Here is a 72,089-nt window from a genome sequence, read left to right on the forward strand (position 1 = left end):
ATGAAATAAAACAATTAATATTACAAGAAAATTGCAAATCTAAAAAATGAAACAACTTTAATTTGTTGTTCTACTTGTTTTTTAATTTCATGTTGAAATTCATATTGATTAAAAAATTTTAATCCTTAAAATATTTTAATATCTAAAAAAATATGTGAGAAATTTCAAGTACTTCAAAGTCAAAAACAAAATGACAAATATTAAAACTTTATTTGTTATTTGCCTTTTATAACACCCGAGTTTTTAAAATTAAATTTTACGCTTTGAATTTAAAAATAAAATTTAATTTAATTATGACTTATTCTATTATTTTAAATTATTTATCAAAAAAAAATTATTTTGATTAGACAAAATTTATTATTATTATTATTATTATTATTATTATTATTATTGGAAGGTACCTAACGTAGCCTTCAAAGGAACCAAAGAAAGGAAATGGAACTTGATTTACTATGCATATGTATATATATAATAATAACACATGCTTTCTTTTATTTATTAACCTTGACACCTAGCCAATATTTATTTTAAACATGGAATGTCATTATATATTCTTCCCATTATCTCATTCACTTGGTCAAGGTTCCAAGTGTACAAAAGAAGAAGTAAACGTGGCTTGTTTGCAATATATATATATAAGATTAGTGACACCTAAATGCCTTAGCCACCACAAACCAATATTCTTTGCCATTTAGCCTTTAGTTAATTTCATTTCATTCTAACCGAAGCAAGAAAAGAAAGAAAGGCCGAGAGAGAGACCGTGGGTGAGGGAGAAACCATGACTTCCTTTGATCTTTCGGCTTCGATTTTTTGAGATCTGTAACTCTAATAAAAAAATCTAATCCGGTAAAAGTGTTCGTATCTTCCTCCTTTATGTATTGGCGTTATTTTTGTCCGGTAGAAGTCTACGGTGACGTAGCTCTCCTACCCCTTGAGCTTGGCCAACTGGAGTTCTACGAGGCACGGAGGATTCCGGACGTTTTTCCTTTCAGCAGCTTGGTCAGAAAGTTTCTCCGAAATTTTGAGTATTTCGATTACGTACGAAGGTAGGGGATTTATTTTTAAAGATAAACGTTTTTAATTTAGAATGCCTACAAGATTAATTGAATAATTGCAAATATATATATATATATATATATATATATATATATATAATAGTAATGTTATTGAGTATGGATTATTGCTGTGAATGTGACTGTTTTCTGATTATTAAGAATTTTGCTGATTTGAGAATTGTTGAGAAAAAGGCTGGTAAATTGTTGAGGAATAGGGAACCCATAAGGGTGGTTTAGACCGAATTTTAGAGAAAATGCCACCGAAATTTTATGAAATCTGAGGTTTTATTTGAAAAGTTATTTTAAAAGATTTGGTTTTGGAAAATTAAATTATTTAAAATATATTTAGTTAAGAAAAGGTTTATTCTATTTTAAAGTTTGACTTATTAAGAAAAATATAATGTTTTAAACACAATCTTTTAAGGAGAGATTTTGTTTTAAGTAAAGATTTGAGCTCGGTTTATTAAGAAAAGAAATCTCTGCCACAGGAGAGCAGAGAACAAGGATTTAAAGAATATATTAATTAATGAAGTGTCTGCCACAAGAGAGCAGATGTGACATTGTTTGGGCCTTAGTGCCAAATGTAAAGTGGGGACGCCCACACACTGAGAACTGTTTTTCAGATGTACGCTTATTGATTTGGAAAGTCACACTGATGCGGCCTAGCCGTACGACTTAAAGTCACACTGATGCGGCCTGGCCGTACGACTTATAAGCACACTGATGCATCTGGAAAGCCATATCTGGGACTTGTGTAACACCCTAAGTTCTTATACTATCGTGGGGGTTTTCAGAATAAGGGGCCACACTTGAATCAAAAAGGAATGACTTAATCGTTATGCAAGGAAGGAAGGAAGTACGCGTGAAGAGGAAAACAAGCAGTACTAAAACGGTAATAAACAATAAACTTATCCATGAGTATGGTTTAAAATAAAATGCTTAGAGGTAATTAAACAAAGGAAAGAAACTAATACGTCCTAACTAATTTCGTTGAAGAGGCTCCCCTACTTGCATCATATCCTATCCTCGGCCAGGAGTCTTTAGTTATTCGTGAATCGAGGTACCAGGGGTCTCCCTCCAACCCCCTTTCGCGCAGTGATGACCCGGTTTCGTTGCGTGGGATGGACCAAAACTCGACGGGGTGCCGAAGTGGGGGAATAGGGTACGTATTCCACCCTTGGACTTCCGCAAGGGTTCAACTCCTCCTCTGGATCCTCCTCCATGGTGTCTTCCTTCTGGCCAGGGTCGTCGGATTTCTCTTCCTCGGCTTCGGAGTCGGACTCGAGGTGTACCACCTTAGGTGACCGCTTTCTAGATGTTGAAGCATTCCTGTCTAGGAAGGTTATGACGGGCAGCTGGGATTCTTCTTCCACGGGATCTCGACCTAAGTAGATAGTCTGGAGCACGGTAGTAGTGGTCGCAACTACCCACGCGTGCTTTGAGGGGTCATACTCAGAAGTTACCCTCGGGGGGCACTGCGTCGTCTCTATCCGCTGTGCCATGTTCCTCTGGAGACAGTATGGGAAAAGAAAGGGAGTGAGAACCTAGCGTCTCAGTAGGAGTGCTATGCAACACCTCCATATCCATCTCCAGCCCACGTGCGGGATTTTAAAAAAAAAAGCGTATAACATGGCATGTAATATGCATCTTCTTTTTTTTGTAAAACATGTGTTTAAAAGAAAGGGAAAACATATAGGAAAATAGAAGGATAATCATCAACGTAATCATAATTAAATCTAAGGAAAACATGGAACTTAAGCTTTCATTCGTGTCTTCTTTCTTTCTTAATTTATAACTTATCTGGAGGGTATTGAGCTCAAACCGTTATAAGTGGGAGTCCCCTTCCCTTACCGAAGGTTCTTATCCCAAACGTTTTGGCGATCACCTTCCCTTACCGAAGGATCATCTCGATCGATCATCTTCCCTTACCGAAGGATCATATCGATATCTTGTCTTTGGGGGTCACCTTCCCTTACCGAAGGATCATTCCCTCAGTTTAATTTACACTCAAGGTTATTTAGACATACACAAGAAGAGAATCATATAAAAAGATATATTATTATATAAAATTGATGGGATAGTCCCCTTCCCTTACCGAAGGTCCTTATCCCAAATGTTTTTCGATCACCTTCCCTTACCGAAGGATCATATCGATATCTTGTCTTTGGGGGTCACCTTCCCTTACCGAAGGATCATTCCCTCAGTTCAATTTACATTTAGGTTGTTTTAAGCGCACACAAGGAAAAAATCATATAAGTGCACGTAATAGGAATATTAAATATTTTAAAGGAAAACATGTACTCTTGACTTTAAAGGGATAATGATAGAAAAGATCACATAGATGCACTTAGGATTAAATCCTTGAATAAAATATTTGGGAAAACATGTACTCTTGACTTTAAAGGAATAATGATAGAAAAGATTACATAGATGCACATAGGATTAAATCGTTAATTAAAATATTTGGGAAACCATGTACTCTTGACTTTAAAGGAATAATGATAGAAAAGATCACATAGATGCACATGGGATTAAATCTTTAATTAAAATATTTTGGGAAAGCATGTACTCTTGACTTTAAAGGAATAATGATGACATAATGGTATAATAGATTACATGGATGCATACGATGGAATAGGGTAATTTAAATAATTGAATTAAAATATTATAAATAATAATATAACCATGTAATAGATCACACATATACCTATATGTTGAACAAGACATAGAAAGCATATACTCTTGGCCCTAAGGGAATATCAATTTAATAGTATAGGATATTGAATAAGCATCTTAAGAGGGCATGTAATCTCGAAGGGAATATTAACAACGTAATTATATGAAAGAGCACAAAATAGGTAAAGTAAATAACATCATACGGAGACATATAATAACGATTCAAGAAGATGTGAATGGCATGGTGGGGAGACATGATCATCATGAATGAAAGGTGAGTGAGAAGGCATTAATGTCATGATAACATGGAAGAAAATAATAATAAGATAACGGTATCAAAGGTCATATAAGGGCACATAGTAAAATTAGGGAATGTTAAATGATTTAATAAAATATTATAAAGGGGCATGTACTCTCAACCTAAAATGAGTAGTAATTAAAGGGTCATGTAAATACACATAGAAAAGATATGGGATACATATTAATGGATTTCAAGAGGGTATAATTGACAAAATAGATAATCATGCTCAATGTAGATGCAAAGAATAATTCATGCCATAAAATACATGAAAGGTGATAGCCATGCATGGATGGAAGAAAACAAAGTAAAACATACTACATGCCAACATAAGTAAGAAAGGCATAATTCCCTACTCTTTTTTCTTAACGCTTCTTCGAGCCTGCCTCTTGTGTTTGCACACAGAATACTATTTCTTTGTAGAGAGAGAGAGAAGGGAGAGGATTGATATTGAGAGGAGTGATTTTCTACCTATGGGTGCTCCCCTATTTATATACGTCTGGGGATGGGGTGGTTGGGATATTTCAAATTTCAAACTAAGGGCGGTTACTAGGTTCCTATCCAAAATTTCAAAATTTTAATCTTATCTCCTAACCGATTTTCAAACTTTGAAATTTAAATTTTGTTTCTAGAAGGGGTGGTTGTTACATTATCACCCCCGTAAGAAAAGAATTTGTCCCCAAATTCCATGTCTGAACTTGGTCGATACGGGTCATCTTAATTAACTTAGGGGCCTTACTGAAATTTTTTATTGTTGGGGAGAAAAGGAAATCCTCACCATGATTGTTACCTGTAAACAAATTTGGGAACTTCTGTCTCATGTCTGCCTCTTTTTCCCATGTGTAGTCTCTGGAATTGCCGCTACCCCATGCCACTTTTACCAGTTGTATCGTCTTGCTCCTTAGTTGCTTCATGCTTCTGTCTACAATCTCCATGGCTGGTAGTTCAAAAGTCAGGTCGTCTTTGAGTGTTACTTCCTCTTGCTGCAACACATGGCTTGGATCGTGCTGGTATTTTCGGAGTTGGGACACGTGGAACACGTTGTGTAGTCTTGATAGATTTGGTGGTAGGGCAAGCTGGTATGCCGACTTTCCTATACGCCGGAGGATTTGGAATGGACCCAGGTACCGGGGGCTTAGTTTTCGTACCTTGAGAGCCCTCCCTACCCCGGTGGTGGGGGTGATTTTTAGGAATACGTGATCGCCTTCCTGAAATTCGAGGGGTTTTCTTCGTTGATCTGCATAACTCTTTTGTCGACTTTGGGCGGTGCGTATTCTTTCTCTTATCCTCTTGATATCTTCTGTGGTCTGTCTTACTAACTCCGGTCCTAAGTAGCCTTTATCTTCTGGTCCGTACCAACATAAAGGAGATTGGCATCTTCGCCCGTACAGTGCCTCATATGGTGCCATCCCGATGCTACCATGGTAACTGTTGTTATAAGCAAACTCGATCAGTGGTAGGTGACTCTCCCACTTTCCTGGTCTGTCCAGGACACAAGCTCGTAACATGTCTTCCAACGTCTGGATGGTTCTCTCCGTTTGTCCATCTGTTTGCGGGTGGTATGATGTGCTCAGGCACAATTTTGTCCCGAATGCCTTCTGCAGTGCGTTCCAAAACCTCGAGGTAAATCTTGGGTCTCTGTCCGAGACTATGGTTGTTGGTACCCCATGTAACCTCACGATCTCTTTGATATATAGCGTGGCTAGTCTTTCCAATGAGTCGGTCGCCTTGACTGGTAGAAAGTGGGCAGTCTTTGTAAGTCGGTCCACGATGACCCATATAGCGTCACGCCCTGTTTGAGTACGAGGTAGTCCCATGACGAAATCCATCGATATGTCCTCCCATTTCCACTCTGGGATGCCAAGGGGTTGCAATACCCCTGATGGTTTCTGATGTTCAATTTTTACCTTCTGACAAACCAGACATTTATTCACGACCGTAGCTAAATCCTTTTTCATCCTTGGCCACCAGAACATCTTTTTCAAATCATGGTACATCTTTGTCATGCCAGGATGAATGGTAAAATCTCCTTTGTGGGCTTCTTCCGCAATCTTGCTTTGAAGATCGCCTTCCTTTGGGACACAGATTCGACCTTGGTATCTCCACACCTTGTCCTCTCCTTCGGTGAAGCCTTTCAATTTTCCTTCTTTGACAAGGCGCAGGGTTTCTTGAAAATCGGGATCGGAACTTTGCGCCTTGGTTATTTGTTCTTTGAATTGACTTGCCACTGTTAGGTGGTTCAGACGTATGCTTTTTGGAGCGAGGGTGACTTGTAGGTTCATGTCTCTGAAATTCTTTATCAACTCTGCCTCTTTTATCATCAGCCATGATGCCTTGAGTACCTTCCGACTCAGAGCATCAGCCACCAAGTTAGCCTTTCCTGGGTGGTAATTTAGAACAAAGTCATAATCTTTAAGAAACTCCATCCACCTCCTTTGTCGCATGTTGAGTTCCTTCTGGTCGAACAGGTACTTTAAGCTCTTATGATCGGAGAATACTTGAAATCCAACTCCGTACAAATGATGCCTCCATGTCTTCAGTGCAAATACTATCGCAGCTAGTTCAAGGTCGTGAGTTGGATAGTTGGCTTCGTGGGTCTTCAGTTGTCTTGACGCATACGCCACTACCTTTTTGCATTGCATTAGTACGCAACCCAATCCTTGTCCTGAGGCGTCACAGTAAACTTCGAAGGCCATGTCGGGGTTAGGTAAGGCTAGTACTGGGGCGGATGTCAAACGACACTTTAACTCTTGGAAGCTTCTTTCGCAGTCTGGCGTCCAAGTGAACGGGGTATCCTTCCTGGTTAAACGGGTTAACGGCAGGGCTAGTTGAGAAAACCCTCTTATGAACCTTCTATAGTAGCCCGCCAATCCTAAAAAACTCCTTATTTCTGTGACTGACGTCGGCCTTTCCCAGTTTAGTACCGAGTCTATCTTACTGGGATCCACTGATATTCCGTTGCCGGAAACCATGTGTCCAAGGAATTGTACCTCCTTCATCCAAAACTCACACTTGGATAGTTTTGCGTACAACTTCTTCTCTCGAAGGGTTCCCAGTATTACACGCAAGTGCTCCCTGTGTTCTTCTTCTGTCTTGGAGAAAATCAAGATATCATCTATGAATACTACCACGAAACTGTCGAGGTAAGGTCGAAAAATCCTATTCATGTAGTCCATAAAGACGGCGGGGGCATTGGTCAACCCAAAAGACATTACTGTGAACTCGTAGTGCCCGTATCTCGTTCGAAATGCTGTCTTTGGAATGTCTTTCTCTCTTACCCTTATTTGATGATACCCTGATCTCAGATCGATTTTTGAGAATACTGTTGCACCTTGTAGTTGGTCCATTAAGTCATCTATTCTTGGGAGGGGATACTTGTTCTTCACCGTGATTTTGTTGAGTTGCCTATAGTCCACGCAGAGACGCATGCTGCCGTCCTTTTTCTTCACAAACAATACCGGAGCTCCCCAGGGAGAGGCACTTGGTCGGATGAATCCTTTTTGCAGCAGCTCCTCTAGTTGGTTCTTCAGTTCAGTGAGTTCCAACGGAGCCATTCGGTAAGGGGCTACGGAGATTGGCCCTGTCCCAGGCATCAGTTCTATGGAGAACTCAACCTCTCGTGTTGGGGGAAGCGAGGGTATATCTTCGGGAAAGACATCTGAAAAGTCTTGTACTACTGGTATCTCACAGAACTCCTGATGGGAATCTATTTTTACCGAATTTAGCAAGGCATATCCTTGCCTCGTACGTGTGTCTTCGGAGGATCTTGGAAGATCACGTGTGTCTCGTGTGGGTTGGGAAGGGAAGATGACTTTTCTCTCAAAACAATCTAACAAGACGCGGTTTTTGTTGAGCCAATCCATTCCTAGGATGATGTCTAATCCTACTAAAGGGAGGCATACTAGGTCAACAAAGTATGATCTATCTGAAATGAGGATGCGAACCCTCTGGCAAACCTGCTGAGTTTCGACACTCTTACCGGCTGGGGTGGTTACTAGTAGGACATATGGTAATTTGGTCATGCATAAACTGATTCTACTAGTAGCAGAGAGAGATATAAATGAATGAGAAGCACCAGTATCGTATAGGATAGTTAAAGGAGCTCCATTAATTATGCACTTACCCTCGATTCGATCTTCTGACTGGTGGGCTTCCTCGCTGCTGAGGGCAAAGACTCGTCCTTGACGTTGGGGTGCATTGGCAGGGGGTGGGGGAACTGCTGGACATTCCCTGGCGATATGTCCTGGCTGGAAGCACCGGAAGCAGACATTTTGTCCGGCCAGGCACCTGCCCCTATGTTGCTTTCCACACGAGGCACATTCCTTGAGTTCGGTGGGAGGTTTCTGGCGGTTTGTGCCCTGTTGAGATTGCCTTCCTGTAGGTCTTCCAAGAAAGGCCTTCTTCTGCGACAGCTGCTGAGAAGATCCTTGATTTAGCTGCCTTTTCTTGAAAGCCTCGCTTCTTTCTGACGCTAGTTTCTTGGTGCATTCTTCGATCACCTGGCACTTGCTAACAAGGGAGGAGAACTCCCGGATTTCCAGTGGGGCTATTGCGGGTAGGATCTCTGCCCTGAGCCCTCCTTGATACTTCATACATTTCCACTTTTCATCTGGATTAGCCTTATACATTGCGGAAAATTTGCAGAGCCTCTCGAACCTCTCTGTGTATTCGGCAATACTCATCCTATCTTGCTTCAGCTGAAGGAACTCCATCTCCTTGGACTCTCGAACAGAAAGGGGGAAGTACTTCTTGTAGAAAGCTTCCTTGAAGGTGGCCCAGCTGATATCTGTTCCCGCATCCTCCAACAATCGTCTTGCTCCTTCCCACCAGAATTCGGCATCAGCTTTGAGCATGAAGGTAGCGTAATTCACTTGCTGCACCTCCGTGCATGGAAAAATTGTGAATACTTTCTCCATTTCTGTCAGCCATTCCTCTGCCTTATCAGGGTCGAGGGCCCCACGAAATTTAGGCGGACCAATCTTCTTGAAGTCAGCAAAAGTCGTACGGGTTTGTCCTTCCTCCAGTCTGGGAGTATTGGGGTCCCTGTCCCCAGTGGACAGTTGTTGAGCCATCAGAGTAGTGGCTTGGGCCTGCTCCTTCATTGCCTTGGCCATCTCCTTCATGTGCTTTGCTAGGGTTGAGGAGCTCGAGCTCGTTCCACGCGGGCGTCCACGACTTGCCATAGGTCCCCTGTTTATGGATAACCATAGGAAGAGGTTTCATTAGTCATACCTCCTAGGATCGACTTTGCTCTGATACCAATAATGTAACACCCTAAGTTCTTATACTATCGTGGGGGTTTTCAGAATAAGGGGCCACACTTGAATCAAAAAGGAATGACTTAATCGTTATGCAAGGAAGGAAGGAAGTACGCGTGAAGAGGAAAACAAGCAGTACTAAAATGGTAATAAACAATAAACTTATCCATGAGTATGGTTTAAAATAAAATGCTTAGAGGTAATTAAACAAAGGAAAGAAACTAATACGTCCTAACTAATTTCGTTGAAGAGGCTCCCCTACTTGCATCATATCCTATCCTCGGCCAGGAGTCTTTAGTTATTCGTGAATCGAGGTACCAGGGGTCTCCCTCCAACCCCCTTTCGCGCAGTGATGACCCGGTTTCGTTGCGTGGGATGGACCAAAACTCGACGGGGTGCCGAAGTGGGGGAATAGGGTACGTATTCCACCCTTGGACTTCCGCAAGGGTTCAACTCCTCCTCTGGATCCTCCTCCATGGTGTCTTCCTTCTGGCCAGGGTCGTCGGATTTCTCTTCCTCGGCTTCGGAGTCGGACTCGAGGTGTACCACCTTAGGTGACCGCTTTCTAGATGTTGAAGCATTCCTGTCTAGGAAGGTTATGACGGGCAGCTGGGATTCTTCTTCCACGGGATCTCGACCTAAGTAGATAGTCTGGAGCACGGTAGTAGTGGTCGCAACTACCCACGCGTGCTTTGAGGGGTCATACTCAGAAGTTACCCTCGGGGGGCACTGCGTCGTCTCTATCCGCTGTGCCATGTTCCTCTGGAGACAGTATGGGAAAAGAAAGGGAGTGAGAACCTAGCGTCTCAGTAGGAGTGCTATGCAACACCTCCATATCCATCTCCAGCCCACGTGCGGGATTTTAAAAAAAAAAAGCGTATAACATGGCATGTAATATGCATCTTCTTTTTTTTGTAAAACATGTGTTTAAAAGAAAGGGAAAACATATAGGAAAATAGAAGGATAATCATCAACGTAATCATAATTAAATCTAAGGAAAACATGGAACTTAAGCTTTCATTCGTGTCTTCTTTCTTTCTTAATTTATAACTTATCTGGAGGGTATTGAGCTCAAACCGTTATAAGTGGGAGTCCCCTTCCCTTACCGAAGGTTCTTATCCCAAACGTTTTGGCGATCACCTTCCCTTACCGAAGGATCATCTCGATCGATCACCTTCCCTTACCGAAGGATCATATCGATATCTTGTCTTTGGGGGTCACCTTCCCTTACCGAAGGATCATTCCCTCAGTTTAATTTACACTCAAGGTTATTTAGACATACACAAGAAGAGAATCATATAAAAAGATATATTATTATATAAAATTGATGGGATAGTCCCCTTCCCTTACCGAAGGTCCTTATCCCAAATGTTTTTCGATCACCTTCCCTTACCGAAGGATCATATCGATATCTTGTCTTTGGGGGTCACCTTCCCTTACCGAAGGATCATTCCCTCAGTTCAATTTACATTTAGGTTGTTTTAAGCGCACACAAGGAAAAAATCATATAAGTGCACGTAATAGGAATATTAAATATTTTAAAGGAAAACATGTACTCTTGACTTTAAAGGGATAATGATAGAAAAGATCACATAGATGCACTTAGGATTAAATCCTTGAATAAAATATTTGGGAAAACATGTACTCTTGACTTTAAAGGAATAATGATAGAAAAGATTACATAGATGCACATAGGATTAAATCGTTAATTAAAATATTTGGGAAACCATGTACTCTTGACTTTAAAGGAATAATGATAGAAAAGATCACATAGATGCACATGGGATTAAATCTTTAATTAAAATATTTTGGGAAAGCATGTACTCTTGACTTTAAAGGAATAATGATGACATAATGGTATAATAGATTACATGGATGCATACGATGGAATAGGGTAATTTAAATAATTGAATTAAAATATTATAAATAATAATATAACCATGTAATAGATCACACATATACCTATATGTTGAACAAGACATAGAAAGCATATACTCTTGGCCCTAAGGGAATATCAATTTAATAGTATAGGATATTGAATAAGCATCTTAAGAGGGCATGTAATCTCGAAGGGAATATTAACAACGTAATTATATGAAAGAGCACAAAATAGGTAAAGTAAATAACATCATACGGAGACATATAATAACGATTCAAGAAGATGTGAATGGCATGGTGGGGAGACATGATCATCATGAATGAAAGGTGAGTGAGAAGGCATTAATGTCATGATAACATGGAAGAAAATAATAATAAGATAACGGTATCAAAGGTCATATAAGGGCACATAGTAAAATTAGGGAATGTTAAATGATTTAATAAAATATTATAAAGGGGCATGTACTCTCAACCTAAAATGAGTAGTAATTAAAGGGTCATGTAAATACACATAGAAAAGATATGGGATACATATTAATGGATTTCAAGAGGGTATAATTGACAAAATAGATAATCATGCTCAATGTAGATGCAAAGAATAATTCATGCCATAAAATACATGAAAGGTGATAGCCATGCATGGATGGAAGAAAACAAAGTAAAACATACTACATGCCAACATAAGTAAGAAAGGCATAATTCCCTACTCTTTTTTCTTAACGCTTCTTCGAGCCTGCCTCTTGTGTTTGCACACAGAATACTATTTCTTTGTAGAGAGAGAGAGAAGGGAGAGGATTGATATTGAGAGGAGTGATTTTCTACCTATGGGTGCTCCCCTATTTATATACGTCTGGGGATGGGGTGGTTGGGATATTTCAAATTTCAAACTAAGGGCGGTTACTAGGTTCCTATCCAAAATTTCAAAATTTTAATCTTATCTCCTAACCGATTTTCAAACTTTGAAATTTAAATTTTGTTTCTAGAAGGGGTGGTTGTTACAACTTGTGCCCGGGTAATGTCGGGTGCGGGTAGGCAACCGACACATGAGCTCATGGCCTGCGTTAGGGATAGACATGCATCATGTTGTTTGCACATTTGCATTTGATTGCGCTTGCTTGTTTTATTACTTTGTGATTGTATTGTTTGTCTTATTGTGACTTGCTTGTACATTGAATTGAATTTCTTGCTTGCATTATTTGTTTGTGAGTGTATTAAAGTGATTACGAGTTGACATTTAACTGAGGATTAACTATGTGGCTGAAAAACAGAAAATGTGACTAGTTTTATATTTAAAATTTGTTTTGAGTTTAGAAATTTAAAGAAAAGTAATTATTTATCTAAAGTAGAAATAAAAGTATTTCCAAAAGGTTTAACAAAATAGTTTTACTAAGTAAGTTAATTATTTGCATTAAATTCATTACTTTTACGGCATTCCCATTCCCTACTGAGAACGTGTGGTTTGTTCTCACCCCAAATCTTCCACCCTTTCAGTGACACAGGTTCGGAGATTCAGTAAGAAGCTGCAGACGATTAGTAGATTTACTTGTGATTCCTGTTGTTTTTATAGAGTTCCCTCGTCCTTGTTGCTTCAGGGTTTTTATTTTATCCAGAGGGATAGGTATTGTATTTGAGTTTTACATTGAATTTAATCGTATAGCATCTATTATTATTAGTAATTATGTGATTATTATTATTTGAAGATTTTTTTGTTATGTGATTTTTAATGACTAAAATCTTTTTCTGAAATTTTCTTATAAACTGAAACGCGATATTGACCTAAAGGCTCAATATTAAATAGTAAATAAGGAGAACAGATTAGTAACTCCTTACTTTTGGTACGATCATGACGTGCTAAAGGTTAGGGTGTTACACCTTTCATCTAGAAATATCTTCAAATTTTCAACACTTTTTTTATTATTAAATAAAATCGCAAATTAAAGTTATAATACATTTTCTAGGTTTGCAATTTCTTGTAATATTATTTGTTATACTTCATTGATATATAACATATAATGAAATAAAACAATTAATATTACAAGAAAATTGCAAATCTAAAAAATGAAACAACTTTAATTTGTTGTTCTACTTGTTTTTTAATTTCATGTATTGATTAAAAAATTTTAATCTTTAAAACATTTTAATATCTAAAAAAATATGTGAGAAATTTCAAGTACTTCAAAGTCAAAAGCAAAATCATAAATATTATAACTTTATTTGTTATTTGCCTTTCATCTAGAAATATCTTCAAATTTTCAACACTTTTTCTATTTTTAAATAAAATTGTAAATTAAAGTTATAATACATTTTTTACATTTGCAATTTCTTGTAATATTATTTGTTATACTTCATTGGCATATAACATATAATGAAATAAAACAACTAATATTACAAGAAAATTACAAATCTAAAAAATGAAACAATTTTAATTTATTGTTTTACTTATTTTTTAATTTCATGTTAAAATCTATATTGATTAGAAAATTTTAATATTTATAACATTTTAATTTCTAAATAAAATATATGTGAGAAATTTCAAGTACTTCAAAGTCAAAAGCAAAATCACAAATATTATAACTTTATTTGTTATTTGCCTTTCATCTAGAAATATCTTCAAATTTTCAACACTTTTTCTATTATTAAATAAAATTATAAATTAAAGTTATAATACATTTTCTAGGTTTGCAATTTCTTGTAATATTATTTGTTATACTTCATTGATATATAACATATAATGAAATAAAACAATTAATATTACAAGAAAATTGCAAATCTAAAAAATGAAACAACTTTAATTTGTTGTTCTACTTGTTTTTTAATTTTATGTTGAAATTCATATTGATTAAAAAATTTTAATCTTTAAAACATTTTAATATCTAAAAAAATATGTGAGAAATTTTAAGTACTTCAAAGTCAAAAGCAAAATCACAAATATTAAAACTTTATTTGTTATTTGCCTTTCATCTAGAAATATCTTCAAATTTTCAACACTTTTTTTTATTATTAAATAAAATCGCAAATTAAAGTTATAATACATTTTCTAGGTTTGCAATTTCTTGTAATATTATTTGTTATACTTCATTGATATATAACATATAATGAAATAAAACAATTAATATTACAAGAAAATTGCAAATCTAAAAAATGAAACAACTTTAATTTGTTGTTCTACTTGTTTTTTAATTTCATGTATTGATTAAAAAATTTTAATCTTTAAAACATTTTAATATCTAAAAAAATATGTGAGAAATTTCAAGTACTTCAAAGTCAAAAGCAAAATCATAAATATTATAACTTTATTTGTTATTTGCCTTTCATCTAGAAATATCTTCAAATTTTCAACACTTTTTCTATTTTTAAATAAAATTGTAAATTAAAGTTATAATACATTTTCTACATTTGCAATTTCTTGTAATATTATTTGTTATACTTCATTGGCATATAACATATAATTAAATAAAACAACTAATATTACAAGAAAATTACAAATCTAAAAAATGAAACAATTTTAATTTATTGTTTTACTTATTTTTTAATTTCATGTTAAAATCTATATTGATTAAAAAATTTTAATATTTATAACATTTTAATTTCGAAATAAAATATATGTGAGAAATTTCAAGTACTTCAAAGTCAAAAGCAAAATCACAAATATTATAACTTTATTTGTTATTTGCTTTTCATCTAGAAATATCTTCAAATTTTCAACACTTTTTCTATTATTAAATAAAATTATAAATTAAAGTTATAATACATTTTCTAGGTTTGCAATTTCTTGTAATATTATTTGTTATACTTCATTGATATATAACATATAATGAAATAAAACAATTAATATTACAAGAAAATTGCAAATCTAAAAAATGAAACAACTTTAATTTGTTGTTCTACTTGTTTTTTAATTTCATGTTGAAATCTATATTGATTAAAAAATTTTAATCTTTAAAATATTTTAATATCCAAAAAAATATGTGAGAAATTTCAAGTACTTCAAAGTCAAAAGCAAAATCACAAATATTAAAACTTTATTTGTTATTTGCCTTTCATCTAGAAATATCTTCAAATTTTCAACACTTTTTTTATTATTAAATAAAATCGCAAATTAAAGTTATAATACATTTTCTAGGTTTGCAATTTCTTGTAATATTATTTGTTATACTTCATTGATATATAACATATAATGAAATAAAACAATTAATATTACAAGAAAATTGCAAATCTAAAAAATGAAACAACTTTAATTTGTTGTTCTACTTGTTTTTTAATTTCATGTTGAAATCTATATTGATTAAAGAATTTTAATCTTTATAACATTTTAATTTCTAAAAAAAAATATGTGAGAAATTTCAAATACTTCAAAGTCAAAAGTAAAATCACAAATATTATAACTTTATTTGTTATTTGCGTTTCATCTAGAAATATTTTCAAATTTTTTAACACTTTTTCTATTATTAAATAAAATCACAAATTAAAGTTATAATACATTTTCTAGATTTGTAAATTTTTATAATATTATTTATTATACTTCATTGACATATAACATATAATAAAATAAAACAATTAATATCATAAAAAAATTGCAAATCTACATTTTTTAGATTTGTAATTTTTTCTAATATTACTTATTATACTTCATTGATACATAATATAAAATGAAATAAAACTCATAATATTATAAAAAAATTACAAATTTTAAAAATAAACAATTTTAATTTTTTATTCTAGTTATTGTTTTAATTTCATGTTAAAATTTACATTGATTAAAGAATCCTAATCTTTATAATGTTTTAATATTTAATGAAAAAATTATGTGAGAAATTTAAAATACTTCAAAATCAAAATCAAAATGACAAATATTATAACTTTATTTGTTATTTATTTTTTATTAAAAAATATTTCAATTTTTCAACACTTTTTCCGTTGTTGTTTAACTATGAGAAAGTTGAGAGAAAAAAAAAAGAGAATAAGACAATAATAAAGTCATAAAAATTACTAACCTAATCGCAATAATAAAGTCTCCGTAAAAAATATCGATCTCAAGTCAACTACTTAATATGTGTATCCATTCACTACTATTAAAGAATCTTAATCTCTTTAATATTTCAATAGGTAAAAAATAAAAATTATGAACGAAATTTAAAATATTTTAAAGCCAAAAGTAAAATAAGAAATGTTAAAGAAGAAGAAAACCAAGAAAAGAGAAAGTTTATGTGTGCATACCTTTGTTGCTTGAGAATTATGATAGATGAGTTGCGGTGGAAAACTCAAATCTTGGATTTTTACTTAAAAATGAATTCAAGAAGTGGAAAAAGTTAATAACAATAATAATAATGAATCCACATTATGGATATTTTATCACGTATTTGGAGATTTTGTAACATGATGCAACTTCAAACAACGATAAATAAATAAATAAATATTTTTTCTTGGAAACATTAATTAGATGACAAAATTTGAAATATTGCAAAACTTTCACTTTGACCGAGGGAAAGAATTAAACATTTTCTTTATATTATATATTTTTTATTTGGTAAATGAGATTAGACAGACAACAGAAAGTAAAAAAAATATATATATATATTAAAGAAGAAGAAAGTCGAAAAAAGAAAAAGTTTGTGTGTACCTTAAAAATGAATTCAAGAAGTGGAAAAAGTTAATAACAATAATAAGAATGAATCCACATGGAAACTGCAAACAAGAATAAATATTTCTTCTAGGAAACATTAATCAGATAACAAAATTTTAAATATTTCAAAACTTTCACTTCATTTTCTTTATTTATTTGGTAAATGAGATCAGACAAAGAAAACAAAAAGCATAATTGAGATACAATTTAGAACATGTGAACCATTATTTTTTGAATGAATAAGCGAAGAGAGTAAAATAAAAAGAAGATTTGGGATTACTACAAAAAAAGAAAACTTTCAAAGATCAAGAAAAGTACCTTAACACTTTTGAGAGAGATGAGAAGGATTAAACAGTGATGATAAGTGCAATCAAAAAATAAATAAATAATATTTCTTCTAGGAAATATTTTGTTAGATCATTGACGGAGTAGTAAAATAGAAATCATACGTCAAAGTATTACAAAATAATGATGCTTAGTGGTGAATAAGGGAGTAGTAAAATAGAAATCATACGTTATTTGAAAAAAAAATAAAAGAAAAGAAAAAAAGAGAAGAAAGAAAGAAAGAAGAAGAAAAATAAGAAGAAGAAGATAAGAAACCTGATGTTTAACTCAAATCTTGGATGATAAGGATTGAGTAGCGAAAATAAATAAGTAAATAATGAATTCAAGAAGCGGAAAAAGTTAATAACAATAATAATAATGAATCCATATGATGGCAAACAACGATAAATGAATAAATAAATATTTTTCTTGGAAACATTAATTAGATAACAAAATTTGAAATATTGCAAAACTTTCACTTTGACAGAGGGAAAGAATTAAACATTTTCTATCTGGTAAATGAGATTAGACGGAAACAGAAAGTGTAATTGAGATAGAACATGTGAATAATTTTTTTTTGGATGATTAAGAGGGTAAAAGATGGTTATATATATAGATTTATTCTTAATTGTTCTTTTATTAAGTATGAAGTGTTGCATAGGGGTGCAAAGACCCGGCCCGGCCCGAATGTCTGGCCCGGTCCCGAACATTTTAGGGACTAATTTGGTGTGATTTTATCGGGTTTAAGGTCGAGTAAGGGTCTAAAAAATAAACTCGGTTATTATTTCGGGTCAGATCCGGGCCATAGCTCGGGTCACCTGAAGTCGGCCTAGTGGCCCGGTCATCATACACAATTAATATTTTGTATTATTAGTGATGGATCATGACTATTCTTATGTGGAATTTAAGTATTGTAAACCTTAATATTTGTGTTATTAGTCATTATAAGACTATAAGTTAATGTTTTATGTTTAGAATGCATAAGACTTTAGACTAATGCATAATATTGTGTTATTTGTATTGATTTAAAGATTTGGTATTATTAGACAATATTAGTATTGATTGTGGTTTTGCTTTAGTATTGATTGTGGTTATGCTTTAATTTTAAAGAAGGGTTGGTTCTTGTTATATTTTTTAAGTGAATTTTACCATGTTAAATAATGGTTGGAGTCTTGGAAATTTGGATATTTTTACATGTTAGCTTACAAGAAGGTTTCAACGTAATGTAATGTTAACGACCCGGTTTTCACCCGGTATAATTGTGACCCGAAAGTGTATTGGTTTCATCGGGTCTAGGGTCGAATTCGTGTCTAATAAATAGACCCAGTGTATATTTTGGGTCGGGTTTGGGTTACATCAAATCCGGCTTCACCCGACCCATGTGCACCCCTAGTGTTACACACCTTGTTAATTCATTAATTTTGAACTTTTTATTTATTATATTTTATTTAAATAATTTGAATTTAAAAAAGTAACTTGTTAATTAGGTTAACTATTTTTTTATAAATTTTAAATATTTTTGTAACTTTTAAATATTGGGTTAACTATTTTTTTTATAAATTTTAAATATTTTTGTAACTTTTAAATATTGGGCTAAAGTCTAAAACAAAAAAAATAGTATACAAACATTAAAAACAACATGTCTTTACCAAAAAAAAAGTAATTGGACTTTAAAATTAAAATAAATAATACATAAAAAATAAATTAAAAATTCATTCACCAAACCAAAAAAAAAAGATATATTAGAATCTTAAAAAAATAATATTAACTATATATTATGTATATATATTAAAATTTAAATAAATTTTATTTTGTGTAAAACAAAATTATAATATTAAATATGAACACAATGATAAAAGATTTTGTGTTATATAAATTTAATTAAAAAAATATATATACTCACATAAAAAGCAAACAAACATATAACAATTTTATTTTGTGTGAAATAAAATTATAATATTAAATATGAACACAATAATAAAAAAATTTGTATTATATAAATTTAATTTGAGAAAAATATATATTCACGTAAAAAGCAAACAAACGCATAATAATCAGCCACCAAAGAAAAAACGCATAATTATTTTTAATACAATGATAAAAAATTTTGTATTATATAAATTTAATTAAAAAAAGATATACTCACGTAAAAAATAAATAAACATATAATAATTTTATTTTATGTGAAAAAAGTATAACATTAAATATAAACACAATGATAAAAATTTTGTATTATATAAATTTAATTAAAAAATAGGGATAAGTATTGTTTTGATCCCTCACGTTGAGAGTCAGAATCGAACCCGTTCCCGATCTAATTTTCGATTTAGAATCGTCCTTAACGTTTTTTTTCCATATTAAAATCCTCCTTTTTAATAAAATTTTTAATTTTATTCTTAAACTACCCTTACTTTAATGAAATTTAAAAAATTAAAAAAAAAACACGGTTGGGATGGGGGAGGGGAGGGGGAGGCAGGAAGGGGAGACAAGGAGGAGGAGACCGGGGGTGGGGGTGGATGGTGGTGGGAAGGGGAGACCGGAGGGTGGGGGTGGCGGAAAGGGGAGACAGGGAGGGGGAGACCGGGGGTGGGGGTGGGGGTGGCGGGAAGGGGAGACAGGGAGGGGGAGACCGGAGGGTGGGGGAGGGGGGAAGGGGAGACCGGGGGTGGAGGTGGCGGGAAGGGGAGACGGGGAGGGGGAGAGGGGAAGGGGAGGAGGAGGGCGAGGGGAGATCGGGGGTGGGGGAGGGGAGGGGGAGGCGGGAAGGGGAGACCGGGTGGGGGGTGGGGGGAGGGGGAAGGGGGTATTTTTGTCCAAAAAAATAAAAAAGACAATTTTAATACGAAAAAAACGTTAAGGATGATTCTAAATCGAAAATTAGATCGGGATGGGTTCGATTCCGACCCTCAACATGAGGGACCAAAACAATACTTATCCCTTAAAAAATATATACTTATGTAAAAAGTAAACAAACATATAATAATAATAATAATAATAATAATAATAATAATAATAATAATAATAATAATAATAATAATAATAATAATAATAATAATAATAATAATCTCATTTGTTATTTATCCAAAACTAAATGTAACTTTTCAAATATAAATGAAATTATTAGGCTGCGTCTTGAGATAGACTAATATTGAGAGAGAGATTGAAAGATAAAACTTGAAAGATGATAGAAACTACATAATTCTTTGTATTGTATTAAGTGTAAAATGTATCAGATTGAGTTATGTCTCAATATCTTTTTTATTTAAGATAAATATAAAAACTAAAACAAACAAAAATAGTTAAATATATATTTTTTTCTATAGAGATATTTTAATATTTTAAAATTATAATATAAAATTTTAAACATAATTAAACAACTTTAATTTTAAAGGAGTATTTTATTATTTTCAAGATGAGTAAAGTATTGATTTTGTCCCCAATGGGGTAAGTCCTATTTGTGTCCCTAACGTTTAAATCGTCCTATTTGTATCCTTAACGTTTATAAAAGTGATTTAATGTTATCATACTATTAATTATACTAACAAATCAGATTATATTTTTCAATTATTCTCACTTGGATGTATTCATTCTCAATTAGGTCTCACTTGGATGTGGTCGATTTTAATATTATACATACTATTTGTGTTTAGATTCAATTATGTCCCTAGAAAAGTGAATTATGTAAATGTTATAGGAATTAGTTTCAACATTTGATGAGCTATTTTTTGGAGTAGATAATCGATTCTATCCCAGACATTTGTATTCTAGCTTCAAGAAGAGATTTTTGAAATGCAAACTAAAGCACTCATGATGTGTAATTGACGGCAGGATAACATTGAATCACTTTTACAAACGTTAGGGATACAAATAGGACGATTTAAATGTTAGGGACACAAATAGAATTTACCCCAAACGTTGGAGACAAAAACGATACTTTACTCTTTCAAGATTAATCCTAAAAGACTATTTTAATATCTTAAAAATTAAATATAAGAGTATTTTAATATTTTTAAAATTATTTTAAATTTTTAATTCCTAATACAATTAAATAATATGAATTGGTTCTTATAAAATTACTTTAGTATTTTTAGTAACATTCAGAAGTTATTGTGTTCTTATAAAAATTAATTACAAGGGTATTTTAGTTTTTATTTAAAGTTTAAATTTATAATTTTTAATATAATTAAAAAATATTTATTTTCAAAGAGTATTTTAATTTTTATTCTAAAAGGGTATTTTAATTTATTTTTAAGATTAATTTTATTTTAATATTAAATTAATATTTTTAATTTTTAATGCACTCAAAGAATTTCAAATAATCATATAAGTGTAATTTAGTATTTTAAAATTAATGCGTAAAATATATTTTAGTACTTTAAAGAGTAAATGATTAAATTAATTCTTAAAAGATCCAAGGTCACCTCCGAGGAACGCAACACAGTCTCACGAGAGACGCTCCTTTGGAGGGACTGGCGACAACCACGCCAGAATAATGCAAGAACTACGACATAGAATGCAAGACTTGGAGCGCCGGCTAGCAGATAGGGAACACAACCAACACACCCCAGAGCAGAGTCACTCCCGCTCTCACTTTAGGAGCCACTCCAGACGCACGCCAAGCCCCCCAGCTGAGTCCGAAAGCGCTGGGGAGAGAGGGCGCGCGAGAAGACGTCATGACCCTGTCATTTATGCCAGACATGAGAGGCGGCATACCGCGATCCGCGGGGCCAAGGATACTCGTCGGGAAAACGACGAGGGAAGAACGACGGGAACACGGGGACCCGTAATAATGGGAGCGACCCCATTCCATCGTTCCATACTCGAAGTCCGGCTGCCAAAATACTTCGACAAGCCAACGGACATGAGATATGATGGAACGCAAGACCCGCTGGAACACCTCACGGCCTTTGAGGCCAGGATGAACCTAGAAGGGGTGGAAGACGAGGTAAGGTGCCGCGCTTTCCCGGTCACTTTGGCGGGACCTGCAATACGGTGGTTCAATAACCTCCTGCAGGGCTCAGTGGCCGGTTTCGCAGACATCAGCCATGCCTTTTTAGCCCAATTCACGACCAGGATCGCCAAAGCAAAACACCCAATCAACCTGCTGGGGGTGACACAGAGACCCGACGAGATGACCAGGAATTACTTGGATCGGTTCAATGATGAATGTTTGGAGATTGACGGACTGACGGACTCAGTAGCAAGTCTGTGCTTGATGAACGGGCTCCTGAACGAGGACTTCAAAAAGCACCTCACCACGAAACCAGTCTGGACAATGCAGGAGATCCAGTGTATTGCGAGAGAGTACATCAATGACGAAGAAGTCAGCCGGGTCGTGGTTGCCGACAAACGGCAACCCCCCCACAACCAAACCCGACATCGAGAGAATGGTGAAAGTTCAAGAGAACACGCCAAAGACGGCGGTGCAAACAAGGCGCCAAGGCCATTCCCCAGAGTCGGGAAGTTCACAAACTACACCCCCTTACGGCACCGATCATGGAGGTCTACCAACAGATAGCCGAGAAAGGAATACTGTCCAAGCCACGACCTCTGAAGGAACGAATAAGGGGAAACAAAAGCCTTTACTGTGAATATCACAAGGGATACGGGCATAAAACCTAAGACTGCTTCGACCTAAAGGATGCATTGGAACAAGCAATAAGAGACGGGAAGCTCGTCGAATTCTCCCACCTCATAAGAGAGCCGAGGAGACGAAATCGCGACAGAGAGGATGAGAACAGGTCTCGAGTGACAAAGCGACGTCAAGAGCCGGAAGGAGACGACCACGGTCTCACGGTGGTGAACGTGGTAATGGCGAGGAATTCGGCCCCAAGGTCGAAATCGGCACAAAAGAAAGATGCCAAAGTCCTAGCCGTCTCCTCCTCATCCACAAGAAGTTCCCGAAGGCTCCCGTCCATCTCCTTCGGTCCCGAGGACCAATGGTTCGACGAGGTACTGGAGAGTCCCCCCATGGTCATCACGGCCAGGGTCAGAATCAGCCTCGTCAAATGGATCCTCGTCGACACAGGGGCGAATTCGAACATCATGTTCCGCAACGTGTTTGACGCCCTGGGATTGCATGACACCGACCTATCGACCCACCAGCACGGCGTGGTAGGGTTGGGTGACCATTTCATCAAATCAGATGGGATCATATCCCTCCTGACCTCGGTGGGACAAGGACAGGGACGGAGGATGGTAATGGCAGAATTCGTGGTCTTGCGAGATTCCACAGCTTACAACATCATTATGGGAAGAAAAACCATCAACGACCTTGGCGCGACGATCAGCACGAAACTGCTTGTATTGAAGTTCATTACTGATGAAGGATCTGTGGGATCCATCAAAGGAGACCTGAAAATGGCAGTCGCCTACGACCACGCCAGCCTCTCCTTGAGGAAAAAGTCTAAAGAAGCATCAGGGGTTTTCCTAGCCGACCTGGATGCCAGAATAGATGACAAACCCAGACCCGAGCCAGAGGGGGACTTGGAAAAATTCAAGGTCGGGGACACGGAGGAGAAGTTCACATTCATAAACAGAAATCTCCCCCATGTAGTGAAGGGACCTTTGATGGAGATGATCAGAGCCAATGCCGACCTGTTCGCTTGGACACCGGCCGACATGCCGGGGATAGATCCCCAACTCATGTCACACTGTCTGGCCGTCAAGCCGGAAGCCCAACCAATGGCCCAAAGGAGGAGGAAGATGTCGCAGGAAAGGGAAGAGGAGGTGGCCAGACAGACGGTCAGCCTCCTCGAAGCGGGATTTATTCGAGAGTTGGACTACTCGACGTGGTTGTCGAACGTGGTCTTAGTGAAAAAGCACAATAAGAGATGGAGAATGTGTGTGGACTATTCCGACTTCAACAAAGCATGCCCAAAGGACAGCTACCCCCTTCCCAACATTGACGCACTCGTCGACGCGGTGGCGGGGTACTGGTATCTGAGCTTCATGGACGCTTACTCTGGGTACAATCAGATACCGAAGCACCAGCCCGACGAAGACAAAACGGCGTTCATAACGCCTGGAGGGATCTATTACTACAAGGTGATGCCGTTTGGCTTGAAAAACGCTGGCGCCACGTATCAGAGGCTGATGAACAAGATATTCAGCGAACTCATAGGCAAGACAGTAGAAGTCTACATAGATGACATCCTTGCGAAGACCACACGACCCGACGATCTCCTAAGTGACCTGGGGGGCGTGTTCGCATCCCTCCGACAAAACGGCATGAGGCTCAACCCGCTCAAATGCGCCTTTGCCATAGAAGCCGGGAAGTTCCTAGGGTTCATGATAACCCAAAGAAGGGTAGAAGCCAACCCTGAGAAATGCCAAGCGATTCTCCAGATGAAGAGCCCGGGTTGTATCAAAGACGTACAACGATTGGTAGGAAGGCTGACGGCGTTATCCCGTTTTCTCGACGCATCGGCAGCGAAAGCCCTGCCCTTTTTCAATCTGATGAAAAAGGGGATAGCGTTCGAATGGACTCCTGTGTGTGAGAAAGCATTCAACCACTTCAAAGAGATCCTAGCATCACCTCCGGTGCTCGGGAAGCCAACGGCCGGAGAACCACTCTACCTCTACCTAGCCGTAACGGAGGAAGCGCTTGCAGCGGTGCTGGTACGAGAGGAAGGGAAGGCTCAGCAACCAATCTACTTTGTAAGCAAGGCGTTACAAGGAGCAGAGCTGAGGTATAGCAAATTGGAGAAACTGGCGCTGGCACTCCTAACCTCCTCCCGAAGGCTGAGGCAATACTTCCAAAGCCATCGCGTTGTCGTGAGAACGGACTAAGTAATTCGCCAAGTACTCCAAAAGCCTGACTTGGCAGGAAGGATGATGACTTGGACCATCGAGCTCTCCCAATATGATTTGCACTACGATCCCCGACATGCAATCAAGGCCCAGGCAATGGCAGATTTCCTAGTGGAGGTAACAGGCGATCCCCCAGAGGAAACGGGCACACGGTGGAGGCTCCATGTGGACGGGGCCTCCAACCAGACGTCCGGGGGCGTCGGGGTCATCTTTGAGAGCCCAGCCGGGGTCATATACGAGCAATCGACCAAGTTCGAATTTCCCGTATCGAACAACCAAGCGGAATATGAAGCCCTCTTGGATGGACTGACCCTAGCCCGGGAAGTCGGAGCAACAAGGCTGGAAGTGTGCAGCGACTCACAGGTCGTCACCTCGCAAGTGAACGGAAGCTATCAAGCAAGAGACCCATTGCTGCAAAGGTATTTGGAAAAGGTTAGAGAATTGACCAGGCAATTCCAGGAAGTCACGGTCCAACACGTTCCAAGGGAGAGGAACACACGGGCGGACCTCCTATCTAAACTAGCAAGCACAAAACCGGGAGCGGGCAACTGGTCCCTCATCCAGGGCATGGTAAAGGAGCCAACGGTTGCCCTCCATTTGACGGAATCAAGCCCCTCCTGGTTGGACCCCATCACAAACTTCCTGGAACATGGCAAACTACCTGATGATGAGAAGACAACCAAAACGTTGAGAAGGGAGGTAGCCAAATATGCAATCATACAAGGACAACTGTTCAGAAAGGGACTCAGCCAACCCCTGTTGAAGTGCTTGCACCCCGACCAGACGGACTACGTACTTAGAGAAGTCCACGAGGGATGCTGCGGCCACCACATCGGGGGCAAAGCCTTAGCGAGGAAGCTCATCCGAGCTGGGTATTACTGGCCATCAATGATGAAAGACTCCAGAGAATTTGTCAAAAGATGCGTCAAGTGTCAAGAAAACGCCAACTTCCACAAAGCGCCGGCTTCCGAGCTAAGCTTACTGACGACTACCCGACCTTTTGCTCAATGGGGAGTCGACCTCTTAGGGCCCTTCCCGGTCGGCCCAGGACAAGTTAAATATATCATAGTCGCCATCGACTACTACACCAAATGGATAGAGGATGAACCACTAGCCAGCATATTCTCATCCAATTGCAGGAAGTTCATGTGGAGACAGGTGATAACCCGTTTCGGCATCCCGGAAGTCGTCATTTCTGATAACGGGACGCAATTCACTGACAAGAAGTTCACGGAATTCCTCACCGGCCTGGGGATAAGACAAAAGTTCTCCTCAGTTGAACATCCCCAGACGAATGGACAAGTGGAGTCCGCAAACAAAGTTATCCTACTAGGACTCAAGAAGCGCTTAGACAACAAGAAAGGCGCATGGGCCGATGAGCTCGCTTCGGTCCTCTGGTCCTATCGGACAACCGAGCAAAGCTCCACCGGGGAAACCCCCTTCCGCCTAACATACGGGGTCGACGCGGTGATACTGGTAGAAATCGGCGAACCGAGTCCGCGACTACTTCTCGCAGGAGTAGACGAAGCAGTAGAAAAGGACCTGGTGGACGAGACCAGAGAAATGACACACTTGACAGAAATAGCACTAAAACAAAGAATAGCTCTGTGCTACAACACTAAAGTCCTCAGGAGGGAATTTGAGGTAAGAGACCTCGTCCTACGACGCAACGACGTCGGTTTACCGACCCCAGGAGAAGAAAAACTGGCGACAAATTGGGAAGGTCCCTACAGAATCAAAGAAGTGCTCGGCAAAGGCGCCTATAAGCTGGAAAGACTCGACGGCAGAAAAATCCCAAGAACATGGAACACAGGTATTCATAGCTTGGGTGCACCGACCAAGCGGCCTGATAAGCTGGGTAGATGTTCACTTTAATCAAATGTTAATTCCTAAATTATCTGATTTCATCAAATGCCTACTGTGTTCATGAACTTGTCTAGCTAACGACTAATTCTTACTTGTCCAAATTCTTCCATCCATTATCCTCCAACGTGTACCCCGCGAAATCGCGCTCGTAAATGGCAACCCGGGATTGATCACCCCGGGAGGCCAACGGAACCATAGCCATATCGAACGGCCGCGATAATAAGACCACAACGGTTTCAATCGAGTTACTAACACGAACGGCAAAACGGACACAAGCAATAAGTCCACCCCGAAAAGACGGTAACGAAAACAAACCGCCAAGCAAGATAAACGATAATAACGATAAGCCGACCAAGCGACCAATAAAGCGTAAAGTTAAAAAGTTGCAACAAAATATTCAACAGATCCATACAAAGCCAAAGTTACAAGAGATCATTTCCGAGGCATGTCAACAATCTTGCCGTCTTGGATCATTTTGAAGACCCCGATAGCCGACGTATCGAAGTCAGGAGCGACGATCTTCACCTGAGCCTTCAGAGCATCCTCAGTCATGAAGATCGCGTTCTTCCCTTACTCCTTGGTCGCTTTATGCTTTCTCTTGAGCTCTTCGACCTCGGCTTTAGCGGGTTTAGCCAACGAGACGGCCTGGTCGCGCTCCTTCTCCAAGACCGCCACCCGACCCTGAGCAGCGTTCAACTGGCTCTCTAGGGTCATCTCCCGCTCGGCTAAACGGGCCACCGTCTCATCGGAAGTCTTCAATTTCTCCTCGACAGATGCCGCTTTCTCCTCAGCAGCCTTAAGCTTCTCCCCCATCTCGGACAACTGACCTTGGAGCAGCTCGACTTGCACCTTGAAGTCATTGTTCGCCTTTCCTGAAGATTCAAGTTTTCTCCGGAGAGCCTTCATTCCCGACAACTCGAACTCGGCCTTTCGAGCTATCACTGCCCCCTGGAGCAAAGTCCGGTACATCCACCTCGCCTGCCCCGCCAGGTCGGTTCCAAGAAAATGCTCCTCCGTCCCAGGAATCAGCTGGGAGTCGATGAAGGTCGCAGCATCAAAGTTTCGCTCCATAACGGTGAGAGTTCCTTCTGGGCTGGCAGATGCCCTCCGCTTCTTAGGAGTATGAATAAGTTCCACATCATCATAGTCTTGGTGGGTAGGAGACGAGTGCCCAACAACGGCCGCCTCTTCGGGAATGGGGGAAGCCTGCACCCCGGCTGGATTCTTTTCAGACATTGCGGTGTCCTGGGGAGAGGGCACAGCCTGATCCCCCTTCTCCCCGAAAGGGCCCTCCGGTCTCCCGGCATCCTCCTCGTCAGCCTTCTCCTCATCGCTATCCTCCAAGAAGGTCTTAACTAAATTTTCAAGCCCAGTCACCGAAGCAGACATCTCCACTACAACAGAAAACAAATACGTTAGTCGTGAATTCGGGGTGAACAAACTAAGCAACAAACAATGCAAAAACACAAGACAGAACAGCTCACAAATATAATTCCTGGCGGACTCCCGTTCGCCCATGAGGAGGTGGGGGTTCACGAGGTTCTTTCCAAAAAGAGCAAACAACACATCGGCAATCCTTTTATTCACAGGGGACATTCCCTTGTAGGTCACTTTAATGAAAGAATTAGACCCCGCCCCGAAGCTCCAATAAGTCAGGATGAGGCGTTCCCCCTCTAACGATAACCAAAAGGGATGGCGACCTTTAGCAGGACGAACTTTGAAGAATTTGTCCTTGAACCCATGATAAGAGTCCTCGAACAGGCCGAATATCCTCCGGCCTTGGGTAGACCGGAAAGACAAAAACCCTTTCCTCGCCTTCCCTTGTTTGGAGGGGTTGGTAAGGTTGAAAAAGAAGAGGAAGACATCCACTGACGCCGGCAGCTTGAGATATTCACAAACCATCTCGAAACAGCGGATAGAAGCCCAGCTGTTCGGATGGAGTTGCGACGGCGACATGGATATCCGATTAAGGAGAGACATCTGAAAATCGGAGAATGGTAGGCGAACGCCAACCTGGGTGAACATGGCTTTGTAAAGCCAAATCCAGTCGGCGACCCGGGGAGAACGGAAGTTAATCTCGTACAACCGCTCGTTGGGGGCAGGGACGAAGGTCTCGTAATTGGTCTCCTCGTCGGTCCCTCCGCACAGATACCCGGCTTGCCAGAACTCCGTCTACTCCTCCAGATCCATCTGGTTCGGCGAGTCCTTTACGTCTGAGGTCACCCAGGCGTAGGGGTCATAGTTTGCGGCGGAGGGGGAAGCCCGGGAGACGACGCGAGGCATACCTACAGTTAGGGGTACCACTCCATTAGTCTATGAGGTCGGGAGCCCGGAAAAAACCCAAAAACTATGTTCATCCTATTCAACGATTAAGATCAAGCATGACCAAAGCTACGCCTATCCCACAAGCCACCTAAAAACCTACCCTGGAATGGTACCCCTCTCCTAACACATCTACCTAGCACCAAAAAGTCATGTAGCAACAAGTTCCAAACAAGACCTCAAGAACACTAAGCAAACACAAACAACAAGCGTACAATAACAAAGCAGAAAAGAGAGAAGTCTGACGATTACCTGAATTTGTTGTGAAAGCTGAGAAGAATGAAGGGAAGATGTTCGAAGATACTGCAACACTCTGGAATTTCTGAAAGAAGAAGAGGGAGATAACAAGGAGATGGAAGAAGCAAGAGTGTAAAAAGGGAAAAGAGGGAGACAAACTGTTTAAAACTGCCATTCAGGGAGCGCGAAAGACTTGGGGGCAAAATAGTATTTACGCACGGGGTTTTACAATCCATTATGAGCATTTAATGCCCGGCGCGAGGAACGAAGTGACAAACAGTTGCCTCAGCAACCAAGAGACACGCGCGCAGGGGGCATGTCCCTTCCACGAGCGGCCGACCTAACGACGACGAGTGGAACATGAAATAACACACCACTAATAGCTCCCACGACTATCACTGGTGCGTGGGGGCACTGTTACTGCCTGGCCCAAACCCTCCACGGGTCGGTCCGACTCGAGCGTCACCCGACCCGGACGGTCACGGGTGAGGCGCCCCACAACCGACCCGAACACGCGTCCCAGACAACTCACTCACAGCTGTGGGAGAACGTCCCGGAAAAGTGGGCCTGTCCTTGTAGGGCCCACCCCTGACACAGTATATACGGGGAAGGATTTACCCTTCCCCCAAGGTACGTCACACATCATATCACCCTTTCCGCCTGCACATTTACTGACAAGAGCGTCGGAGTGTCTTTGTAGGTGGCACCCCCCTTTTACACGAAGTGCTCGGGACCTCGCGTTTACCTGACCGGTTGCCCAAAACCAGACGAGACCCCACCATCCGCAAAATTCCAACCCGAACCGTCCGGTACCCGACCTACCGAACAGAATCCACAAAATAAATAAATAAATAAATAAATAAGAAAAAGAAAAAAAACATACGCTGTTTGCCACAAAATAAATAAATAAACAAATAAAAGAAGAAAAAGAAGAAAAGAAACCTGGATGTTATTAAGGTGAACATGAAGGACATTAAAATGTTGAACTATTAAGGCTGAGCTTGATTTCAGAGACAGGACAGAACATGACACAGAGACAAAGACAATAGGATGGAGACACTAAAAATTATTGTTTGTGTATTGTGTTTGGATATGATGTACAAGACACTAATGTAATGTCGAATATTATGTTTGGATACACATGGATAAGACTAAAATATTATATGAAATGACTAAAATAACCATATGATTCAAAATTTTCTACATCAAGTACAAATTAATTTAACAGAGAATGAGAGTACGTAGGAGTACAGACGAAACTTGAAAAAATGTTTGAAGAGACTAAAAATTTTAATAAAAAAAATATAATAGTATTTATATTAAAATAAAATTATAAATATATTTATTTTATTTTTAAATTTATTATTAATATGTAGAAATACATATGGTTAAGATTAATAAAAAAATAGATCTTGAGTTTGATTAATAAAAAATTATGTTTAGGTTTATAAGCCAAATTAATTTTAAATAAAAAATCAGTTTTAAAAAAGAATCCGTTTTTACATGAAAAAATTAGTTTTTGCACATAAAAATCTATTTTTATTTAGAAAACAAATTTTTTTTTATCTAAAAACTAATTTTTCTTTAAATTATATAAAATCAATTATAACTTATAAATTATTTTTTAGCATTTTAAAAGATCAATTTTACCTTTAATAATATTTATCTTTCAAAAGTTTCAAGACTAATTATAGAAAAAATAAGAAGGGATAATAGTAGAATAATAAAAGATATCTATGGATAAAAAGGAAAACAAAATTTATAAAAAAAGTTCCGTGTCCACCCTTCCAAATCCCGTGTCCATCATTGTCCTTCGTAAAAAAGTGGACACAAAGATATAAAAAACTGTTTCGGAGACAATCTGTTCCGTGTCTATGTCTCTGTTTCCAAACATATTTTAAACATTTACTGTCCATGTCTCTGTGTACTGTCTCCGAAAACAAACGCTACCTTAGAAAGTGGTGAATCTTATTTATAGAGAAGAAAAAAAAATTTAGAAAGTAATTAATAACAGATCAATCATAAAAAATTAAATTAAATTTTGAAATTGATTATTAAAGCCATGGAGAGACATTTAAATTTTAAAGTGATAAAAGATGAGAAAGATAAGTTACATTTAAAAATATTTGTTAAAATTATTTAGTTAGATAGTTAACAAGTTAATTAATTAGTTGCTGACGTAAGCAAAGCAGTTACAACATTTATAGCTCCATTTTCTGTTAGCTGATTATATTGGCTTAAGGCTATGTATATATTCCCTATTGCAAGTACAATGTGATTAATGAAAAGTATATAATATAAAAAAAAAAAATATTAGGATCAACATTTATTATTAATATTAACTAATATTTTAATTAATATTTTTTATATAATTTAAAATCAGGATTTAATATTTATGATTTAAGATTTAGAGTTTAGTGTTGAATAATTATATGTTTGGTTAACTAAAATCTAAAGTGAAAATGCAAACTACTAACATTGATCTTGATGTATAATAAAAGAATATTACAAAGAAATGCCTTGAATCTAATTAAATTGTAATGAAGAGTAAGGATTTCACCCTATGAACCTCTTTCTGTGGTAATTAATATATCATACATATACATAAAATGCTGATACAGATTTGCCATTTCATTTATAGTTTCTGCTTTAATCATTCATTCACTATTTATTTGTCATTCTGCCTCTCAGTCTATACAGTTTGAAAAGAAAAAGAATAAATAAACTATCCATCAGACTCTCCCAAAATTTTCTGACACAGGAGCTGATATGTCCTCAAATTGAAACTCTTGCAATTTCCTATAATCATTTAGAAAAAGAGATGGAATCAGTTAGAATAGTACCAAAGCAAATTAAAAGGCCTATTTGGTTTCTGGTTTCATTTTCAGTGTTTTCTATTTCGAGAATTTCGTGAACAAAAATAAGTACAGAAAGGCCAAAAGCACTGAAAATAACCACATGAATTGAAAACACAAACTAAAGCATGAAACAAAATAAAACTTGATTTTAAGTCTATCTTACTTACCAATCCAATAATGTCATTCAACTTTGTCATTTTTATCTGTGTCCCTCTTCCCAGCAAGGATCATAGAAATCTGAAGCCCTCTACTGAATGCTTGGTTGAAAAGCAAACGTGTTTGGAACTCAGAAACAAATGGGAACCATGACAAAGTTGCTATTGGCATGAAGATTAGAAGTCCCATTACATATTCATAAGCTCTAGAGAGCTCTTTCACTGAATCCCATAATCTAGCTCCCTTCAGGCATCCCCTGCATGCTTGCGCAATCTTTTATCGCGCGAAAAAGAAGGAACATGAGTGAGTGAATCAATTACTTCCTACATAGGCCTAAAGTTTCGGAATAGTGTAGAACATATAGCAAATTTTCTTCAACTGTGTGAGATTTTGCTTTTTAGAATCGATTCTGCGAAAACCGGTAGCTCCTTAAAAGTGATTCTGATAGAAAGTAAAAGAATTTAACTTTTGCTAGAATCAATTCTAGAGACTAATAGTTGGTTTTGCAAACTAGTAACCAAAATTGCATAAAAAATAACTGAAGTTGATTCCTGATAAGTAGAATTCTGATTTTAACTTTTAAGTAATAAACACAAACATGTAAAATCACCAAACATGCATGGTTTTGAAATATGTAGGAGTTTCAAACTTACCAGTATAAGGGCCCAACCGGAGGGCATGAAGGCAAGAACGGCGGCGAACAAATCTGATATGGTAAGTCCACACACCACAAATAGTACAGTCATGACTGACACGAAGCCGAGGAAGAGGAGTGCCTTGAGAATACGGAACATTAGCTGGAAATCAGTGCCAAATCTTCGTCTACCCATCGATACCATCTGATGTCCAAATAGAAATTCATACAAACAAATTGGTTAGGCTTAAACTAGAAGGAGAAACTCAGTTAATCTATAAATTTATTTATGATACTTTTGTACAAAGAAATTGGTTAGGCTTAAACTAGAAGAAATAACAATGAATTCATCAATCATGGATAAATCTTACATACCTTTAAGACAATAAGGACAATGACCAAAACTGCCCAAGAAAGTCCATATACCTACACAAGAAAAAATGTGATATATAACTAGGTGGTCTCAATAAAGCCAACAATCTGATTGATAGAATTAGAGAAGATATGAATGAGTTTGTCTACCCATAAAGTTCTGCTATGATGAGCAATATCAAGGTGGTAGACAATTCCATACTGATAAATAAAGAAGCGAAATGCGAGTATTATCTCAAGCAATTTGCCCCTTATATTTGAATATTTCAAGTGTTCATTCTCCTCATCCCACCAAGATTCCCAGCTTTTATCAGACGAGATACCGATACCACCACGATTTCCCATCCACCTTTTCCAATCAGTCCAATCATCCACAGTCTTTTGCCAATCAAAACCAGAAGGATTGAACAAGAATGGAGCAAACAACCAAGAAATTGCCAAAAACCACATTGAGAATGTGATGAACAGATAAAGTGAGGTGCGGTATGATGATCCATAAACTTCATAAACAATCAAAAGTATGAGTATCTCAAGACCCTTAACAAAGTGGCTCCGGGAATACATCCTATAGTTATCAGCAAACTTTGCATGGAAGACAACAAAACCACGGCCGGTCGGTCTGTACTTAGAGCCTCCATGTAAGAGAGTTCTTCCATAGTAATGAGCTTTTGTTCCAAGCTGGAAAGTAAAGAACACTGAGGCTAGTTGCAGCTGCATGATGATGAAATCACCCAAGGCGGTTCGGAATCCCTTCTCCAAACCAATTTCCATAACCATTGGCAGTACCAGCAGCAATCCCAACTGAACAACAGATTGAGTTGCCAAGGCCTGTTCAAGGGCTTTACTCTGCTGCATGATTGGACTTTGAAGAATTTCTTTTTCAACTCCACTCAATACCATGTATACTCGGCCGTATAAGAACACATAGACAGTTAACACAGTTATCTGATCAAGTCATGGCATAAAAGTACAAGAGTTAGCTTATTTATTAAGAAACTATACACTGTGATAAAAGTAGTTTCCTATCATGTCAAAGAAAACACCATCTAGTCCAAATTGAGCAAAGTTTCAAGGAAAATTTCCCAAAAGGATATTTTATTAATTACCATGCTGCTGAAATAGAAACCAACTGTTGTGAAGTAGAATGACAACATTCTGAAGAAGTCAAATCGTCGTCCAAGGCGATAAACATCTCGGCTAAGTGTTTGTTCTCCATTTCCATTTGCAACCTTAGCCTCAAAGAGTGATATCTGATTCATTCCCACGTCACGCCCCTTACCAACTTGTATGTACTCATGATGAGTGATGAATCCGTTTCGTAGCGTTGAATTGAACCCTATCAAAGATAAGCACAGTTAGTAAAAGATTCAGTAAGTTGGATACACAATTTCTACTCAGTAACCTGGATGTACCTGAAAATATATCCTCACTCAAGTTTATGACTTTTGATGCTTTACTTATGCCACCTCTTGTTAAGTGGAAGATTCTGTCAAATATGTCAGGATGGCCATAGTGAAATCGAACCCTGCAAATTTAAGAACATGTATTCCTTGTAAGAAAAGTTTTTTTCAAGTTATTACAAATTATGTATAATTCAGTGTTTTCTCTGATAATAACTTACACTTTGTATCACATTGGAAGGTAGTTCATGACATTGGTACTAACCTTAAAGGATTTGCCAATATTCGTTGGCCGATGGTCACAAAGCTAGTCTCCTGGTTTGACATAAACCAAGCAAGTGATGAAACACTGCAAAGTAAGAAACAGTAAGCACTGACAATAAGTACCCTTTAAATGCTTGATTAAACATGAGAAATAAATAAATAAAAACATTTATGGTTTCTTTATCATGAAATAAGTAAAAGTTTAATACCTTCCAGTAAAAATATGCTCTCTTAGACCCAATATGGTAGGTCGTCTTCGTCCACTATGATCTTTTCGGAATTCTTCCAACACATTTCTCATTTTGAATGCTTCTTCATAGTAATTATCCTTTAGAATATAAAGGAGAAAGTAAGAGTGCTGAACTACATAGAAAATAAATACCACTTAACACATTAAATTTAACTCCAAAGAAAACTTACTTGATTCATGTCTATGGTCTGCAAGGCTTCACCACGAGTGAATATAATGGCATGGTTTTGATTTTCAGGTTTCCCTTCACCAATCTCAACTGGTAAACCCGGAAGCTTGATGCGATATACTTCCTATTAATCAACATAAAACCATTTCTTAACCAGGAAACTTGTACAAACATTTTTCAACTAGGTCCTTTTATCCTTTTCTTAGAAAATTTAGGTGAATCATAATTGGAAAATGAGACTTCAAACTTGAACATTTGTTCATACCTCATCATACTTTTCACCTCCTTTGACAAGAACTGAGTAATAAACTTTCTGTGATTTCCCTTCCTTTGCCTCTTCCACTTCATCTATGTAGGCAACACGAAGCGCTGAATTCCTACACGGTATATTCCATTACTTCATTGAGAATCACTTTGTTATATTAAGTACATCTATATAGTTTGGAAAATGGTATAGTTGACTCACTCTAACATCAGGCCAAGAATGTTAGTATAGCTACTTCTCTCTTTGGGATTCTTGGATTTCTTTTGAGCACCATAGACTTGGCAAGAAACAACATAGGTGAACTTCAAATCAGCCAAAGCCTGTGCATATTCAAAGAGCCCCTTCTTATCTTTATCTTGAAAATCTGTTGTCCGGAAGCCGCTAAATATAGCTGCAAGGAAGAAAAAAAACATATTGTACTTCATTCTTAAGGAATGGAGTTGCACTATGAATTAGAATTTGTAATAAAGGAGATAACTGACCATTGTCTCCAGCATATTCCAGGAAACATTGAAGAATCAAAGCTTCCCTATAATACATCATTCCTCTCACTAGCAGAAACAAAATGAAAATCAACATTTGAATTGGAAACCATATACAAATTTAGTAATAAAAGTTATCATTGTTCAATATGATCAAAGACCTGTTCGAAAGAGTGTCTGTCCTCTGTAAGATGCCCATTGTGTCTTGAAGTCATTCTTATCCTCATCACTCTCAACTTTCAAGTCATTAAGCCGCTCATGGAAATTACGCCATTCATCTACATTGCTTTAGAAATGAGTGAAGATGTACTGAGGAGAAAACAAAATAGGTGAGAAAATAAATCCAAACTCACCAGGGTATATCTTTCTTAAGTAGAATAAGATTGATATCCCATCTTCATTTTCCTTATTGAGTTCCTCAATCGAATATCGAACATCTTCTTTGTAATATGGTGTCAAAACACTAAAGAAAAAGCTTACATAAGTTCCAATCATAGTAGCATCAGTTAAAAATAAACAAACATTATGTGCCTTTACTATTTAAGAACTTAGGAGAGTTGGCACTTGCCATTTTTCAATATTCATTCGATTTTTTCCACTTTCATGTCAATAAATTAGTTAATCAAAATGACTAACCTGAAGGACAACATGTTTCGAACTTTGGGAGCCTTCGGCATATTCATGAATAAGGAATTTGCAAAGAATGTGATACGGCGGCGGGCATCAAGATTTTGAGGCACATTTATGGCTGATTCCTTTACTGTTAAAAGCAAATGAAGCCTAATAACCTACAAAGAAGAAACAAAGACTTAGTAAACAAAATCACAATTGAAAAAGAATAATGCAGCGAATCAACCAGAGTGTATTTGTGAAGACTACCTTCTCCTTCACTGATTTGTTGACAGTAAAATAGGTGTCTATGTTGACAAACCTCTGTCCTCTTTCTCTGGTGTTGAGACGAAGATTTTCCATGACTCTGGAGAAAGCAAAACCAGATCAACATCATAATGCAGCACTTATTGTGATGTTTAATATATATAAAGTTTTGAACATACAAATAGCCATCAAGCATAACATCTTGTAAGATAATTTCTACAATATCCTGCAGAACATTGACTATCTGGGGCTTCAGTGTCTCGAGTTTGTCGTCTTCAGCTCGCTGCCAATGAGAATGAAAAGACAGTGTTATAAAGACTTCAAAGGGTCTATATAGGAAACTGAGATATTCTGAGAGGAAAGAGTTACCAATAGAGTTAGGAATTTCTCCAATTTCTCACTAAGTGAAGGCAAACCACTCATCTTGAATTCCTTGACAAATGTGTGTTCTTGTATGCTCCATTCAACTTTATCACAAATATGGTTTACAATCCTATCACAATACATGGAAGACGTTGAATAATCAAGAGGATTCCGGTAAAAGCAGAAAGAAAGTTACTGTTTGGTTTATGTTTTCACATTTTGAGAAGAAAAAAGTTGAAAACAATAAAATCATGTTTTCTAATTTCGCGAAATCCTAACAACAATACTAAAAATGAAATCAGGAAATAAAAATAGAGACTAAATATGTAAGCACCCGAGATAGTGATATCTTTTTTTCCTTACATCTTATCTTCCTCATCTTGCAGGAGGTTATAAATGATATCCTTGAGAGTTTCATAGCATTCGACGACTGCCGAATACATGTAGCTATCATTCATAATCTTTTTGAAGAGCTCACTGTCGTCCTCCTTCTTATAATCTTTTGCCATGTCAAGGGCTATAGGAATCTGTACATATTAAAGAGACTTAAAACAGAAGCAAAATTTGCTGCAATCCAATTATAGTACCTTCTAGATCACGAGGAGTGAATCGAAAATATTAATGTACCTTACTGGCAAGCAAGAATGGAGGCCATTGGATGACAGAAACATCACTTGAACTGTAAGGAACAAGAAGCAAATCTCTATCCCTGGAAAAATCATAGTCAAGAGATATAATCAAAATTTAAGAGCTTGAGATTCATGCATATTATGCAAGATGCGGATACTATGCAGAAGTTCGAACCTGTTACTGATCAGGTCTTCTTCTCTCATTGAATTTATAAACTCATTCCAAACCTGAGAAAAGTATGCAATATTTCTCCGTCCATACGTTTCATCCTGCCGCGAAAAATTGTTTGCTTCATCAGCAAGGTATTTAGACTAGCAATAAATATCTAGAATCTATCTAGGTAGTTATATATAATTGCATCATATGAGCAAGTACTGAATTTTGAGATATGAATGCAGCACCACTTCCTCATGTATAGTCTTTCTGCTTCTTCCGGGCAAAAAACATCCACTGAAAGCTTGTGGCACGGATTCAAATCTCGAGCGGAGCATTCCAAGAGTCCTTATCTAAGATATGAAAAGAATGATAAAATAACACAATGAACAAAAGCATTATTATCTATAGTACTATTACCACAAGCAAAAATATCAATTTTTTTTCAAAAGAAAATCATGTTAAGGTGAGACCTTTAATAAGATAGCATACTAGCATTGAATTTAAGGTTAATTTTTGTTTTCAATTTCAATAAAACTCGATACTGCAACTTCCTTTTTATTTTCTTTCCCCAGGATAAAACAAGAATCCTGTCAAGTAAAGAGGAATCCGAAAATATCGTTCCAATAAAAAATTGCTACTAACCTCACCCAAATGGCTGAAGGCTCCAACAATTCCACCAAATAGAGTGGCATAAATGGCATACCATATTTGAGTATCCATAAAATAAACCTATACATAATAGAACATAAAAATAAGGGAATGAATTATATCAAAATGTGAAAACCAAAGCATTGGAACAAAGAGTTTTCGTTCAGAAATTCCATGTCTACTGAACTCACCAGGACAATTGGAGCCCAAATTGCAATCACAATGAAAATGTTGTGAGTCTCTGTAGCACTTACAAAATGTGAGTTAAGGTAGATATACTAACAGAAAATGTAGTACAAATAGTGAAATAAAATGCTTACCATTTTCTGGAAAGAACTCATACCACTGGTAGTTATCAATAGACATTCCCATTATCAATTTTGTTGGTTCAACAAGAGGATTTATCTATTGAAAGATAAGTTCAGTATATCAGAGAAACAAATTAAATGAGGTTAACTTATAAAATATATTTTGTGATTTTCACACAAGCATATCTGTTTGAAACTTTTTTACGCCAACAGTGCATCAAATTAAATCCTAAAGAAAAGAGTTTAACAGTTCATAAAACGGGGAATTGATTCCACTATCTTATATTTCTGCATAAACTCACTATAGAAGATCCATATTTTTAAGAAACTGCAGTAAAATTTGGAGACATAATACCTCCACATAGTAGCTGAATGCAAGCTTGCTAAGTAGTAGCATTATCCAAAATAAGGTATACCTGCCATAACGAAGTACAATCATATACTTTAATACCAAACTATATGGAGAGTCGAACTTTATTATAGAAGCAGCATATATGTGTCAAAGAATTCAATATCGAATCTTTAGTCGATCAATAGGGGGATAAAAAAAATGGCCCAAAAATAGAACATTTGTGTCTACAATGTAGTGACCGAAAAGTTTCAGAAATAATATGGTGAAAACTTGAACAGCAAGTACATAGATATATTCTTCATCAAGTCTTTTAACTAGAATGGTGAAGTTTCTCACAAAACTTATATAGTAAACTATGTTCAATATAACAAAAACAATGGTAGTTATGCATTTATGCTCATCCTTCTGACTTCTGAATTCCATATCTTGAAAAACTTGGTGATAAATAAAAGAAATTTATAAGATTTTCACACTTACTTCAGTAGTGACAACATGTTCTCATGCATTCCCCTTCCTACATATAATTTTGGCTGCAGTAAAGTCATTGTTAGACACATAACATTTAATTAGAAAAAAAAAATGCAAAGACTAATAGCTTGTGCTACTCACCTGAGCCCACCACATTAAGAGTGTGATGAGTCGCATATTAGATCGCTCCAACTTTCGCCGCAGAGGTGGAAGGAAAAAGAGTAATACAGACACTATGTTTGGCAACATATATAGTAGAACCATGTAGGTGTAAAGTGACTGGTCACCCCAATGCCCTGCCCAACTGGTGAAAAATCTTATGAGCTCTGGCGGATTCTGCACCGAGCTAGAATAACTTACTGGCAGAACAACCACCCAGACAGCTGCCGCCACGAATTTCAGAAAATATCGAAGCAACTGAGTGAACTTCATATTCTTCAATGCACTCAAGGTGAGTATAATATCCAGGGAGACTGAAAATTTTCAATGAAGATGATATGAGTAAAAAGGTTAGTAAATCATAATACAAAGAAGACAATAAAACAAAGAAAAGCTGAAACATATAATAAGATTGAATACCTTGCAGAAAATTGAGAATAGCATATGTAATGAATATACTCATAACATTTCTGAAGGCATCAGTGTCAAGAAACACCCCAACAGGTCCCAAGGTACTCCATGCAATAATAATCATAGCCTGAAAACAAATATTAATTCATGTGGTGAAGTTCCAAGACTTAACTACAAGTCTTAGTATGAAGGTCAAGACTATTAACAGGTCCCAAGAATTATGATCACCTGTAAAGCCAATATAAAGAATATCCACATTCGATCAAAACTCCTATACAGATGCAAAAATGTACGAACTTCAACAAAATTTGTTTTCGGCTTCTTTTTCCCAGGAACTGAGCTAGCTTGGCTACGGCCCTGCCATTAGCATTTATATTTGAATAAAGTTCTTTAACAAAGTAATGAAAATTTAAATATTGTAATGTGATCAAGGCAAATCATAGTTATTAGCCATGAAAAGTAAAACACAAGGAAGCTGCTTAAACACAAGTTGAAACATCACAAATACAGACAGTAAAATAAAAGACAGAATGACAAACATGATGTGCTGTTTGAATCTCATCCGAATGCCTAAAGAAATCTGCATCACGATTCATCGGCCATCCTAACTTAAAACACCTGTCAGACCTGGAAAATTACAAATTTCAAACTTCAAGTTATTCGAATGCATGCAAAATAGTTTTTAGCACTGTTTTGTGTGTTGTAATAACTTTGATAAGTAGAAGTTCGGCGGAACATTTACCAAAAGTATTCATTAAGATCATCATAATTTCTCCAGTTGGAATGACTAGCCTTGCCTTTGTTGTTTCTCTTTGCTTCCTTTTTCACCAAGTAAAGAAAAAGAGCTTCAGGAGCATACACTTGAAAACATAACAGCAAAACTGATCCAATTATTGATGTGTCAAACATACCTTGGCTAAAACTTCATATATAGGAGTTATGACTTCCCTGAGAAAAAGCTCATCACTTTCTGCAGCTTTTAAGAACACCTCCCCACTGACAGCATCGACATTGCCATGTAAAATCCCATAGACATCACGGCACATCTTTGGAGGGGGACAAAAAAGAGAAACACACAAGAAAGAGGGGTTATGAACATGGTTTAAAATAGTCAAATATGGAAGCATCACATGTAATACCATGGCAGCAAGAATTGCAGTATAATGATGGTTTAAAAGTGTTATCATAAAATGTGTTTACTAAAAAGCATTAGAACATTATAGGCTTAAGATACTAGAATCTTGTGAATCAGAAAATAATGCTATGTTGTTATAATGTATAGACTGTTAGAGTAAACTTACATGATGGAAAATATAGCAAAGACATTCCGGCATAAACCGAATATTTGCAGCTTCTCCCCATATTAGAAGATAAAGTGCAATGTAAATGAGTTGTGACCTTTGTCTATCATGTTCATCTGGATACCTATAGTGTTAAAAAGAAATTTGCATTCACAAAAGTAAATCAATGTGCTCATTGTTATACAAACATCATATTAATCACAATTAAATCAGTTGATTACCTAAGATTGGATTTACAACGAACATAATGACACCATGACTCATAATTTTTGAAGATCTTTGCTGCTAACTTGTCTACAGTTTCATCATCAAGCTGCAACAAGCTTCTTATTAGTTTTCATCATTATAATACATGATTAAAACATAAAATCACAATGTTCACCTCTTCAGATGCAGCCTTATTCCTTATATTCATATTGGCAAGTAATAGTATAAGGTGCTCCCTTTGATTTGCCACATTTCCTTTCTTTTTATAACAAACAAAAACATCAAAACCAGAATATCAGATGATTCATCAAAACAAGTATAATTTCGGAACAAAAGAGAGATTCGAATTCACAACTTCTAGCATACAATGAATAAAGAAATAAAGAAATCATTACCTGAAAGCCAAAAATATAGGAAATCCAATCAAGTATATCATTAACTTTCTTATAATGTGTTGGGTGTGTTGAACCATCTCTAGGGACATCATGACGAATCGGTGGAAGATGATCCACCCGGCGTAAAGCATTGAGTGCTGCTTGAATCTATAATTTCAAGGAAAAGAAAAGCCAAACAGATAAAGAAAAGGGTAAGTTTCAGGAAAATTATATCACTAGTAAAAGCAAAACCAACAATGCATGTATCTCTAGAGTCATACAAACCTCAGGAAAATCCATGATTGCTGGTTTAACACCAACAGCATATAATGGAAGAATGTTATAGTGTTCATATTCTCCTCTTTTACTCTCAACATCCGCGGAATATCTTCTTGTCTGGTAATAAAACAACATCCTAAGCCTATAAGCCAATTGCATTTAAAAGTATTCGACGAATTCAAGTCATGGTAACATAATCTAGACGAAGCACACCTTCTCCTCAATGCTTTGTGCAGGTACCATAGCCTTCAGCACTTCATACAATACAGTTGCAATCTGAACATTTTTAGCCATCTCCTCCCTTCAAGAACAGCTCATAAGAATTAAGACATGATAATAAATCACACAATTCACAGAACTTGCAAGCATAGAAGTTTATATCAGTCCTCACGGTTTCTGAGTATTTTCTCCATCCCGAATTCTTGTCTCATAGAAATATTGGTAGTATGTTTGCAGTTCCCTAGCATCACTTTTATTTGTCATACTTTCTGTAATTTCTCCTTCCTGAAACCAAGATTTTTACTTTTTTATGAACAATGTTTTAACATATCAACCATTAGGACCATTTTTTTAGTGGATTGCAAACAGAAACAAAAGAAGTTTAACTGGTCTACCTTTTCAAGTCTGTGCAACAGGTAGGTCTTGAACTGTCGAACACCACGACCGCTTGATGTAGGATCCATGTTATGAGCCTTCTCAAATGCATGGAAGCGACCTAATCAAACAAAGAAAGAAACTGACCAGTATCAAATACTCTCCTTTTCAAATATAAATTAGAACCACCTTTGCTATGTGTTGCATTGTCGTCTATGATTATTAGACTTCGACTTTGAACTTGTGTTTGCAATCAGAGACTAACTGTTCTGGAATCAGAATATGATTTCAGCCTGATGCTTTACAATCATTTAGTTTTACTTCCCTCTGGATTCTATTTGGATTATGCAGAACTCTATAAATTTAGGCTTGCAGAAGCAGCTAAAGCAAGAAGCAACTTTATTCATAGAAAAAAAAGTTCATTATGCTGCTTGAAGTGAACATTCATTAGCAGAAATCTAGGTGCCGCATTTGCAGAGAAAATTTCTCAAGTCAATAGTAAATTAACATAAGTCAGACAACTTTACATAAGTTAACACAAGGCTGAATGATTTCATAAAAACAAGATTCAAGTAATATAAAGTTCCCAGATATGTAGGGTGTCCTTAAATAGAGATGCTCTTTTTTCTTCTTCTTCTTCTTCTTCTTCTTCTTCTTCTTCTTCTTCTTCTTAGCTTAGTAAGAGATGCTTATTTAGAACTCAATAAACATTTCACATTACATTCATTAATTTTCATTTGGAATTATGATTGTTTCTACATTTCTGATCCCGAAAATGGAAGGATTTTTTTTTTCTTATAGACAGGGGTCATCCAAAGGTTTAGGATCCATGATCATATCACTATGAAGATCCAAATCACCCTCCAAAATTATGCATTTCATTCTCCAACAAGATAAGCATTAAAGATCTGCTGAAAATCCTTATAATTATTTTATTTGTAAAGGATGATTCTTATAAATTTAATCAGTTTCTTTTGATCAGCTTCAGTGATATTAGTGGAAATGACAAGGGAACTTCTTAATATTTCTTGATTAATCAAATAAAAGAGAGATATATTGTTATCATGCAATACAGCAATAAAAATATTAGAATTTAACTGTTTTTGTCCTTGATTTTCATTTTAACAAGACATATTGCAAAGCAAAACAGTCCCCCAAATTCAATTAATATATTATATATGCAATTAGTAATATCTTTTTAACACTTCATGTACAATACTAAACACTATTCTATTTGCAATGATCATTTATCAATAAAAAAAAAGTGAGAAAAATGATAAATGGCCATTGAAGGAAACTCACAAAGATAAGCAACTCTGGGATTCTCTTCCTCAACCTCCATGGCAGCTCTGAGAATAGGAACAATAACAGCAAGTGAAGAAGGCACAATCTCACTGTCAACACCACCTTCCTCATTTGGAAGCTCCACAACCTTTGTTGCTGACCTTGTGAACCTTCTAGATGGTGGCCTTGGCACCCCATGAGGACCCTTTGTTCCACTGGTGCTTGCCATCACCACAACAACAACAACAGCAACAATGTGCTGTTCCTTAAGGTTGTTTTTCTTCTTCTTCTCCTTCTTCTTCTTCCCCCCTCAAAAAAAGTTTTGATTTTTTTGTTTCTCTTCTTCACCCAACAAGAACTCTTGGTTTTGTTGATTGAGTGAAGAGTTGGGGAAGCTAAAGTTAGCATCTTTTTGTATTGGGGGCTGTGAAGAAGGAACCAAAAAGATGGATACTTTGATTGGGAGAGTGGTTTTGGAATTGCTCTGATAACAAGGATTAAAAATTACAAAAAAAAAAAAACAGCACACAATTGAAAAAGAAAAGAGACATCACAGTGTGTTTCTGCTACTTTTCTTCTTTGCTTAGTGCTTTTGCTTTTGTAATATACAAAACATTAATTAATAAACAAACCAAAAAGATTAAAACAGTGATGAAGGATTGAAGGGTATGATGTTATGTAATGTAATGTGACTAACACATCAAACACTGCTTTTTTTAGAGGGAAAGTTTTTGTGATTGGGAGAACACTGTTGTTGTCTGAATATTCAAAATCTTATGAGGCAAGTAAGCTATCTAAGCTTCAGAGTTCGGAGATTCCTTCAATCTTCAATCATTTGGTTTTTGTTTTTTAAAAGGTTACGAGGATGATAGTTTAGGGAGTGTTTTACCATGAGAAATCCAGTTTTCTAGTCTACCATGGACCCCCAATTTATAAACCGTTAGATTAGATTACTTTTTCTCCTTTTATTCCTTGTTGTTGGATCATGAGACCAATTCCACTTGTGTTCAAACCTTAGTATAAAATAGAGTAATTTATCACTTTTTAGTTTTTACATAAAACATTTGAATGTTTGACAATTTTGATTTAGAAGGTGGAAACTCAGTGAACTTCAGGTGAAGTTGATAACTGAGAGTCGTTAGATGAAAATTTAGTCGAATCATTCAAATTATTTAACGGCTCTCAACTATCAACTTCACGTGAAGTTGACTAAGTTTTTACTAATTTAGAATGTCCATGTATCTATTCTTGAGCGAAATTAATATTTGATTAAAATTAATGCCTACATAAAAATTTAATATAACAATATTTGTAGCCAATTATGCTTTAAGATTGTTTTATTGTTTTAACAAAGAATATTAACACAATCATAATAGTGACCCAATTGAAAAATATATACAAACCAATTTCTAAGTAAATAATTATTATTATACATTTATTATTTTTAATAATGTTTGTTGTTTTAAAAAATTTGTTAGTATTTTCTATTGTTTTAAGAATTTGTTAGTAAGATCACAACAATGGCTCAATTCAAAAAACCTAACCAATTCTACCTACATAATCGCTACTGTTATTTTTAGTACTATTTGTTATCTTAAAAATTAAATTATTTAATAGTCTTCGTTATTTTAAAAATTGGCTAATACTCTTCATTGGGTCAGCATTATTTCATTTAGTAAGCTTCATGAAATTTTTTTTTTGTCTCAACCTAGCCACGATTATTTATGCAATAACTTTTACAGAAAAGCTCTGCATACAATACATGCCATTAGGGCTTGTATGCTTTACAAGTTAATTAACGAATAAACCCCAAAAATACAATACAAGATCTACGTTCTTCTTCTTCTTCTTTTCTTTCGTTTTTTGCTTTCTCTTTCTCGTTCTTCTTCTTCTTGCACGTTCTTCTTCCTCTTCTTCTTCTTTTTTTTTTTGTTTCTTACCTTCTCTTTCTCCTTCTTCTTCTTTTTGATGCACGTTATTCTTCTTTATTTACGTGATTTTCTCTCTGTTTTCTTTGTTTTTCTCTGTTTTCTTTCTGAAATATGCATAAGATGTACTTCAACAAATTTTGGGTGTATTTCTTAAATTTCTGTAATCCTTTGGGTGTATTTCTATAATCGTTTGAGTGAATTCCTGTAACCGTTTGGGTGTATTTCTATAATCGTTGGAGTGTATTTCTGTAATCGTTTGGGTGTATTTCTGAAGTTCTATTATCTTTAAATTTGGCAAAAAAATTGTTTTCATGGAGGAAGAAGAAGAAGAGTCGTTCATAATGTATGGTGAGTAGCGCGCTTTAGAAACAAGAAGTTATTGAATAACGTGCGTTTTATTTACTTATGAATGTGGAAGTGTGTAATGCGTTAATTAAGTGTAATGCATATATTTTATTGAACTTGTAAAATTTATAAGCCAAAAAAACTTGTATGTGTAGCAGACCTCTAACTTTTAAGGTTGTTTTATTGTTTTAATAATGAATACAATGCGATCACAATGGTGATCCAATTGAAGACTATTAACCAATCTCTAATTAAGTGTATAATCATTACACTATTTTTAGTAGTCTTTATTATCTTAAAAATTGACTAATAGTCTTCATTGTCTCATCATTGTTTCTTTTAGCAAATCTTCATTTAAAAAAATGGTTTCAACCTGACCAGTATATTTTTAAGATTAGTTTATTGTTTTAAGTTTTAACGAAGAATATTAAGATCTAATTTGAATAAATAGCTTAATTAAATTTATTTAAAAAAATAATTTAAATAATAAATATTTATATTAAAAGTAGTTTATAAATAAATTATTTTATATTTAGTTTTTTAATTTTAAAAATATTTATTTTTAAAAAAATATGATAAAAAATTTTTTATTATAAAAAAAATTATTTTTTTAATTTTTTTATAAATATTTAAATAATTTTTTAAAAAATTATAATTTAATTTTAAAAATTATACTAAATATTAATGCTACTGCGTTTCATAAATCAAAAACCCAAAGAAAAAACTTTTACAATTTTTCAAACGGAACAGTGGTGGCCTAATTAAAGAATATTAACCGACCTCTAAGCACATAATCACTACTATTATTTTTAGTAGTCTCTGTTATCTTAAAAATTGGCTAATATTCTTCATTGGCTCATCATTGTTTCTTTAATTTTAATAATCCTCATGAAAAGATATGCCTTAACCTAGCCTCTATTATATATCCAGTCACTTTTGAAATTGTTTTATTATTCATGAAAAATATTAACAGGATTATAACGGTGACCCAATTGAACAATACTAACTAATTTCTAAGTGCATAATTATTATTATGCTTTGTTATCTTGAAAATTGGCTAATACTCTTCATTGGCTCATCATTATTTTTTTTAGTAAGCTTCATGAAAAAAAAAAAAGTTGTCTCAACTTAGCCACTATTATTTATGCAATCACTCTTAAAATTGTTTTATTGTTTTAATGAAGACCAATAATGCGATCATAATGGTGTTCTAATTAAAGATTATTAACCAATCTCTAAGTACATAATCACTACTATTATTTTTAGTAGTCTTTGTTATCTTAAATAATTTAATTATTAATTTTTTAAAAATATTTTGGTAAAAATACAATTTAATCAATAAAAGAATAATTTATTAAAGAATATTTTGGTAAGCAAAATTTAATGATGAAAAATAAAATTTTTGTTAATGAGTATTTTTTTTAAAAAAATAATTTATTTTTTCTTAAAAAATGGATAAAGTTAACATTAGTTAACACAAAAAATTTAAAATGGATTAAAGATGAGGTTTCTTAAAAGTTAGAAGGAAAGAAAATGTACATTTATAAAATAGAGAAAAGGGGAGTATCATTTTAGCATCTCGTAAGAGAAGGAATGAAATTTTTTCTTCATTTTAAATATTTAAATTCATAATTTTCAATATAAATAAACAATCATAATTCTAGAGGGATATTATTCTAGTATTTTAAAAATTAACTATAAGAGTATTTTAATCTCCTTAATTAATATAAAATTAAAATTCTATATATATTAAGTAAAAGTAATATATGAATAAAAAATATTATACTAGAGATTAGAAATATATGTTTGATAATAAAATAATTACATTTATGATTTTAATATATCATATAATGTGGTTTGAATTAAATTGGATCCATCTAAAAAATAAAAATAAAATCCAATGCATGTAATTTGCAAAACAACAGAATCCAGTCAATATCGTGTACGATGCAAATTATTGATCAATCGAAAAGCTAATGATTTTAAACAAGAAAAAAATAAACTCTGATTTATTAAACCATGACAACAATAAAGATATCTCACGGCCTACAAATTTAGCCCAATAGAATATATAATTTAACTATAATTTTAGTTTTTATTATTTTATCTTATCTTATCTTTATCATTATCTTATCTTTATTTACTTTTATCTTTTATAGGCCAATACTTTATATATATTTAGTTTTATCTTTATAGTTTACAATTTTCAATAAAAAAAATTTTCATCTTTTCTTTTCTTTCATTATTCTTTCACAATTTTATTATCTTTGCATACTCCTTATGAACGTACTCTTTCTGTTTTATTATGGTATCAGAGCTCCTGACATCTATGGATAAACCAACTAACTCAACCCCTTCAACCTCCCTTCCCACTATGAATAATCAACGTCCCTACTCTGTCCTAGGTCAAGGAGAAAGAGCACACCAACAACTTCATCCGAAGCCTCTTTTGGATTTTTTGTCAACTCAACACTTTCCTTTCATAAGCACTTCCTTCGAATAAAAAAGCTCGTCCTTCAAACCAACTTGAGCTTTTGTCAAATCCAACTACTCGTTATCTTTGTTCTTTCAATACTTTTTCTATTGTTAACAATTTTTCAAATTGAGATTCATTCTTGAACACTTGGATCATTGATTATGGTGCCAGATCACATTGCATCAAATTTGTCTTGGTTTATTTCTTACACACAAATTTATCCTATTATTGTTCATTTACCAAATGGTTCTCAAATGTTTCTTATAAAGACATTGTTCAATTTTTGCCATCCTTGGTTCTTGATGTTCTTTATTTACCTCATTTCAACTTTAATATTATCTCGATCTCAAAAATTACTTCAGCACTCATATGTGAACTCACTTTTTCATCTTCTTTTTGCACTCTACAGAGCAACAATTTGGGAACGGTTGATTTGGGCAGAATGAGAGATGGATTATATGTCTTTGAACCCAATTTCGGTAAAAATTGATACACTACACATTCCATAAATTCCATCCAATCTCCACCCATTACACCTTCAAATATATGGCATTTTCATTTAGGACACCTTTCTAGACAAAGACTTAATCATTTACATAAACAATTTCCTTTTATTTCTATGCATCATGATGAGGCTTGTGACATTTGTCATCTTTCTAAGCAAAAGACACTTTCATTTTCTCAAAGTTTTAAAAGCCAATGCAAGTTTTAATTTATTACATTTTGATATTTGGGTCCGTTTCGACAAAATTCTATTCATAATCATAAATATTTTTTTACTATTGTTGATGATTTTAGCCGATTTATATGGGTTATTTTATTAAAATTAAAAGAAGTGCAAAATCATGTAAAAAAATTTATTACTTTAGTTAAAACACAATTCAACTCTAAAGTAAAAACTATTCGTTCCGATAATGGACCAGAATTTATTTTACATAATTTTTATGCTTCAAAGGGCATTATTCATCAACGTAGTTGTGTTAAAACTCCTCAACAAAATGGAAGGGTAGAACGCAAGTATCAACATATCTTGAATATGGATCGTGCTCTTATGTTTCAATCTAATTTACCACCATCTTTTTGGTCTTATGCTGTTAAACATGTTGTTTATTTACTTAACAGAGTTCCATCATCCGCAATTAATTTTAAAACACCATTTGAGATTTTATTCAATCATCCACCAAATTTATCATGACTTTAAAGTTTTTGGATGCTTATGTTTTGTTTCTATCCTAATGGCAAACATATTAAAATTTGATCCAAGAGCCAAAAAGGCTGTGTTTATTGGTTTTCAACATGGTTTTAAAGGATATATTGTTTATGTTTTAGAAGATAAAAGAATTGAGATTTCTAGAAACGTGATTTTTTATGAAATGATCTTGCCCATAGTCACAAAAAATGTCCAATTCCATACACTCAGACCAACATTGCCAAACACGCCTTCTCAAAAAAAGATTCAGTTAGTCTTTCAGTTGAACCCTCACCCATATCCATTGACCCAACTTCATCTAATTCTTTATTTTCTCCAACAACCTCTCCTTTTTCCTCACTGTCGTTTCCTAACCAAGTTGAACCCATGACCACCAAATCTCTCTCAAGGCACACATCCTTCTCTCCTTCCGCACTAGACACCAGTCCACCATCACCTTCTCATCCCCCGTCACCTTCTTCACCACCTGAGCAATCCCATCATCGTCATTCCGATCGGCCTCACTGTCCTCCAGCATATCTCTCTGATTACTTGTGTAATTCCTCTCTCATCCCTACAAATCAATCTCTCTCAAAGTGCAAGTATCATTTATCTTCAGTCACGTATTTTTCTTCTCTTTCATCTTTGCATAAAAAGTTTCTTTTATCTCTACATTCTGACGTTGAGTCAAAGTCTTTTAAGGACGCCAATCAACACTCTAATTGGCGTAGTGCTATGAAAGATGAGTTGGATGCTCTTGAGATGAATAAAACTTGGTGTCTTGTTGATTGCCTTGCAAGGGTTAAGCCGGTTGGCTGTAAATGGGTCTATCGCATCAAACGCAAGTCTGATGATTCAGTTGATCGATATAAAGTACGCCTTGTGGCTAAAGGGTTCACTCAAACGGAAGGTGTTGATTTCATGTAAACTTTCTCCCCTGTTGTCAAGCCTGCCACCATCAGATTAATTTTGGCATTGACCCCTATGAAGCATTGGCCCATACATCAGTTGGATGTCAATAATGCTTTCTTACATGGGGATCTTTTTTAGGATGTTTATATGACTCTGCCACCCGGATTTACATCTCCTCAATCGAATCAATGCTGTAAGCTACTAAAGTTACTGTATGGTTTACGACAATCTAGTCGTATGTGGTATGACAAACTTTCTCATCTTTTGCTATCTCATGGATATCAGCAGACCTCATTTGATTATAGTCTATTTGTTAAATTCACTGGTGCTCAAATTTCTATCCTTTTAGACTATGTTGACGATATTATTCTCATTGGTAATTCTATTTCTGAACTTGCTGCCATCAAGTCTATTTTTGCACCAACACTTCCGAATTAAAGATTTGGGTCCATTAAAATATTTTTTGGGTATTGAGGTTGCTCAAGCAGTGAAGGGAATTTGTTTATCTCAGAAAAAATATTGTCTTGATCTTTTGGAGGATTATGGTTTATTAGGTGCTAAAACTGTCTTTGTTCCAATAGATAGTACCACAAGACTATATAAAGACAAAAGTCCCCTGCTATCTGACCCTTTTGTATATCTTCCTTTGATTGGTCGTCTTATCTATCTCACCACCACTCGACCGGACATCATGTATGCCACTCAACAATTAATTCAATTTATGGCATCTCCTACTGAATCTCATCTTCAAGCTGCCAAACATGTGTTACAATATCTGAAAACTAGTCCCGGCAAAGGACTTTTTTTCCAAGAGAATCATAAATTCAGCTTCTCAACTTCAGTGACTCTGATTGGGCCGGATGTCCTGATACTTGACGATCTTTAACAGGTTATTGTTTCTTTTTAGGCAGTTCTTTAGTCTCTTGGAAGACCAAGAAACAAACCACCGGTTGCCCGCTCATCTACGAAAGCAGAATATCATGCACTTGTGAACACAACTTGTGAACTTCAATGGATACTAAATGTGTTACAATTTTTACGCATCTCTCCTATCCGCCCACCAATTTTATATACTAAATGTGTTACAATTTTTACACATCTCTCCTATCCGCCCACCAGTTTTATATTGTGATAATCAGAGTGCTCTTCATATTGCTCCTAATCTGATTTTTCATGAACGGACCAAACATTTAGAGGTTGATTGTCACTTGGTTCGACAAAAAGCTCAAGTTAAAGTAATAAAACTTCTCCCAATTTTGGGCAACTAGCTTACATCTTTACCAAGCCTTTGTCTTTCCAACCCTTCCACTTTAGTCTGAATAAGTTTAGTGTTCTTGACATCTTTCATCCTTCAGCTTGCGGGGGTGTATTAAACCACTCTTCCACCTTAGCCCATGACAACAATAAAGACGTCTTACAGTCCACAAATTCAGCCCAATAGAATACACAAATTCTACTAACTCATTTGTGCAGGTTTTGCAGGAAGAGACATTGGATGAGGAGATACTGAGCTATAGATTCACAAAAGAAATTTGGAAAGGGTTAGTTCCACATTGGGTCGAGTTGTTCGCGTGGTTTGTATTGGTAGGGAGGGTCAACACAAAGGATCGACTAAGTAGACTGGAAATCCTACAACAGAATGATAACTTGTACGTGTTGTGCAAGAAAGATGTTAAAAATATTCAACACTTATTTGTTACTTGCGAGTTCTCCTGACGGGTGTGGTGTGCATAAGTCTCATCATTTGGACAGGAGTGGACAGCTCCTAGTAATTTGAAAGATCACTTCGAGAGTTGGAATATATGCCAGTAAAAAAGAAGCAACGCAAGAGTTGGATAGTGGGATTTTTCCCAGTAATATGGATTATTTGACTAAGACAGAATGAAGTTATATTTTAGAGTAAGACAACAGGAGTTGCAGATTGTGTGGATCAAGCGTTTACATGTGCTACAGAGTGGTGTGATAAATAACTCACGTTGTCGATGGCTATGCCGGAGATGACATAGGAATTGTTGTAATTTTATGTCACTTGCCTATCTGTACTTGTTCCACTGGAGTGTTGAGCTCTTTTTTTCAAAAAAAGAATACACAAATTCAATTATAATTTTAGTCTTTATTATTTTATCTTATCTTATCTTTATCCTTATCTTATCTTTATTTGCTTTTATCTTTCATAGGCCAATGCTCTATATATATTTAGTTTTACTTTCATAGTTTATAATTTTAAATCAATCAACAAACAATAAAATTTTTTCATCTTTTCTTTTCTTTTATTATTCTTTCACAATTTTATTATCTTTAGATACTCTTTATGTACTTTTTCCGTTTTATTATGATTGTTATGATTATTTTTTATTAATTTAATTTTGATAATAATTAATTATAATAAAAGTGCATAAGGAGTACATAAAATTTTTTAGTTTTATATTCATTCTTTGAAAATTTTTACATAAAATTTTAATTTTTCTTTTTCCTGCGATCATTTGTTGGATGTAAATTGCGTACGAACCCAATCGGCTACCAAAGTGGCAAGACGTGCTCGATGTCTTCAATCTCTTCAAAGAGAATAGGATAATAGCTAGTTTAGTTTTTGGGCCTGTGAAAGAAGCTGTGATGAGCTATTTCTTGAAGATTTGAGCTGATCCACATAACAAGGTCATTTGGCTGCTGTTGCATATCTTTCTTCTTGTTCTTACTGCAGCCAATTTCAGAGAATGGTGCCGTCAATCACCTCCCATATTATTGTGTTGATTGGGGTGTTGGTGTAGGGTGCAGTATATGCATCAAGGGCTGAATTTCTTTTTGTTCGAATGTTGTTATTAGAAATAGGAGTGGCGGCCGTGACGAGATTATAAATATTTGAAAAAAGGACAAATAATTTCTGACTTTTTATTTTGCGGACATTTTTGTCTGATTATTTGAAAATATTTTATTACTTTTAAGTTTTTCACTTTTTAAAAAGTTTGACGAATTAGTCTTTTTTAACAAAAAAAAATCTGACGTAACTTCATTCGAATGACCTGGCATTACGAGTGCACACGTGACATACGAATGAAATGGTAGTTTTGAAAATTGAAAAAAAAAAATCCTTCTCTCAAAATTACGTCGTTTTGTGTGATAACAAGTTTTCTAGCCCGGTTTCCTCACTTCCCACCAGTTCGTTCCAGTTCCTTTACCTCTCCGGCAACCACTTCATCGGCCAGATTCCGATCACCATGGCAGGTACTTTCTGCTCTAAACTTGTCGAACTCGACCTCTCGTCCAACAACTTTACGGGTCCAGTTACTGACGAGTTTACGTCGTGCTCGTCTTTGTTTTGTTCGATATATCATCTAATTACATAATAATTAAAGATAAATTAATCTGGTTATGTTGAAAAAAATAGGAAATTAAAAATTTTATGTACTCTTCATGTACTTTTATTATAATTAATTACTATTAATATTAAACTAATAAAAAAATAATTTAAACAAAAATATTGTCACTTGTGTTTATATCTTTGTTTAATAATATTAGTTATTCTATCCAACAACAACAATAAAAAGAAGAAGAATAAAAAAAAAGAAAAAAAATAAGTGTGTGCTACATACCATTCACACTCAACAAAATGGTTATTGTAAACTGATTAATTAAGCATATAATTAAGATGAGAAGTAATCATAAAACTTGGAAACAATTATTAGAAACTTAAATAAGCATATAAGAGGAGGCTTAGGATTTGATGGTCCCATAATGTTTGGATCATTAAATTGTCGCATAACAAAACATGTTTTTTAAGTTTTTTTTAATAACTGCTAAATAGTCATTTTTTAGTTTTAATTACAAATTAATCCATATATTTTATTTAATTATAAAAACTATTTTTTATTTTATAAATTATTATTTTATCATTCATCTACCATGTTTATGAACAATCAAAACAAAAACAAGAACGAATTAGATCTTCCATTGATCGTAATAAACTTTTTTGCCATTCCACTCGATTATAAGTTTATATTTGATCCGTGACGTTCGTCCAGGACTGTGAAATCGTGTTTCCTTAAAAATCAATCGATTGGATTACAATTTATCACAAAACAATTGATTGAAAATTGCAAGGTAGCATAGTTTTCGCATAAATCAATCGATTGGTCATATTACCCAATCGATTGAACGATGAATTAAATGTGGATTTTTTATAATTTAATCGATTGTTTATATTCTCCAATCGATTGAATACTTCGAAACAACCTGAGATCTCACAATTCAATCGATTGCTTTTGTTGCTCAATGGATTGAATTCACCAAAACAGCATAAAATAGGGTGAAAAATATCTATGAAACTTGCCACACCCTGTCCGTAGATAACAGCATAAAAAAAATATAATAAAGTAGGGTATGAGACCAGAAGGAGAGGCTGGGCAAGGATTCCATCAAGTCCTTCGATGCTTGCTGCCTCTGCTTGAAGCCCTTCATTGACCCCATGAGCTGCCACAAAAGTCATGTCTTTTGTAAAGAGTGCATTCTCGAATGCTTGTTGCCTTAGAAGAAAGACATTCAAAGGTCTCCATTTTCAACCACTTTCTTTTCTAATTTTCGTTTTTTTTTTCAGTTTTTATTTTGACGGAAAATAAGTTTCTGATTTGTTGGATTCTTATTCAAGTGGTGGGGCTGGATCCTTCTTAAACCCATGCTTGTGATGCAATGCTGTTTTGTGTGTTGATTAAGGGTAATTATTTTTGAATTTGACAAATTCATATTGTTTTGGTGAATTCAATCGATTGAGTAACAAAAGCAATCGATTGAATTGTAAGACCTCAAGTTATTTTGAAGCATTCAATCGATTGGAGAGTAATCGACTGAATTATAAAAAATCCACATTTAATTCATCGTTCAATCGATTAGGTAATATGACCAATCGATTGATTTATGCGAAAACTATGCTACCTTGCAATTTCCAATCGATTGTTTTGTGATAAACTGTAATCCAATCGATTGATTTTCAAGAAAACACGATTTCACAGTCCTGGATGAAAGTCACGGATCAAATATAAACTTATAATCGACTGGAATGGCAAAAAAATTTATTACGATCAATGAAAGATCTAATTCGTTATTGTTTTTGTTTTTAATTGTTTATAAACATAGTAGATAAATAATAAAATAATAATTTATAAAATAAAAAATAATTTTTATAATTAAATAAAATATATGGAATTAATTTGTAATTAAAATTAAAAAGGACTATTTAACAGTTATTAAAAAAACTTAAAAAATAAATTTTGTTATGAAACCATTTAATGGTCCAAACGTTCTGGTACCATCGAATCCTAAGCCATAAGAGGAGATACTGTAATGAAACTAAAAAGTTGTTTTAAAATCCGATAAGTTAAGCATCCACTACCTCAATTATAAAATTCGAATCTTGAATCTTTGATTTTTAATTAAAATTGAAATCAAAAGTGAAAAAATTTAATAATAATAATAATAATAAGTTTCATTTAAAGTTATATGTTCCACCTAAACTTTGCAAACTTACAAAAATATAGAGTTATTTTTTAAAAAAATCTATATATATTTAGTTTTTTAAAATATTTTTTATTATAAATTTAAATTTTAAAATTTAAAATTCTAAATCTTAAATTCTAATCTTAAATCCTACATTTTCCAAAAAAGAGTTACAAAAATAATTTTATAAAAAAGAATTGAGTAATATTGATTAATTAAAAATTAATTATCTATATATATTTATTTTAAAAAATTGCAAATAAAAAAAATTAAAGTTCATGATTGGTTCATATAATAAACACAATGGCCACTCAGAACCACAATATTTCATATTCCATGTCATTTTCTATAATAAGTAATTATAATTATAATTAATATACAACAAGTGGGAAAAAATATTTAAAAAAATAAAATAAAATAAAAATACAACTTCAAAGTTCAAACAAAACGAGTTTCAGGTGAGACGACTGAGCCAAAAGAAGCATTATACAAACCACAAATTTTCATGGATGGAAAGCCCAACACGTCATCCACCATACGATCATGCCACGTGTCCTTCATGGCTTCATTCAACCGTTGGATGAACCCTTTCTTGTAATTTTCATAATATTGCAAGTAATGAGCCACTTCTTTAGGCTCCTTATCCTCCCACCAACCACTATGACCACCACCACAATCCGGCAAATTGCGGCCACCATCGCCGTCGCCACCACCACCACCGGAGACCCTTTTTCGGCCGAATCCGGCTAACTCAACAATGTATTCAACCATTCCATCAACGAGCCTTGGCGGAGCCCTAGACCCACCATCCCATAGCCAAATCCGTGCCATGGCACGTTGTATTGCACCCACTACTATAAATGTCATATTATTATAATCTTTATCTTCAATTAACATAGGGTTAATATCTATCACATAATTATAATTATAATTATACCCTTTGAAATATTTTCCACTAGCATGGTGGTCTTCGGCCGCGGTGACGGCGGCGGCGGTGAGATTCCGGTCAACGAGGCGGAGGGTGACACTTTTTATATGCTTCTTGGTGTAGGGTTTAATATTGTTACTATTATTATTATAGAGGAAATGTTCAACAAAGGAACTTGTGTTTAGGACTATGCGTGTGGCTTTGTCATTTGAGACATAAAAGAGATCAAAACGCTTACCGGCTTGAGAATCCTTTGAATCATTCACTATGTTGATGTCAAAGGTTCTAGAAGCTTCATAATTTGCCCAAATTGAGATAGATGCCACCAAGAACACTAGGAGGATCCGGAAGATGAAGTTGGTGTTTGAGATGATTTTGGAACTTTTAATAAAAGGATCATAGTTATGATCATCAAGAAGTGAATAACAAGTGGATGAGGTGGCGGCGGCGGCGACGGCGGCGGCGGCAGTGGTGGTTGTAGGGCTAGAGATTGGTGTGATGAGTGGTTGGAGGAGGGAGTGTTTGTTGTTGTTTTCCATATTTATAAATTGTGGGTGACCAAAAGTGCAAGAATGAATAATGGAGGATAAATGTGTATATAGCTTGGTATAGATATCATATGAACAATTTATAAATTATTTTTTGGGGTAAGTAGGAGAATTAATTGGAGAATAATGACTGGTATACAACTAAGAAGTGGGGTAGGGAACCATGTTGGATAAGTGGACAAGGCATGTGATTTTGGTAATGAAATATTTTTGGTGTTAAAATAAGTATTAAAATAAAGATGGATGTTGATACATTATATTTCTTTTTTTTTTTCTTAAAAAAAAAGGTAGTTAAGTTGTTTGTGTATACGTTATATGAACTATGCTAATTTATATTTTATTTATTATTAAATATGATGTGACACTTATTTAAATTTAATTTATATTAATATTTAATAATAAATCTACGACATATAATGAGAATTGAAAAAAAAAATTACAGCAATTTTGTGATTATGGTTTTGTTGGGACTCTTGTCAATGAAGGAAAATTATACCTATAAAAAGTAAAGTTTCTTTAGAATATTTAATATAACAATAACATTGTGAAAATTTCTTGTTATCTTGATGGAGTATCCCTTATCTCTTCACTCTTATACTTTGGCATTTACAAGCTTTCATGTATCTCTTTTTCATCCAAAATAAAGCTATTTTACTATTTAAAAAAAAAAAAAAAAACTTGCTAACATGTATTTTAAAGACATATTTTAAAAGTACTATAAAAATTTATTTGTTAAAAAAACCTAAAAATTATTTTTTATATTTTTACCAAAAACTTAAAAAAGAATTTATTGTATTATTAAAATATATTGTTAAGAGACTAACTAGCTAAATCTTAAAAAAAAAAAAATCTGTTGCTGGGTTCAGACTCTATCATGGGCTAAGCCCATTTCAGTAGTTAGAATTGAACATTTTATCATTTAAACTTAGTGGGCCCAGTCCAGAAAACTTAGTGGGCCTATGTCCAAAAACATAGTGGGCCAATTTCATGTATGAATCAGAGAATAGTTCCATTTCTAAGGAGGTGAATTGCAATACTTCAGAGATCGAGGATTGCAATACTTCAAATCTGTTGCAATATGAAATAACTACACTATCCATTCCTGTCTCATAGTCTTTTTGTAAAGCTTTAACTCAATTTATTATCTTCAAACGTCCTAGTATAATTTTTAAGAAATAATATAAAATAATCTTGTTTATCATATGAGATGTTTTCTTTTTTTAAAGTTACACTACTCTAATAAAATATAGAGTAAAGGACAAATAGGTCCCTAACATATTTTTTTGCGGACATTTTTGTTCCCAAGGATTGGAAAATACATTCATGTCCCTGACCCTTCCAAAATGCGGAAAAATTTACCCCTTCATTGAAGTCACCCAGTTGAACCCGACAGAAAACGCTGATGTGGCTCCCGTGGCGCTGACCTGGCCGTTACGGGATGACACGTGGACTGTATCTTCTGAAAAGAGGACGTATTAGTCCCCACCACCAAAAACGACGCCGTTTCTCCCCCACCCCTCCAAACACACTTTAATCCCCTTATGCATTTTCAACCAATATTCCAGATTCAAGCCAAATCAGATTCAGATTTTCAACCAATCAACAATACTTCACCAAATCCAGAAGCAGCAAATTCAGCACTTCCAGTTTTACAATTTCAGAATCATCAGCAATGCATCCAAAACACACAAACAAAGAATCAACAGAGTAACAAATTGCAGCAACATTAGCGAAATTTCAAGAAAAATGAGAGGTAGGAGTCTAAGCAAATTCATATTCAACAAGCAATTCAGCGACATATTCACCAACAATAGAGTACAAATTCAATTTCACAGGCTCAGTTCACAATTCAACCAGTTCAGATTGTGCAATTTATGAAGAACATGTAAGAACTCCTCATAATTCTAGAAAAATTGCTACACTCTCAAATAGAATAAGCAACTTACCAGAAATTGTATATGGAGGAAACGGCTCTGGCCGAGGAGGAAGTTGCCATCCAGGACGATGGAGCAGCAACGGAGGGGTTGAATCTCACACCGACAACAAGCGGAGCTGGCGAAGTTGCAGTTCTACATCGAGGCAGTGGTGCCGAGGTCGGCGCCGTCGCAAAGGAGGAAGGAGATGACACCGTGCATGATGGAGGCGGCTGGATCCTGAGCGGCGAGGACGACGTCGCGACTGACGACGGCGGTCTTCTCCTGGGAGCGCAAAGATGAGACTAGAACAGAACAGTGGGACACGGTGGTTGTGGAGGGTGCGCATGGGAAGGGGAGTAGAGTGTGTTAGGGTAAGCGAGGGAGTGGAGAGGGAAGGAGAGGAGGGGCAGCGTAGGTGGTGGTGGAAGAGGGAGTTAGGGGGCAGGAGGTGGTTGAGGTTGGAGGTGGCTGAGGACAATGACCCACTTCACCGTTTCTGTGGAAGGATTAGGGCTCATAAATGTGAAAGATTGGGGATTTGGGTGAAACGACGTCGTTTTGGGGTGAGAGGACTAATATGTCATGTTTTGAAAAGTTACACGTTTTGGCGTGAGATGACTAATATGTCCTGTTTTAAAAAGTTACATGCTACGTGTGCTCCCGTAACGGTCAGGTCAATGCTACGAAAGCCACGTTAGTGTTTTCCGTTAAGTCCAACGGAGTTACTTCAACGGAAGGGTAAATTTGTCCGCGTCTTGAAAGGGTTAGGGACATAAATGTATTTTTCAATCATTGGGAACGAAAATATCCGTAGAAAAAAAAGGTCAAAGACCTATTTGTCCTTTACTCATAATAATTTTAGTTTTCTTCGTTATGAAAGTATATGGAGCCTTTCATAATTTTTTATTTTAATATAATGACTATTAAAAATGTAAAAGATGGGCCAAGTGTGAGACAAACTTAAATACTAAATTTTATTAAATTCAAACCCTAAGTCGAGCATCACTGGAAATGCTAGTGCAACATGTTAAGGCTGATATGAACTTGAGCCTCATCCACAAATTTTAAAGTGGAGTTAATAATTTAAATTCTTATTATGTATATTGTCTTTATCTCATTAAGGCCTAATCAATGTTTTCAAAAAGCAAGCATATTATATATTTATCCGATTCCTTTTTTTAGGACAAAATCTGGTTCATATGGGAACTTTATTTTTGGTCCTATATCTCTATCTACATAATTATTAAAGAGACAAAAGCAACTTCATTAAACTATATAGCCGCTAAATTGTCTATTAAGTAGTATTTGTTTTTAAATACTGAAAATGAGATTAAGAGACTAAACTTTAATATTATATTTAGTTGTTAAAAATTAAAATTAAAATTTTAATTCTAAAATCTAAAATTTCAGTTTTAGAATATAAAATTTTAATTTTTTTGATATTTTTAAAAAATAGAGACAGATAACACTAAAATTTTTAGGACAAAAACCTAAATTTTAATAATATTTATTTCTAAAAATATCATTATTATCTAATTTTTTAAATTTTCATTCTACTCTTTCATCATTCTCATATTTTCAACCTTACATCCATTCTCTCCATAATTTTTCACCTCATCCCTGTACTGTATCTAAATAAATAGAATACTAAAATAATTTAATCCTATATATTTTACACTAAAATATAATAAAAAGATTTAATTTTATTTTTATCTCTTAATTTCTGTCTCACAATTTCAGTTTTATTACAACCTTAAAATTCTTTTTTTAGATAAAAATGGACACAAATAAAAAATTTGTTAGCGTCCATAAAACATTTGAAATGAGTTTAACTCATATAAGAGAATATAGGAACTCATATAGTTGTGTGTGGATAGATGTGTAAGTTTATAATGTAATATTTAAAATTAAAAATTTTCCAATTCATTTGATTTCATTGCTAAAATTTTAATTCGAGACCTCATAAAAAGGAGGACTAATTATTGCCTAGAGCTAAAACTTATTAGAGATTAGTTCTACCATAGAATTTTTAAATCCATGTTGAAAGTGAGTTACAATATAATTTGTTCATTTTCCAAAAAATAAATTTTTGGTTGATTAAAATACCAGCATTTGTTTACTACAGATAAAATTTTTTGAGTTTATCACGGAAACTAGTGTTAAGAAACTTTCGCCAGTAAATATTCAATTTAGTCTCTAAATTACACTCGAGTCTCAATTTAGTCTTTAAATTTTTCAAATTTTAATCATGTTAGTCCTGCGATAATTTTCGTCATAAAATTAATTAAAAAATTTAAAAACTAAATTGAGACAATTAAAATTTTAAAAACTAAATTGAAGTTCGAATATAACTTCAGGAACCAAATAGAATATTTTCTCGACTTTCACTCGAAGAAGAGATAAAATATGTAAATTCACTTCAAGAAAATTGCAAACATGTGACTCTATAGAGTCATAGATAAATAATTTAATTATAACACTCTCCCTAGCATAAACCATACCATTCTTATGATGCAGCTAAAAAAAAGCCAACACATATACAGTCCCCACATATTTATAAAGCCACAAAGGGACATGTTATGTGTGTGTACCCATTCCACTGAATCTTTTTTGGTTTTCTTTTTTTATTTTTTTTTTAATTTAAAAAGATATTAAAAAAAATACTTCACTAACTGAATTAGTTTAATGAGTTTTAGGATACTCCAAACGAAATTCAATTTAAATCAATTACCATTGATTTGTTCGAGTTTAGTTTTGTTAACTCAATATACAATTCTCTTGTTTCGTCACTAACTAGTTAACTTTTATCAATTTAGTTCTCCATCTTAATTAAATTTATATGTTTGAAATATATATTGTATATTTTATTTTATTTTTATTTTTTATTACATTTATAACTATTAAAATTTTAAAAATATAATTATTAAAGTAATCTTTTTTTATCAATTTAAATTTTTTAGTTATCTGCTGTGGTTTCTTCTAAATATAATATGCTTTTGCATTTTTCTTTTTCGTAGAATCTGCATCGAAACTTCAGAAACTCTTTGCACTCTGCCGTTTTTTAGGTTTCTCTGTCGGTATTTTTATCTTTTTCTAGGACTTCTTCATTTTCTCTTGGCATTTTTTCATCTCCTTTTTAGAATTTCTTAATGAATAAAAGAGTGACGACTCAATAACAAAACATATTTTTTAAATTTTTTAATAATTATCAAATAGTCTTTATTTAATTTTAATTATAAATTAATTTTTTATATATTATTCAAATGTAACACAATCGATTGAATTTTGCATAGTAATATAGATTTTTGAAAATTTAATTGATTGAAAGTGTTACACAATCGCATAATAATAACTATATATTTACTCAAGAGTCAGACCAACCAGAAGAAGTCATAAATTATAGTGTAGTTTTAGAATATATACGCAAACTATAAGATTTAAAGATAATAGTAGTAGTCTAACATATTAAGACACTTTAGTTATTGAGGATTTATTCGTTAAATTTGATGGGTGTACTTCTCTAGTTATATTTCAATGATTTTTAAATAGGTGTTTTCTATTTGTAGGCTTTGTAACTTTTCTCTGGTCGTATGCATTATATAAATATCTTAGTTTAAAAAAATTCATATTTTTATTGTAAAATAATGTCATTTTTATTTATTATTTTAACAACTATGTCATATAAATATTATGTCTTATTAATTATATTTTATTTAAAACAATTGATTTATTTATAAAAATTATTTTTCTATTTTTTTATTTATTTCCATTTTATTTATATATTTGGATACATTAATATTATTTCCATTCTTCAGATGTTTGCGATATAAATTAATATTTTTAATATTTATGTAGTTTTTTTTTTTATTTTCTACCATTTTTTAGAGAAATATGTTTTGCATTGATTACTTTCCCTCCCAATCTTGTTAACAATTATGCACAATGCATGCTATTCAGCAAAATAGTGTCTAATTTTCCTTTCAAAAGTAAAGTCACACTATATATATACACAAAAATGTTGTTTATAGATTAAAATTAGTTACCAAAATCAGTTATTATATATTTTTATACAAATACATATATAACTTAATTATCATGGTTTGTGTACATATTTTAAAATTTATTAGTCGACACTATAATTCGTGACTTCTTCTGGTTGATCCGATTTCTGAATAAATGCAACGATTATCATGCAATTATATAACACTTCCAATCAATTGAATTTTGAAAAAACTCATATTGCCGTGCGAAATTCAATCGATTGTATTATACTACCAATTTATTAAACAAGAAAAAATCATATTCTATAGCGCAATTCAATCGATTGTGTAACATTTCTAATCAATTGAATTTTGAAAAAACTCATATTATCGTGTGAATTTCAATCGATTATCTTGTACATTCAATCAATTGAATTACCCACAAATACAATTTTCTTATCTTTTATGGATGTAACGGATCAAAGATAAATTCATTGATTCGTATTACTACCATATTTATAAAACTCACGATTAATGGAAGATCTATTTTATTGTTATTTTTTGTTTTTAATTGTTAATAAATATCATAGATAAATAATAAAATAATAATTTATAAAATAAAAGATAGATTTTATAATTAAATAATATATAAAAGATTAATTTATAGTTATAATACTTTTCATATCACATTAATAAAAATAACAAATTTTTACATTAATTGTATCAATAATCATTTAAAAAAATAGATATAATTATATAACTGTATAAATATTGCATCAAAATTAAACTCAGAATTTAATTATAACACTTTCCTTAGCATAAACGATAAAATTCTTATGATGCGGTTAAAAAAAAAAGCCCCACATATTTATGAGGCTACAAAGAGGGACATGTTCTGTGGGTGTGCCCATTCCACTGAACCTTTTTTGGTTTTATTTTTTCTAATTTAAAAAAACATTAAAAAAAAAGAAGACTTCATTAACTAAATTGGTTTAATTTGAGTTTTAGGGTACTCCAAACCAAATTAAATTTAAATCAATTACCATTGTTTTGTATTTTAATTTATTTTTCTTAACCCAATTTACAATTCTCTTATTTGGTAACTGACTAATTAACTTTTATAAATTTGGTTCTCCATTTTAATTTAAGCTATATGCTTGAAATATATACTACATATTCTATTTTATTTTTATTCTTTATTGCATTTATTAAGTATTAAAATCATTTTGAATAGTAACAACAATTTTACCGAATACATTTTTGTAACTTTTGCTTGCTGAAAACCACTTTTATTTTAATTTACCAAACATAACTGTTATAATTTTTGAAAAATTAATGTCAATAAACTACTTTTAAAAGATTAAAACTTTACTAAAAAATCAGCACACAAAAAAGGTTTAAAAATTAAAACAAAATTTCTATGCAAGATATAAGTTAATTTCTAGTAATGTCCATCATATAATTAATTGGTATATATTTCTAATTTTCTTTCTACAAAGTGTCTTCATGTACCTATAGATAGAAGAAAAATAAATTATGCCTCTCATACATGTTAGAGAAATTGTTTTTCCAAAATTGATATTATTGTCCACATAATGAGGCAATTTTCAACAAAGCTATTTGATGTGGTAACTGCACCAGAGGCAGAGGGGTCTGTGGGCACAGGCACTGAACCAAAGACATTTGCTCCACTTGTGTTTGTTGTGTTTAAGATTGATGAACTTGTGCTGAAAAATTTAGGCACTAAATGTTAACAAGATTGAAAAATAAATAAATAAATAACAATTTCAAATATGTGGTTAAAGATTGTTGTTACCTGGTGGATGGATATTGACATGTCCCAGAATCTGGAAATGATCAATAAATTATCAGAGTTAATTTAGATGACATTAAGGTAAGAGAAAAATTAGATCTCAAAAATAATATTCACTAAATGGTGCTTATAAATCATAGTGCATTATTTGTATTCTCCATAATAACTTAAAAAAAGTATAGATTGATAAATTTAGACAAATTTACCATAATAAACCTAATAATCCAAATGTACTAAACTACTAATGTCAGTTGTATAATCCAAATCATGTGGCTAATTTTTTATGGAAAAGTATAGGTAAACAATGAAAATATTAAACAATATAAACAATAGATATATCGGATGTTCATTTTATTAGTGTACGGATGGTTATTTTAATATTAAAATTTAGAGAGTTAAATTAGAGGTGTAGTGTGTTTTGATTTGATTGGTGGTTGTTTATATTGTTCAATAAAATCATTGTCCCCCTAGCATTCCCCATTTTTTATATATATATGGATAATTTTAATGTGAAATACAAAAATATTTGATTATTTTAATATTTTAATTATCGTAATAATAGCACAAAATATCACTGACATTTTGTAAAAAAACAATTAATTATAAAAAACAAAATATCATTCATATTTTGTAAAAACAAAATATTTTTTTAATTATGAAAAAACAAAACGTTATCCTTATTTTGTAAAGACTCACATCAGTGTATAACACATAATTTAAGTTATTTTTGAAAAATTTATTCTTAATAATCTGATATTAGAAAAAAAATTCAAATCATATAGTATATAATGGACCAAATTTGAATTCATATTGTCCTTCTTTAAATTATGTATACACTTTTAAGAATAATTAAAAAAAAAAATTGTAGTAATAAAGAACAACCGTAGATATTGACAAGATACAGCTTCCAATAAAGTGAGAAAAAGGCAAAAAGCTTGTGTGTTGCATAGTCAGGAGCAACTTTTGTAGTTACTATATATCTCTCCAGACCCCAAGGCACTTTCACAATCTATTCAAAGATGCAATAAAGGTTTTTCCTTTTATTTAGTATTTAATTATTTATTACTATTTATTTTTATATTGTCTCTGAAAAAATTAAAGGAACCTAATAATTTCACAAATAAAGGGATATGTCGTTTTATGTGGCCCGTTTTCTATCAAAGGTACTCTGATTGCCTAGTATAGGATAGGGTAAAGATTAGAAGTTTTAATTTATTTTTTAATTATTTTTTTAATATTTGAATAAATACACTTTTAAATATGTATATGAAAATTGTAATACCAAATAAACTACTTGCATTATAAGTGAAGGTAACGGAAAAAATTTTAAAAGTTAATTTTAATTATATATTTTATATATTTTTTATAATTAAAATTAATGATTAAAAATTATTGAAATATTAGTATATTGATACACTTAAAAAAATTTTTAAAATAATATTTTGTCTCAAATGTTTAAAATTAACATATTTTTATTTCAAAATATTTTATTTTGTATTATTTAATTTTTTAATCAAAATAAAGTTTTAATTTTTATCAGAATACAAAAATAAAAAAAAATTTAAATTCAAATTAAAATATTTTAAACATTAAAAACAAAATTTGGATTTAGTTCACACATCAACAGTAATTTATCCTATTTTATATTAAAAAGATTGTTACATAAGTTAAAAATATATAATAATTAAGAATAAATAGTCATTTTTTATAATAAAAAATTCTAACGCTAAGAAAATTGATCATAAAAAAATAAAATTAAAGTTATACTTATAAAAAATAAATTTTATTTGACAACTAATATTATAGTCAGTTGTTTTAGTTTTCTTCTATTTTATTATGGGTACAATTTTAATTTTATTATTCTATAATTAATTTTATTAACATCTAAATTTTTTATAATTAAAAATAATTATTTATTCAATAATTAATATATATATTGTTATGTCACCAAAAAAAATTATATATTGTTATGTTAGCAAAAATAACTAATTTTCACAAGTAGGGCAAGGATGATCATTCAAATAAAAGAACATGATTGAACTACTATATTAAAATTAAGAGAAAATGACATATAGGTCCTTGACCTTTTGTTCCGCGGACATTTTCGTCCCTAACTATTGAAAAATACTTTTAAGTTCCTGACCTTCACAAAACTTGGACGGATCAATCCCTGACGGAGGCATTTGGACGGATCAATCTCTGGCGGAGACATTTGGACGGAGGATTGATTTGTCCAAGTTTTATGAAAGTCAGGACTTAAAAATATTTTTTAATGGTCAGAAATAAAAATGTCTGCAAGACAAAAGGTCAGGGATCTATTTATCTTTTTCTCTAAAATTAAACTCTTAATATTAAAAACTAAAAGCAAAAGGCTACTAACTTGGATTAGTGCTAGTGACAAGAGCAGTTCCACCAAAATTGCAGCTATTTGGAACAGGATTCTTCTGATAATACTTATTGAATGCATAAGAAGCATGGTCACGAATTGTATTAGGGTTGTAACAGCTTCCACCAGGTTGAATTGCAGAACAATCAGTTCCACCATACCCACAAGCATAGTCCAATGCAACTTGCAATGCCCTAATTGAAGCTGTAGGGTTTGCAATGCACCAACTTGAACCTGAAGAAGAGGGCACTATCGTGGAATTTGATGCGGGTGGAGTATTGGTACTCCCTATCCCTGGAATTATTGTTGTTGTTGATGATGGGGAATAGTTTGTGTCCGGGTCAGAATTAGGGTTTAGGATTGGGGATGTTGGGAACAAATTTGGGATTGTTGTGATTGGAGTGGTGATATCCCTTTTGGTGGTGGAAGTGGAAATTAACTGTTTAATTTCTTGTCTTATTGAATTCACATGTGTTGCTGCTTCTTCCTTCATTGTCCTACTTGTGGTACCTGTTGTAATTTCATAGTGAAAATGACAATTCTTGTTAGAAAATTATTCAACTCAAATTTAAAGCTTTTCTTTTTCTTCAAGAGGTAAAAAAGTTGTAGCTGGATTCAACTTTTTCTTACAACATTTAAGACTTTGTAAATTTTATGGTGTTTATAACTTAGTATTTAATTTTTATTTAATTTATTTTTTATGGTAAAATTTATAATATTATCTAATAATTTAAAATATTATCTTCACATTTTTTGAAACGTCATTACATAAAGAGAACAACTAGGGAACCAAAAGCATATCAGCCAAAATGTGTTTGGGCTCCATGAAAAATTAGATTTTGGTTTATGCTCTGTGATCTAAAGAGCGGTTTTCAAACATATTATTCAAAAAGTGATTCTAATTAAACGGTTTTGTTTACTTTTTGGCTGGTCACTTTTGGTTCCATATACTTTTCCTTACATAAAACATTTTCGGGGGAAACTCAGGTGCAGTCGACTTTACGTGAAGTTGATAGTTGATAGTTGAGAGTTGTTAGATAATTTGACTGATTTGACTAAATTTTCATTTAACGGTTCTCAATTATCAACTTCACGTGAAGTCGACTGTACCTTAGTTTCCACCAACATTTTCTATTCGATAAAATTTATGGTGTCTATGGTTATGATGAATCTTATGGCTATGAATAATTTTGCTAATTATAGAAATAAAAATGCAATGCAATTCGAATAAATTTAAAAATAAAATTAATATAATTTAGTACAAATTAAATTATATTTATTTATTTTTCAATCTAATTTAATAATTTGATTCACATGATGAATATTTCCATTGTGATGTCACAAATTCAATGATCTAAATAGGTTTTCCAATAGACCAAACCGAAGGAAATAAACCTTCACTATCTATCTAAACTTAATGGCATTTGCATAATTACATTGAAACTAATTATTATGCCCTTTGCCACGTGATTATTATTATATTCATTTCAATTTTACTATTTTGACAATTATGCCAAACAACTTTTTCAAATAATTCGTCACACCGTTTTTCTTGTTATGTGTGGCAAGTAACATTTTTTTAAAATTTATTTTATCTGTACCTCACATGGCCCTTGGTAGTTACTAGTTAGTACACACATTTCATCCTTCACTATTACACACTACCATACGAAAATTTAATTCTGATAAAATTAATCAATAAAATATAAATAAATATTAAAAATAAATTAAATTACACATATATTTATACATAAATATATTAATAACTAATTTTAATATATGTGTAATCCGGATTATATAACTAAAAATAAAAAAATAAGTTTAATTATTTATAATAATTCTTATAATTTCATCTAATTTCTATTTACTTTCTTAACATTTAAAATTTAGTATTTAAATTTTTACACTAAATAACAAATATGAAAAAATATTAAAATATTTGTTTTTTTTTTTTTAGCTTGAAGTGGAATAAACTGCAGAACATTCTAAAAATGAATAATTTTTTTTCTAAATAGTAATTATTAATAAAATTTTAAATATAAAATTTTAATAAAATAGTAATTTTTTTTTTTTTCAAAAGGCAAGAGTTTATAGTAGTGCAGCAAGATAGGGCACAAGAGACAAGTAGGGTACCCTATGCATTGAGATTAGAGACCCTCATATTATCATTAAGTCAAAAGATGTTGACCACTTTACCCTTTTGTTCTTTTCAAGGAATGGTGGGAACTGGAGAAAGATTGGATGCAACTATGCTCTCTATCATGTGAAACTCCAGACAAATATCAAATTAGAAATTAGAAAATGACTTCCTCACATTTTTCTTTATGCAAAGAAATTGAAAGAGATGGTTGAAAATTTGGCCAAACAGCCCCAAAATAATGAACTATTGAAAAAGACAAATTTTAAAAAAATTGCTTAAAATTAGGAAAATAAAAATTAATGGACTTAATAAAGTGCCCATTTTTTAAAACTATAACTACAAAGAAAAAAAAATTAACTATAATGGAATAAATTAATTGTAAGGCCAAAGAGTGAAGGAAATTACCAGAAAAGAGGAACTGAAGTAGCACAAGAAGTAGTGGAAAGTAATTAACACTCTTTTCCATCTTCAAAATTTTCTTGCTATGCTGCTTCTTCTTCTTTGAAACTTCCTTCAATAATGTAGTTCCTAAATTACACAAGTTCTTTCTGTGAAGGAAGATATATATCATAAACTATATATATATGGAGGGTGAATGATGTTTTGGTTAAAAGAAAAGAAAAGGGAATGTGTATTGTGGACTAATAATGATGATGTAGAATAAAATAAAAATATATAGAGTTGTGGAGAATGTGAAGTGGTGTGAGACAAAGGAGAGGATTTGAGAAAAAAGACATGGCATTGGTGTGTAAGAGGGTGGCAACCAAAGATAAGAAGGGACCAGAAAGGTGGTGAAGAAGGTTGAAAAACAGAGAAAGTAAAGAAGGAAATTGTTTTTTATTTTTAGGAATTAAGGTTCAGAGTGTGTGGGTTGGTATTAGTAATCATTGTCATTTGTAATGATGGTGCTTTATGTTATGTATGTGTGTGAATATTTCATTTCTTTTTATTATATTTATTTATGTTCTATAACTCTCCTTGTCTTATTGCACTAATTATTCTTCGATATTTCTTCTAATTTGATATTTAAAAGATTTAGATGTTGACAAAATAATATTTAAAAAAAAAGAATGTTAGGAGCCAACAATTTTTTATATTTATAGCCATCAAATAGCTATTAATGAGGAGATTAATGTGAGATTTCATTCAATAGCTCACTCTTCTTTACTGGTTATATGCTGGCCAGAATTTAATAAAGTTACTGGCCCATAGACTTTTCCTTTAAAAAATGTGATAAATAAGTGTTCGAAATATTTAAAAATATGACAAAAAAATCAAATATTAAATATATATTCAAAAAAATTTTAAAAATGAAATTTTGATGTAATTTTTTAGATATTATTAAAAAAATAAAATATTTTTATTCTTAAAATTTAGTAAAATTTTTAAAATTTTTTATTATGAATTGCTAAATTCTTTTAAAAAATAA

The 72,089-nt window shown here is 33.8% G+C and overlaps 5 protein-coding genes and 1 long non-coding RNA gene across 6 annotated transcripts; 3 read left to right on the forward strand and 3 right to left on the reverse strand.

Moving 5' to 3' along the window:
- Positions 1–676: 676 nt before the first annotated feature.
- On the forward strand, positions 677–12,911 carry LOC140176476 (uncharacterized). The gene is made up of 2 exons (XR_011868078.1): positions 677–1,046; positions 12,657–12,911. It is a non-coding gene; the product is annotated as an uncharacterized lncRNA (long non-coding RNA).
- A 10,012-nt stretch (positions 12,912–22,923) lies between these two features.
- Positions 22,924–24,903, forward strand: LOC140176444 (uncharacterized). The gene is made up of 2 exons (XM_072207816.1): positions 22,924–23,856; positions 24,091–24,903. The coding sequence occupies exons 1-2, from the start codon at positions 22,924–22,926 to the stop codon at positions 24,901–24,903; spliced, it is 1,746 nt and encodes a 581-aa protein (XP_072063917.1).
- Positions 24,904–24,948: 45 nt separating this feature from the next.
- On the forward strand, positions 24,949–26,799 carry LOC140176445 (uncharacterized). The gene is made up of 2 exons (XM_072207817.1): positions 24,949–25,716; positions 26,083–26,799. Exons 1-2 carry the CDS (start codon positions 24,949–24,951, stop codon positions 26,797–26,799), a joined length of 1,485 nt encoding a protein of 494 aa, XP_072063918.1.
- Positions 26,800–31,903: 5,104 nt separating this feature from the next.
- On the reverse strand, positions 31,904–45,442 carry LOC112719812 (callose synthase 7). Its single transcript, XM_025770523.3, has 43 exons — positions 44,628–45,442; positions 43,346–43,446; positions 43,123–43,235; positions 42,945–43,032; positions 42,738–42,848; positions 42,474–42,620; positions 42,254–42,337; positions 42,093–42,184; positions 41,872–41,995; positions 41,482–41,616; positions 41,313–41,389; positions 41,110–41,197; positions 40,799–40,927; positions 40,580–40,697; positions 40,142–40,473; positions 40,010–40,062; positions 39,536–39,596; positions 39,193–39,277; positions 39,064–39,113; positions 38,867–38,953; positions 38,470–38,574; positions 38,243–38,337; positions 38,066–38,147; positions 37,802–37,965; positions 37,445–37,568; positions 37,255–37,358; positions 37,079–37,175; positions 36,836–36,987; positions 36,553–36,662; positions 36,361–36,477; positions 36,200–36,268; positions 35,919–36,108; positions 35,718–35,829; positions 35,454–35,576; positions 35,243–35,361; positions 35,035–35,118; positions 34,782–34,894; positions 34,476–34,705; positions 33,520–34,314; positions 33,373–33,423; positions 33,017–33,202; positions 32,375–32,636; positions 31,904–32,148 (listed from the first exon to the last, which is right to left on the reverse strand). The coding sequence occupies exons 1-42, from the start codon at positions 44,836–44,838 to the stop codon at positions 32,388–32,390; spliced, it is 5,757 nt and encodes a 1,918-aa protein (XP_025626308.1). The 5' UTR covers positions 44,839–45,442; the 3' UTR covers positions 31,904–32,148; positions 32,375–32,387.
- Positions 45,443–57,244: 11,802 nt separating this feature from the next.
- On the reverse strand, positions 57,245–58,630 carry LOC112719813 (uncharacterized). The gene has a single exon (XM_025770524.3). The coding sequence runs from the start codon at positions 58,414–58,416 to the stop codon at positions 57,388–57,390; it is 1,029 nt and encodes a 342-aa protein (XP_025626309.1). The 5' UTR covers positions 58,417–58,630; the 3' UTR covers positions 57,245–57,387.
- Positions 58,631–65,755: 7,125 nt separating this feature from the next.
- LOC112719814 (uncharacterized) lies at positions 65,756–71,552 on the reverse strand. The gene is made up of 4 exons (XM_025770525.3): positions 71,066–71,552; positions 68,515–69,030; positions 66,138–66,168; positions 65,756–66,048 (listed from the first exon to the last, which is right to left on the reverse strand). Exons 1-4 carry the CDS (start codon positions 71,229–71,231, stop codon positions 65,874–65,876), a joined length of 888 nt encoding a protein of 295 aa, XP_025626310.1. The 5' UTR covers positions 71,232–71,552; the 3' UTR covers positions 65,756–65,873.
- Positions 71,553–72,089: the final 537 nt, after the last annotated feature.

Source organism: Arachis hypogaea, chromosome 11 (genome assembly GCF_003086295.3).
Source record: "Arachis hypogaea cultivar Tifrunner chromosome 11, arahy.Tifrunner.gnm2.J5K5, whole genome shotgun sequence".
NCBI classification, from domain to species: Eukaryota; Viridiplantae; Streptophyta; class Magnoliopsida; order Fabales; family Fabaceae; genus Arachis; species Arachis hypogaea.

What these genes read in the sequence shown, in the direction of transcription:
- LOC140176445 (XM_072207817.1), top strand. Translation starts at nt 24,949, where the DNA reads ATGACTTGGACCATCGAGCTCTCCCAATATGATTTGCACTACGATCCC. An exon ending in ACCCCGACCAGACGGACTAC is followed by an intron (nt 25,717 to 26,082) that starts GTACTTAGAGAA and finishes ATGTGGAGACAG; the next exon opens with GTGATAACCCGTTTCGGCAT.
- LOC112719813 (XM_025770524.3), bottom strand. Translation starts at nt 58,416, where the DNA reads ATGGAAAACAACAACAAACACTCCCTCCTCCAACCACTCATCACACCA.
- LOC140176444 (XM_072207816.1), top strand. Translation starts at nt 22,924, where the DNA reads ATGGCGAGGAATTCGGCCCCAAGGTCGAAATCGGCACAAAAGAAAGAT. An exon ending in AGGAGGTGGCCAGACAGACG is followed by an intron (nt 23,857 to 24,090) that starts GTCAGCCTCCTC and finishes GGGTACAATCAG; the next exon opens with ATACCGAAGCACCAGCCCGA.
- LOC112719814 (XM_025770525.3), bottom strand. Translation starts at nt 71,231, where the DNA reads ATGATATATATCTTCCTTCACAGAAAGAACTTGTGTAATTTAGGAACT. An exon ending in ACTTCAGTTCCTCTTTTCTG is followed by an intron (nt 69,031 to 71,065) that starts GTAATTTCCTTC and finishes AAATTACAACAG; the next exon opens with GTACCACAAGTAGGACAATG. An exon ending in TGTCACTAGCACTAATCCAA is followed by an intron (nt 66,169 to 68,514) that starts GTTAGTAGCCTT and finishes GATCATTTCCAG; the next exon opens with ATTCTGGGACATGTCAATAT.
- LOC112719812 (XM_025770523.3), bottom strand. Translation starts at nt 44,838, where the DNA reads ATGGCAAGCACCAGTGGAACAAAGGGTCCTCATGGGGTGCCAAGGCCA. An exon ending in GTTATGCTTGATGGCTATTT is followed by an intron (nt 37,176 to 37,254) that starts GTATGTTCAAAA and finishes TGCTTTCTCCAG; the next exon opens with AGTCATGGAAAATCTTCGTC. An exon ending in ACAGACACTCTTTCGAACAG is followed by an intron (nt 36,269 to 36,360) that starts GTCTTTGATCAT and finishes TGTTTCTGCTAG; the next exon opens with TGAGAGGAATGATGTATTAT.